At 38.7% G+C, this 63,648-nt stretch overlaps 2 pseudogenes; one reads left to right on the top strand and one right to left on the bottom strand.

Moving 5' to 3' along the window:
- Positions 1–4,911: 4,911 nt before the first annotated feature.
- On the bottom strand, positions 4,912–34,795 carry LOC149195549 (putative serine carboxypeptidase-like 23; annotated as a pseudogene).
- Positions 34,796–37,573: 2,778 nt separating this feature from the next.
- LOC149195548 (4-coumarate--CoA ligase 1 pseudogene) lies at positions 37,574–38,797 on the top strand (annotated as a pseudogene).
- The last annotated feature ends 24,851 nt before the right edge of the window (positions 38,798–63,648 follow it).

The raw sequence follows: 63,648 nt of genomic DNA, 5'->3' as shown, positions 1-63,648 counted from the left end.
CAAATCCAAAGGGAAACAGAAAATTGTTGCTACTACATCTACACCACAAGATTTAGGGGAATATTCAGGTGATGAAACCAAAATTATAGCCATGGGTTTGAAAAACTTGATGGGAAAAGAAATTGAAACTCAAGCCAGCACTAGTACCTCAAACTGCCATGTACAAGCTCTTAATGAGGAAGAAAGAATTGAACTGTTTCATGTGAGGGTGATTTCAAAACATACTAAAATTGACACACTTTTTGATAGTGGGTCACACGAAAACCTTATATCAGAGGACTTGGTCAAGCTGCTTAAACTTGAGACCGTTCCACATGCGAAGTCATATCCACTTGGATGGATTTGCAAGGATGCAAATTTACAAGTTTCAAGGAAGTGCACATTGCGCTTTGCAATTACTGCACATTTTATTCACACAGTTGTACTTGATGTGGTACATTTTGATATAGCAGGAATTGTTTTGCGAAGTATTTACTTGTTTGACAGGAAAGCTATCTTTCATCGCCATGAAAACAAATATCATCTTTTCAAATATGGCAAGGAGTTCATTGTTAGAGCTCATCGCAAGAAGACAAATATAGCGATGGTGAATGCAGGATAGGTAAAAAGGCTGGTCAATTCAAGTAAGAATTTTGTTCTTCTTATGGTTAAGCCCAAGGTTGATGTGAATCATGAGTCATTTGACAATTGTGATCCAGAACTTAAATCAGATCTGTATGATGTAGTTGATGCATATCATGAGATGTTTCAGGAGCCAACAGGTTTTCCTTCTAAGAGGGAGATTCAGCATGAAATCCATTTGCATCCAGATTGTCCTCTTCCAAACATAGGCATGTACTGCATGTCTATTATGGAGAATGCTGAAATAAAGAAGCAAATCAAGGAATTGTTGGACAAGGGTTTCATAAGGCCAAGTACTTCGCCATGTGGGTCACCGATTGTATTGATTCCAAAGAAAGATGGCACTTGGCGTATGTGTGTTGATTTCAGGGCCTTGAACAAGATAATGGTAAAGAATCATTACCCACTCCCAAGGATAGATGATTTGCTAGACCAGCTGAAAGATGCTCGATATTTCACTAAGCTAGACTTGCGCAGTGGATATCATCAAGTAAGAATTGAAGAAAGTGACATTTGGAAGACAACCTTTAAAACCAAACAAGGACTCTTTGAGTGGCTTATGATGCCGTTTGGTTTGTGCAATGCACCTGCAACTTTCATGCAGGTAATGGATGATGTCTTGCGTCCATTTATTGATGATTTCGTTATTGTCTATTTAGATGACATCTAAATTTTCAGCAAGTCTAGAGAAGATCATGTCATGCATGTTAGAAAAGTACTTGATGTTTTGAAGAAGAATCAGTTATTTCTTAAAATGTCAAAGTGTGAATTTGGAAAGACTTCTTTGGTTTATTTGGGACACATAGTAGGAGGAGGTGCTTTGAAAATTGATCCTGCTAAGATTGAGGCTATTGTGAAGTGGCCTACTCCCAAATACATAACAGAGGTAAAACGTTTTTTGGGTGCAGTTCAATATTGGAGGAATTTTATCTCTAACTTCTCTTCTATAGTATCTCCTATGCATGCAGTGACAAGTGTGAAGCATGCTTTCCAATGGGGAGGCAAGAAGCAAAAAGCTTTCGAATCTTTGAAAGAGAAGATTAGTTCAGCTCCAGTCCTTGCATTACCGGATTCGAGACAGCCATTTGAGATACAAACTGATGCTAGTGATTATGCTATGGGTGCAATTCTTCTACAGCATGGTAAGCCTATTGCTTTTCATTTTGAAACTTTTAATGGTGCTGTTGTAAATTATCCTACATATGATGAGTTGTATGCGTTGGTACGAAGCGTCAAAAAGTGGAAACACTACTTGATGGGCAAAGAAACTGTTATACATACCGACCATTAGCCCTTACAGTACTTGCAATCACAAAGCAAGTTACAACAGTCATGACACTTCAGATGGATGGGCTTCTTGCAACAGTTCCATTTGGTAATAAGGTATAAGAAAGGTACTTTGAACAAGGTTGATGATATGCTTTCAAGGCCTATTATTGGTGCTGTTACTTTACTTAAGAATGATTCCATTATACATGATAGTTACATAGAACAATATGCATCTGATGATGACTTTAAAGATGTGTATGCTAACTTGAGTAAAGGAAACCATGTAGAGGAAAATGACTATCACATGCATAACAATTTGTTGTTTCATTTGGGCAAGTTGTGTATACCACAGGGGGAGAGGATAAATGTCATAAGAGAAGCTCATTCTTCTCTTATTGCTGGCCATTTTGGTGTGAACAAAACAGTTGCACATCTACAGAGGTATTGCTATTAGGCTCGCATGGTAGATTATGTTTCAAGGTTCATAAGAGGTTGTTCATTATGTGCTAAAAGCAAACCTAACAACATGAAGCTTGGTTTGTATATTCCTTTGGCGGTACCTTCTAGACCATGGGAGAGCATCTGCATGGATTTTGTAGGAGGTTTGCCAAAATCTCGAAAGTAGCATGATTATTTATATGTAGGAGTTGATCGTTTCAGCAAAATGTGTCTACTTATGCCTTGTAAGAAAACTATAACTGCTGAACAAACTGCTGAATTGTTTTTTCATCATGTATGGATTCACTTTGGTTTGCCTACTTCCATTATTAGTGACAGGGATTCCAGATTTGTGGGGAATTTTTGGTCCAACCTATGGGAGATGATGGACACAAAGTTGAGGAAAAGTACTGCTTTCCATCCGCAAACAGATGGACAAACCAAAGTTGTGAACAGAACCATTGTGCACCTCTTGAGAGGTTATTGCAGCAAGCATCCCAAGCTTTGGGATGAACACTTGCACTACATACAACATGCTTACAATCGTGCTAAGCACTCTTCCACAAACACCTCACTGTTTGAAGCTTGTTTTGGTTATTTGCCAAAATCACCTCTTGATTTAATTCTTGAGAAAGGTGTTGCCATTGAGGGACATAGTGACATTGACAAAGTTCGTTCATTCATTGAAAGGATTCAACAAATACAACAGCAAATTCAAGAACAACTTGAGAAGAGTCAAGGCAAGTACAAGGAAAGACACGACAAGCATAGAGTCGATCACAAGTTTCAAGAAGGAGATGAGGTATTGTTGTACATTAGTAAGGAAATGATGCAACGAGAAGGTAAAAATCTGAAGCCTATTCATTATGGTCCATTCAAAATCCTCAAGAAGGTTGGAAATAATGCTTTTCAATTAGATTTTCCTTCCTACATGCAAATGTATTCTGTTGTCAATGTGGAGAACCTACGTTTATATGAACCTCCTTTGATTGCTGATCATGAAAGTGCTATTCAGCTTTCATCTATAGAAGATTTCTCGTCAGAATTCTTAGATGAGCTGAAAGAAGATACAATCCTTGACAGAAGGACATGTACCTCAAGAAGGGGCAGTGTAGATTATGTTCGGGTTGGTTTCAAAGGCAACAAACCGAACAAGACAAAGTGGATGGAGGTGGACAGAGTGAGGGAGTTGTACCCTCACCTCTTTAACAAGTAGTTGAAGACTTTTGGGGTCCAAAAGCTTCCCAATGGGGAGGCGTGATCAGGTGCTCATGTCCTAAGTGTCGTAAAATGCTCAAAATTTAAAGTGCTTAGAACTGGTTCAAAGTTGACTGACTGAAAAGTGCTCGTCTTCCCGATTCTGACGCCGCAAACAGTTCGAAAAACGGTCGCCGTATGAGGAAGTTATGGCAAAAAGAAGAATTTGTCCATAACATTAGAAATTTTTATTTTTCAAAAAAATAAATTAAAAAAGAAATATTCCGCCTGCACGAAATCCGAGGCAACCACCCAAAAATTAAATGTAACTAGAGTTAAGTTGGCAGAATTTTGATAGGAGCGCCAAATTTGGCGGACCCGCCATAATTGGCGGAGCTATCTGGAGTTAACTAAAGTTAGCTCGAGTTTTTCTAGGGGCAAACTGGAGAAACTTTAAATAGCCATAACTTTGGCTAGGAAAATCAGTTTTGGACAACTTTTTTTTTTATTTTGGGTATTTTTGACCTTATAAAGCCATTGGTGTAGGCCTTACAGCCATCTGAGGTCATTTGCAGAGGTTTTGGAGCCGTGAAAGTTCTAGGAGCCACCAGGGCCCAGTTCTGTGAAGACTGTATAGGGTTGCAGGTATCCATTGGAGGTGATCGAATAGTCAATCCTGAAGGATTCAAGTGTTCTGAATCCATTTTTACTATCTATTTTTCCTGTATATGCTTCTATTCAGCTGTATTTTCAATTTGAGCATTTAATAAAAACAAGGACAAGCCCGGTTGGGACCTTTGGACCCAGCAGACGTAGCCCTGGAGGGGGTGAACTGCTTTATCAACTTCTTTTGCATTGTGGTTGATTTATTTTGCAGATCAAATTCGTTTTAATGTGTTAAACAGTAAAAGAAAATAACTCTGCTATGCTTAAATGGGTCATGAACAGCTAAAAATTTCATGTGCTTTCTTTCTGCAAGACATGGAAATCTTTTAAACATGTTTAATTCTGAATTGAATAACTTACAAACAAATTTCAAGTAGTTTCAAATTCAGATCATTCTCTTGGCTTGCAGAAAAGATGATGAATGGGCATGGGCAAGGGATTAAGAAAATTGTTGTAAAGGTAGAGTTTGTTAGTTTTACAACGAATTATGTAATTTTGGGTAAAATGTAACTAGTTAGTTCTATACCGAAATGATAGCTATGTAACCGCTGGTATAAAACTAGTGAATGCCTCAGAAATGTAATCGTAGAGAATCATTGTTGAATTAATAGATATTCCAATCCCTTGCCCATGAATGCTTCCTTGACACCATGTCAAGCTTTTACCACTTAAACCATGTGTGTGTTTATGCGTATGTTTGGTTTTAGTTTCTTTTGTTGGTCAAGGAATGTTTAAGGCCCTCTATGGTTGAAATTCTAGAACTTCATGGCCCGCCCCATGAACAGTGGCAAATGTCAATCCATTGTAAATTAGAGTATATCCTCCTACCTGCACAAATCTTGATGTGGAATCAGAAAATTTCTGCACATAAAAGATCAATCTTCTCATAACGTTATATGTGAAATTAATGACAGTTCAATCTAATTACCTCGTCGCCATCAAGCCAGGGGTACCATGGAGTTTCAATTGGAAGTTTGAGTTTATTAATGGAGAATCTTGTAGAGGTCACGGGCACTACGCTATCAGTGTCTCCACTGAAAACCAAACAAAAAATTCAGAGATCGTTCTCATGATAAAATAACAAACTTGTCATGAGCCCCGGGGAAGAAGTCATTAAAATTCATACCTATAGATAAGTATTCGCAGGCCTGTTGGAATAAGATGGCGGCTATAGATTTCTAACATACTTGGGGGAGTGTCGTTCCAAGAAGCATAAACGATATCACTTAAGGTAACACATTGCAAGAAATCAAAACGAATTTCCAGAGGTAAAACAAATTTGGTGGGTGTTTTGCTTTGAACTTAAAAATAAATTATTATTATTAATTTGCTTTAAGGAGTCTCACTTGCATTGCACCCAGACTGTTTCCTTTGCAGGTATGGCTTTCTGAACATCGGGTCTATTAAAATACGAGTCTACGTAGTAATCAATGCAAGGATCATAGAAGCTATAGAAGCTTATCTTAACTCACATATAAATTTATCTAGAGTCATTTTGAAGACTTATTATTATCTTCTTCATTTAGATTTAATTTCCTGCATAACCAAAAAAAAACTGTTTAAAGCTTATATAAGTGTATTACTGTAATGACATTCAAATTTCAACCATTATATTATATAAATTTCTAATTTACACACCTTGGCTTGGCCGGATGAATTAGTTGGACATAGGGGAGCAAAGATGTCATACGGATTGATATTTGGCTTGACTGGGAATACGAGATCGAGACCAGAGCGACATGTCCCCATCTTTGATTTGATTAGAGCTTCATAAGTTTCATCCGATATTAAAGCATGTGTCCACGCGTACGTAATTTGTCCAAGTTTATCTGTCTCGCAGTTCATTATGCCGTTTCCCACCTGCAGAAGTTCAATGAGTAAACTTGAAATTGATTATATACTTTAGTTTCAAAAATTCTGGACTTGCACGATGGACTGAAATTGATTGTATACATAGTTGTAAATTTTAATTTTATTGCTGTGGTTGGAAATGCGCTTCTTTATTGTTACAGTAATTATCATATTATTTGTCTTGGGTATCATTTAAGGTGGTTAATGGTCCATTTGTACCTGAACTAATGGCCACCCTTGAAACATATTACTAACCTCCTAGTAAACTAATTAGAATTGGAAGTTTATTACTCACCTCACCTACATAATAATGTGGTGTAACCTAAAACCTTAATATCATATTAAAATCTTTATTATTCACTGCTAATCAATTACGTGAGCTAATTGCCACCCTTGAAACATATTACTGACCTCCTAGTAAACTAATTAGATTTTGAAGTTTATTAATTTGTTTTTGATGTAAAGGAAAATTTCAACTGATTTGTCCTACCACTCAATATTTTTGCCTCGTGTATTCTGTATCTGAAAAACTCTTTTGAAATCACCATTACTCCTTTGAAATTAATGAAAGATGCCTGCGACAACCTTTGGTGATGTAAAATTGTTGCAGCCAACTCTGGAATGTAACGTCCTACTGTCATGCTCCGATACTCGACGTTAACACTCTCACGAAAATATCAGTATTTCTCTATACATCTAACGAGTCTTGCATTTATTCAGAATATCACCGCTTTCAGAAGATTTCAAGAGAGTTGCGTTTAATAAAGAGAATGAGTATCACAGCTTTCATAAGATTTCAAGAGAGATATGTTTAATAAAAAGAAAGACTATCGCAGTTTTCAGACAAATTCAAGGACAACTTTGTTTAATATGCAATCCTCACATAAAGACCAGCAATATACAATCCTCACATAATTTGACTCGTTATATATCATTTTTGAAAAAGAATAAATTAGATCTTGCAAAGCCCAGTGGAAACCATTGGATAAAAGAACATTATATTATGTATCATTACCAGCAAAACTTTCGCCTGCTATGTAGAAATCTCGAAATCTATACTCTGTAAACCTGTTGAACCAGTTTACCAGGAATGCATACGCGTCTTTAGCTGGAAAAGAAACAAAGGCCATATGTTTAAATGTATGCTACTACTTAGGGTTTTTCTATTCCTGACATAAATTTCTACAAGACTAAACACTTCACAAATTACCTGTTCGTTTATGACCACTCTCTTCATAATCAGAGCTCATGTTTGAATAAGAGAATCCAACACCAGCAGGGGACTCCAGAAACAATATATTGGCCACTGTAGAAAGAATGCATGGTGATAATACATACGAAAATTTATAACCTGCAGTGAGTTCCAGCGTAATCGAAACACATGATGAAGGATGTACACTCGTATCTAAGTTATGAAGGTGATGATATCTTGTGATTAACATTTATTGATTGGGATGACATTGATTTATAAGAATTTAAAAAGGAAATTTTCAGCGTTTTTTAATCATTTTATTATTCTTAACTATTGAGAGAAATTTTGGATGATTATAATAATTTTATTGAGTTTTAGTTTTGTGATAAATTTTTCGAAAATAAAATTTATATTTATATTTAAAGTTTTTCTATTTTGAATTTTAATAATTTTATTATTTTTCGAATTCAAATTATTTAGAAAAAAACATATTTTCATTATGAAATTTACCAGAATTATTTTTTTTAATAATATTTATTTTTTCAGTATAATTCTGATAATTTATTTTTTATGGATTTTTTTCATTTTAATAAGTTTAATGTAATAATATTTCTTATAATTATGGCGTAAAAAAATTAATAATAAATCATCATTTATCTTAATAATATAGAATTATGTTAATTTTTAAATTTTAGAAATAAAAATAGATATATAAATATTTTCAATAATATAAAATTTGAAAGAAATTTAATATTTAGCATTTGATTATACATATTTATTATAATTTTATAAGTAGAATTAATTTATATTAAAAAAATTAATAATAAAAATAATAATTTAATTTTAAAATTATAATCAAATCAAACACTAAATTAATATATGTTTACATATAAATGATAAATTAACTTATATAAATGATAAATTAACTTATATATTTTTAAATATAGTAAAGATATTATAATATTTATATAATATATCTATACTATATAAAATGAATTCACTTTTCAATTATATATTTACTAAGATCAATTTAAATTTATTTTTACTAAAAATAAATTTTAATACAATTTTTTTTCTTTAATTTTTAAGTCACGAGATGAAGAAAATTTCATTTTCACCTAGCTGAATAGAAGAGGGAGGTGTGGGCACCACTTGCCTATTATTCGTAATAAAAATGTTTGATACCTGTCATTTCCAAGCATGTACACATTAATGAATAAGGGTGGCAAATACAAGAAATTTATTGATGGTATGTGGATATTTATAGAGTTGGATGGTAAGTTTAGCGATTGTTGTTTACAAGTTAGCAGTTTGGTCTCGACTCCACTTACTCACCTTGTTCTTAGCCTAATATGGCTCCTTGTTGTTTCCTTTTATGCACTCAAGTAATGTCGAGTTCCTCCTTGCCTAACCTCCCCCTTAGTGGTGTAAATTTGATTTGATTCAACATTGTAAGGAATTAAAGAATGAACATGGGTACGTAGGTGGTGTGTATCTCTTAAGTACATGTGTTTGGATATAGGTATTTTTTTAAATGTTTCTAGATGTTATTTCCTCGATTTTTACTTATCCAAATTATTGTTTGCATGTTACTTTGATTTGATTCTCTCTATTTCTTATTGGGTTCGAGGTCCATGGAATTCTTTTTGGCCATCTTTCATTATTATATGGTTAGATTCTAATTTTTTGTTTGGGAAGGGCTCTTTAATGCAGGAGCATCTATAAAACCAAGTTGACTAAAAGGTCAAAGGAGTTGATTCCTCAATGAGTTGATTGTTAAGATCGAGTTTACTTTTCGTTGCTATGTAATTCATTAGATTTAGATAATAGATGTAATTAGTTTAATTATGCTAAGTTTGGGCTCATCCGATCTTGTTTTTAAGGATCTGGAACGATGCTAAACATATGTATATATTTAAAGTTTTAATCAATAAAAAGAAGAGAGTTTGGGGTGCAAGAGTGCATTGAATTAATTTAAACCAATGGCTTTGCAGTTATACTATTTTCATCCTTGAATATATATATATATATATATATATATATATATATATAAAAAGTGTAAGTGTTGTAAGGGTTTGTGTTACCTCGGTTTTATTTCAATTCGGTTTTATTTCAATTCCTATAATCAGAGGCAGAGGTGCCCACACCAACTTAATGGCCTTTGCATAATCCTCAGTTTAAAACTAAATAACCAGAGCTGAGTTAGAGTGTACAAGTGGAAGAGGCAACACTTCTTTTTTTGTTTTTTTTAATGGGAGTTTGTTTGTTGATAGAGGTCGGGGAGATTGAATCAACTTTTTGTCAACAACTATTCTCCAAAAAAATAGTTTCCCAAGTAATATGTCCTGAAGGCTCTTCCTCGAGAAGAGCAAAGGAGGAGCACGTAAGTGAAGCATTAGGGTGACGAGAACCTGGGTTAACATGGAATCCAACCAATGCATAAAGCACCACTGTGACAGAGAGTTTCTTTATTCGTGCATACTAACGAGAGGTCCGCGTAGGAAATATTGACTCCCCCGTGAAGGACAAGGTATCTGTACTTTTAAAATGCACCAGGGATAGTATTTAACAAAAGTAGGGGGTGCCATTTAACGTGAATATTTATGTCTTGGAGTCTGTCTCCCGAAAGATAAAATTATTGTGTACTTTTGGATAGGTCGATTTGATGTGTCCCAATCAAGGATGGAATTTGACGGTCAAATTGTCTGTCATGGGGTGATTTTCCCGTCAAATATAGTCAATTTTTTTGTATAACTGTCACAATTGTTTGTTGAAATTGTGAAAATTGGTGGGAAGGTTTGAAAACCGGCAAATTTGACGAGTAGATATGTTTTGAAATTCCAACCCTAGTCCCAATGGATGAGGAATTACGCACTAAGACAGGGACCTAGGTCTCCTGGTCTAGTCGTGTTGTAGGAAATGGGAGGAAGTTTAAAGCGATGCAGCTAATAAGGTCTCACATTGATATATGCTATATATACATGCATGGTCTCTGTGTCTATGATAAAAGGCTTGAGTTGTGGTTTTCATAGAAAGGTAATCCCCTCCTCTTTTCTCTTTTTGAATGCATATCTATCTATCTATCTATCTATCTATCTATATATATATATATATATATATATATATATATATATATAATATATATATATATATATATATATATATATATATATATATATATATATATATATATATATCTATATATATATATATATATATATACAAAGAGAGAGAGAGAGAGAGAGAGAGAGAGAGAGGCTTTGGTGGCTATATAATAGAAGATGTTGGTTGCAGTGGTTCTAATTTAAGGTCTACATCTTTTGGTATTAAATGAGATTATGCATCTAATCCAAAAATAATTATTGACCATGGCGCACATATTTGGACGAGATGAAAAAGGAGGTCAGAGAGGAGAAAGGCCTAGATAACCAATGTTGAAGTGATGAGATCTATGTAGTGGTTGGAAGAAAAAATTGCGTTCATGGAAAATAGAAAATAAATAGAACCTCAAGTTGGATATTTAAGTGAGGAAGAAGAAGAATCTCTAGAGGAAGAAACCACTGGAAGATCATGTAGAAGCCAAAATATTGAAGGAAATTCTAGGATCCATCGAAAAGGAGAAGAAAAATATATCTTCTTACACTGGTAGCATGAATCCAATTGAGCTCATATACTCATCACTGAAATGGATATGTTTCTTGAATACAAGGAGATGGATGAGAAGAAGAAAGTTAATTTTTTTGTCACCAAATTGAAGACACATGCAACTTTATGGTGGGATGGAGTAAAGGCTAAGAAAAGAAGGAAAAATAAACAAAAGATTAAGAGTTGGGAAAAAATGGTCACGAAGCTCAAAAGAAAATTCTTTCCAAAGTACTATAAACTCACTTTATTCAGGCACATGAAAAATCTCAGGAAAAGATTGATGATTGTGATGGAGTAAAGATAAGTGTTTTATAAGGTGAATATGAGGGTTGGATATGTAGAGGAGCCCATAGAGAAGATAACTAGATATATTAATGGTCTCAGGTTGGACATCCAAGATGAAATCAATGTGTTATCACCTAGAATAGTGGAAGAAGCATACTAGTTAGATTTGAACAATAAGGAGGAGCTTGCAAGGAAGCAGTCTCGCTAAGGAAAAAATACTACTAAAGGAAGAGGACAACAATCAACTAGAGGAAGACCTACAATATAAAAATAAGGAGATAGTATCTCAATTCCATAATGAAAATAAGAGGGAGACTTCATAGTCTGAAGATCCTTTTCGAGAGGATGATGAAGATGTATAGGAAGGGATATTTATTGCTACAACTGTGGCAAGCTTGGACATATGGCATACGAATGTGTAGAAAATAGAGATGCAAGAAAGAGAAGTGTTGTAATTTCCCTAGTAGAAGAAGGGGAACCAATGGTACAAGAGGCATAAAATGTACTAGAGATAGGAGAGTCTTTATTTCTTAATAAAGTGTTGTTGAAATCAAAGAATGAAGTTGTTGAACCATCAAAGAGAATGGATTTGTTTAGAAATATTTTCAAAGTCCAAGGAGAATGCTATAAGATGGTGATTGATAGTGGCAACACATACAACTCGGTGTCTACAAAAGTGGTAGAGAAGTTGAATTTCAAGAGGATGAAGCATCCAACAACTTATAAGGTGTCATGGATTCAAAGGGTCATCAACTGTTGGTGAATGAACAATGTGAAGTAGAGTTGCAGATATGAAACTATAAGGATAAAGTCCTCTGTGATATCATGTCCATGGATGTGTGCCACATTCTATTGGATAGACCATGATAATTTGTTAGAAATGTTGTGGATGATGGGGAGAAGAAAAATTATAAATTCTAGAAGGATGGTATCAACCATACTTTCTTTCGTTTGCTGGAAGAAGGGACTTCAAAAAGAAACAATTCCAAGGCATTATTGTTCAGTGGGAATTTTTTTTTTTAGGAAAGGGACAATAATGAGGCAAATGTTTCTTTGGTCTATAAATCTAGGGCTATTCTTACTTCCACTACAATGATTGCTTTTCTTTTTGAGATTCAATAAATCTTCAACAAGTATAGTGACATTGTAGTGGATGACCTTCTTAATGAGTTTCCACTTCTAAGGAAGATAAGTCACCATATTGACTTGATACTAGGATAAAGTCTACCACATAAAGCTGCATATTGAATGACCCCTTAGAAGAATGAAAAAACCAAAATGGAAGTACAAGAGTTGTTAGATAAAGGACTGATCAAAGAGGGCCTTAGTCCATGTGCAGTTCTAATGGTGTTGAGTCCTAAGAAAGATGATGGTTGGTTCATGTGTATAGACTACAAAACATGGAACAAGATCAAAATCATGTATCAATTTCCTTTATCACACATATATTATTTGTTGGGCTATTTGAGTGTTTCTAGTTGTTTCTCTAAGTTTGACATAAAGAGTGGGTATCATCAAATTAGGATTAGAGAGGGTGATGAGTAGAAGATAACTTTTAGAACTAATGATGGATTGTATGAATGGTTAGTCCTGGCATTTGGGTTTTTGAATGCATCTAGAACCTTTATGATATTGACGAATGAGGTGTTAAATGAATTTATAGGAACATTTGTGACTGTATATCTGGATGATAGTTTGGTTTATAGCTAGTCCAAAGAAGAGAATTTGATACATTTGAGGTGTGTATTAGATAAGTTGCGACAAGAGAAATTTCTCATAAATTTAAAGAAATGTTCATTTTTTAAAACAAGACTTGTATACTTGGGATTTTTAATATCCAAGGATAGTTTGAAAATGGATCCTGAGAAGGTGAGAGCTCTTGTTGATTGACCCTATCCTAAAAGTGTTTTTTAAGTTAGAAGGTTTCATGATTTGGCTAGTTTTTATAGGAAATTCATGAGGAATTATATTAGGATGAGTGCTACAAATGTGGAGACCATAGAAAAGGATAAATAGCCATTCCAATGGATTGTTGAAATAGAAAAGTGATTTCAATTATTAAAGAGAAATATCACAAAACAACATGTGTTGGTATTCCTAGATTTCAAAAATCCTTTCCAAGTGAAGTGTGATGTCATTGGAGAAATGATTGTGATTGTGTTAAGTCAAGAGGATAAATCAATAGCTTATTTCAATGAGAAGTTAAATGATCCAAGGAGGAAGTATAATTCTTATGACAACGAGTTCTACATTGTGGTTCAAGCTCTAAAGAAATGGAGGCATTGTTTAATTTCTACAGAATTCATTTTGTATACATATAATCATGCTCTACTGTACATTATGCAACAACCCAAATTAAGCCAAAAAACATGTCAAGTGGATTGAATATCTCCAAAAATTCACTTTTGTTCTGAAAAATATTAGTGGCCAAGATAAAAGAATTGATGATGGTTTAAGCAAGAGAAATTCGACTATGTAGGAAATTCAAGTCCATATCATGGGGTTCAACTTCATGAGGGAGTGGTATCAGGAAGATGTAGATTAAGGAATATTATAAATCTTGTAAAAACCAAACAAACCAAGATAGGAGTCTATTGCTTGATTATATGCTTCAAGAAAGATTATCATTAAAAAGTAATTAACTTTTTGTTCCAAAGTATTCGATGAGGGAGAATTTAATTAAAAAGAAGCATAATGTAGGTCTTGCAGGGAAATTTGACTATGATAAAACATATGAGTGGTTGAAACATTTCTACTTTGGGCCAAAGATGAGGACTCATGTGTAGAAGTTTGTGAATAGTTGTAGAATCTATTAGCATGCTAAAGGGAGGAGCCAAAATACATGGTGTATACATCATTACTAATTCCAAATAGACCATGGGATTTGATAACCATGGACTTCGTATTGGGTTTCCCAAAAACTCAAAAAGGTAATGATGCAATATTTGTTGTAGCATATTGACTTTCAAAAATGGCCCATTCCATTCCTTTTTTGAAACCAATGATGCTACCCATGTTACTAATGTGTTCTTCAAACATGTAGTGAGATTACATGGAGTGCACAAGAGCATGTCAGATAGGGTTACCAGGTTCTTGGCGCATTTCTAGAGGATTTCGTAGAAGAAATTAGAGACATAATTGAGATTTAGTTAAGTCTATCATAGTGAGGCTGATGAATAGATCAAGGTATTTAATAGGAGTTCGGGGAATATCCTATGGAGCCTGTTTGGAGACCATCCCAAGTATGGAATCATGTGCTTTCCAAGGATAAATTTTCCTATAATGATTCTCCAAACATAATCACTAGCCGGATTCCTTTTCAGGCTATGTATGGGATGGATGTGAGAGGAGTGTATGACTTGAGAAGAGTAGAACAAAGGAGTGCAACAATAGAAGTCTTTGTTACAACTATGCAGGAGATCCATGAGAAAGAAAACAAAGACTACAAGAAAGAAACCCCAAATATAAGTCCATAGAAAATCTTAAGAGGAAATAACAGACCTTTGAAGTGGGAGACTTACTATTTGCACATTTGAGCGAAGAAATATTTCCTAAAGGAGAATACAATAAATTGAAATTAAAGAAAATTAGTCCTTGTAAAATCCTTCATAAATTTCTAGCCAATGCTTATGAGATAGACTTGTTGTTAGGTATTTCCATCTTTCTCATCTTCAATGTGGAAAACTTATATACGTATCATCCATGAGAAGAGGTGCAAATGGTAGATGACAGTGGACACTAACAAAATCAATGGAAGAAAAAAATACCAGCAACAAAGCCTTTGCAACTAGAGAGGATTTTAGACAAAATACTAAATAGGAAGACCACGGGAAAGGAATAGTATGAGTATTTTTTCAAGTGGAAGGACCATCCAATAGTTCATGCAACTTGCATGACTGCAACATTAGTATAGAAAAGTGGTAGAACTGTTGCAGGCCACATAAGCAGGATCACTTGATTGTTTTTGTTATGTGGGAGCAAGATGGAGGGGAATCTGTAAAACCAAGTTGATTGAGAGGTAAAAATATTTTACTAGAGGAGTTTCTTCCTCCATGAGTGGATTGTTATGATAGATTTTGTTTTTGGTTTCCATGTAATTCACTAAATTTATTTATGTGTTGTAATTAGTTTAATTAGGCCAAGTTTTCGCTCATCAAATCACGTTTTCAAGGATTTGGAAAGATGCCAAACATATGTATATATTTATAGTTTAAATTAATAGAAGAGCAGAGAGTGTGGCAAATGAGAATGGATTGAATTAATTTAAACTAGTCCTTCTACAATTATATTGTTTTCATCCTTGAATATATATATATATATATATATATATATATATATATATATATATATATATATATATATATATATATATATATATATTGTAAGTGTTGCAAGGGTTTGTGCTACACGCTGAGTTTTATTTGATTTTTTGTAATCAAAGACAGAGGTGCCCAAACCAACATAATGGCCTTCACATAATCCTTTATTAAGAACCTAGTAACTACAGATGAGTCGGAGTGTACAAGAAGAAGAGACCAAACATAGGTTTTCTTATTTCGGTAGAAGTTTGCCCATTGTCAAAGCTCGGGGAGATGAAATCAAATTTCCATCAATAATTGCTCATCAAAATTAAATTTTTGGGGTGACATGTCTTAGAGGGTCTTCCGAGGAATATCAAAGAAGAAGCACATAAGGGAAGTACTCGGGTGACACAAAATTTCTTTATTGTCACATAACTAATGAGGGTCCTACGAAGGAAATGCTAACTCCTCCAGGAAGGATTAGGTATGTCTAATTTTAAGAAAAACCGGGTACTGTCTTTGACATAACTCAAGAACAACATTTAACGTGAATATTTATGTCATGGAGTCTGTCTCCCATAAGGTGAAGTTATTGCACACTTTTGGATAGGCCAGGGTGATGTATGTTTGTGGTGACAAGTTGGAAGATGATGAATTTCGCAGAAAGATAGGGACCCAGGTCTTATGGTTCAGTCATATTGTGGGAAACAAGAGGAAATTTTAAAGCAATGGAACTAATAATGTCTCAAATTGATATATGATATATGCATGTTTGCTCTCTGTCGATATGATAAAAGTAGGGAAATTTTTTAGGGTAAAAATTTATCTTACAGTTTAGAAACCTTCGCGAGCCTTACGAATTCTTAATATGAAAAATTTAAAATTTTTAGTAATATCTTTATAAAAATACTTAAATTTATAATGATTTAATATATAGACTCTATATAATTTACTTATTTTTAAGGTAAAATAATTTTATACTACAAATTTCAGTGAATAATTTTTTGAAAAAGTGGAAATTGGCGAATCTTTTCTTTTCGGAAAAAAGCATGAAAATTAGCCCACTTCCGAATATTAGCCCCTAAAATTTTCCCTCCATAAAAGGCTTGAGCCATTGTTTTTATAAAAAGGTAAGCCCATATATATCTATATCTATATCTATATATATATATATATATATATATATATATATATATATGGCTCTTAGTGCTATAAAATAGAAGATATTGGTTGTGGAGGTTCTATTTTAACTGTTGGGGGTTACATAAATTTTCTTTTTATATAAAGTTAAGGCCTACACCACTCTTTATGTGGCATGGTGGTTCTTCTCTTCCTTGATATTACTAACTACTCCAATATTGAAACCTCTCACCCCTCTGGATCGCCATCTACCCCAATTTCCTTAGTCCTGCCTCTTCTTTCATAACCTCTCCTTAGTCCAACTTCCCCCCTACGTCGACATCCATGACACAACAAATTGCTCGCTACCGCAAGGGCTACAATAACCATGACAGTTTGGGAGGTTCTCAAGCCTATTTGTAGGCTTAGGATTTGGCCTGACATTATCATGCCAAGACTACATCATAAATTCAAGAACATTATGATCGATTATGGATCTCAGTTTCATCCTAAATTTATCATAGTGGATCATGCTCAACACATGAAAAGTGAAGTTTTATAATCCTTGGCAAACATGGTACTAGACAGAAGGCACACTCGAGATGTTGAGATTAATGATGAAATGTATTAATGGAGTGTCAGTTCAACCGAAGCTTAGATTAGGAGTTTGTTCCTAATTTATAGGGTGTTGTTTCAACTTCCCTAACTGTGTGTGAGTTATATATTTCCCATGTAATGGATGTAATGTCAGAGCATGTTCTACAGAGGCAATCTCCAAGTGGTGTTCCACACTTGTTAGCTTCCAAGGTTCAATTCAATAGATTTTATTTTTATGTTGTCAACATGGTATCAGAGCTACAGGGCTCAGGACTACCAGTAACCCTAAGATGAGGAGTTATAGTGGAGGCTGAGAGGATGATCTATGTGACTGGGAGGTAGATCTATGTGAAATTAGACTCATGCATTTTTTAAGGGCCATCAACATGGGATCCATCACCATAGTCACGTTGATCTAGTCCTTCCCTTTCACATTTTTAGTTTCCAGAATGGTGCGGCCTTGCCATAGTTAAAGGGCGCCGAGTTTTCCAACCACCCACAGGTGTCTGCATTTGATTTTCTCTCTCAAGGACCTATTGTTGATAATGTGGCTTTCTTAATAATGTGGTGGTTGGTGTATTTAATTCATGGTTTTCATGGCACAAGGCCTGGCATTGCTTCAAGGCTGAGATCCCTTACCTGTAGGCCGACAATGCTTGATGATTGGCTAACTAGTGGTGAGAATGGTGGGAGCTATTACAGTGGTGCGGTGACCTGTTAGTGCTTCATTTGAATCTGAGTGTGCTTGGTTGATTGGCCATCACCTGATTTCTTATCTTCGTGTTGATGGTGCTGGACTTGCCAACATTCAAGGGATCACCCCGTATGAAGTCCCAACTCGATCTCACACCGTTTCGTGTGGGAGTCCAATCTGATATGATGGCCAGCTTTCCATTGTCTTAAGGAATTGTGTCAACTCTCGTTTTTCATCACCATAGAATGGTTTTCTTTATCTTTGAGAAGTGAGGTTCACGTGCTTGGTGAGTGTAAGTCTACTTATGTCAATGGTTCTTTCACTGTGAGGGTGTCAAGGTGAAGGTGAGTTCTAGGTTGAAAGTGGTCAGTCCCAACTCAGCTAGGAACACACAACACAAAGGACATACACGGCTTTTGACGGATCAATCCACTGAGATGAGGAAATCACAACATACAAGGTAAGATAACACATACAACACTCACGGATTAGTCTGAGACGAGTGCAACAGTTGTTACAACAAGGTTCATGTGAAAGGTTTGTCTAATATCTGGCAGAGCAGTCGACACGAATGGGACAGCATTAACAACATATACAACACATTTCCATTAATGCATTATGCATTACAACAAATGAATCAGTTCAGATGTAGAACACATGGTTAAAGAATCATGCATTACAAGTGTTAAAAATTAGTCTTACAACAAATACAATACGTGTGTGAAAATGTGTTGGCCTTTTGGTAGGCTTCAGAATTAAGTGAAAGTTCCAAGACACATCGTTACACCTTACATCACTAACCCCATCAGCGAGGTGTTGGAGCCACTAATTACTCCTCAGAGAAAATATTACAGATTCTCCTGACTATGTTGCAGGCGCTGAGGTGAAAACTATTTTCATGTAGAAATGAGGGGGGTATTTATAACCAAGTCTGAAACTGACCCTTGTGGCTGTTCGACTACCCTCATGACTATTTGACTTCCATGACTTTATGACTTACATGACTCTATGTTCAAAAAGTGTGTCTCTTGGACTTCCACATCACATCACATTGATTGACAACAAGCCCATAGTGGATATGTGGGCAACATAACTCATGACTTGACTCAACATGACTTGAAAATACAATGTTGGTACATTTGTGCTATTGCTGGAGTGCATTTTGAGCTACATTGTTGCTAAGTGATGGATGTCTTCATGGTTGTATCATAGCTTCACCTCCGCTTGGCAAAGTGCATGGAGTCTTCGATGGTCCTTGGTTTGCTTGATGAAGCTCTAGCATGTTGTCCCTTGCATTCATGTTGGAAGGCTTAACATGTTCACTTTTTCATGGAGGTGCATGTTCGTCACGTTCGTCCACTTTGCATGCTTTGTTCGTTCAACCACTTCACATGCTTCATTTGTTCGTCCATTGGTGAACCTTTCTATTTGCATGTGCTCCCTTCGTTCATCCCATTTGTCATCATGACATGTTTGTTGGTGTACTTATACATACAGTCGCTCATGATGAGATGACATCAAATCCAAAACCTCCTAGTCTACAATGACACATGATCATTTAGATGTGGGTGGCCAGGAGAGGCAGCAGGGCTCTGATGTGATATGATGATGGCTTCGGGCAACATCTAATGAAAATTTCACAAGAGTCACTGAAGGGTGGAGACGAACAATCTGAGTCGACAGTAACTAACTGCAAGGTCTAGCTCGGATGGGAGGAAACATTCAACAAATTTCGGGAGGGACGGTCTGGGCCTTTAGAAGCCAAGGCAGGTGTGCTCTGCGTATTTTCTGAAATGAATGGTTAGCAATGGCTATAAATCAAAATTTGTGCAAATTTCCAGAGGAACGAACTGGGTTGCATGAGGGGTCAGCAGGTAGGGATTGCACAATCTTTTTGGGAACTTCTCAAGAGACTGGCAACCAGAACTACGCAATTCCCAGAGGAAATTTCTAGTTGGCTGCTGGGGTCACTGGAATTTAGAACTGCACAATTCCCAAAGCGAACTAGAAATTGGCTACTGGGGTCACTGGGAGCCAGAACTGCGTTATTCCTGGAGGGAACTACCAATTGGCTACTCAGTCACTGGCAGCAGAAACTGCAAAATTTCTGGAGGGAATAGGCAGTCTAATGTTGGCTGGAAAATATGCACTAAGGTTGGGAGGTCAGCCTATTGATCACCTCTACACAATTTCTAAGCTATGCTAACGGATGGGTAGTAGGAGACCTAGTCATGAGCACTGCACAATTTCTGAGATGAAGAGTCATTTGATCGTCCAGATGGCCAACATGAGTGCTACTTGAGTTGCTTGCGAGCAGAGCAACTTGACAGAACTAGCTTGGTGTTTTTGCAATGTTCTGGTTGACAGTCGATCGAGTCGACAACGGGGTGATGGTCCGACTGTCAGTGAGGATTCTGGTCGTCCTAACTTCAACAAAGTTGACTAAGTGTGTGAACAGTCAAAAGATGCATAAGTGATCATACAGACACACACTCGTATGACTTGGCTACAAAATGACCGAACCATCCCAACACACATGTTCAACATGACTGACCGAAGGTGTAATTGGTAGGAGTGACACTTGTGATTGATCGTTCATGACCGCGATGATGCTTGCGTGACAATGAATATGACTCCGTGTGTGAGTGTGAAAGATGCCTTCATGGTGAACACAACAAACACATACGAAGCAAAGACTTTGAGCATAACTAGAACACGGTCGAAAGCATGACTTAGACATCAACATGTAGAGACTTGAGTGTAATAAATAGGCAAGGTGAATGTAAAGTCTCACACGAGCTCATGGAGTGAACCCTAGTGTGTGCAGTCATCAATTGGAACTCTCCATGGGAGGCTCTGAAATTTGTGCAAGCCAAAATTTTGTAGGGTCGTTTTAGCCACTACAACACTTGGCGGCACACTGGTAGAACTCCAGCTTCCATCTTTTGGTTCATTTCTAGCACAGGGCCTTGGTCTTTCAGGAAGTATTGAATTGTTGTGCAGGTTACATCAGTTTCCCCACTTACTCAATGGAAATACATGGTTCACCCTTTGCCAACTCAGTCAAACACAATCAAAAGCTCAACTTAGACCTCAGAGTTTCGAATCTGTGAAGGGTAGGTTAGCTCACAAGTTGAAGATTTTCAGAGTATGAGTTTTCATCTCTGGTGTTGTTCTGCTGCTAGTAGGCCTAGATAATACACCGGTGGAGTCTCACAGGAACACACACATTGCTCCACTACCAACGAGCCTGGTTAGTACCTCGGTGGAGTTGCATTCTTCACCTCTCTGTGCAAGAAGCCTTTCTCTTTTCTTTCCTTTGTATTTTTTAATAGAACTGTGCATAGGGACTTACTTATCTTTGGGGTGGAAGAGGGATCTCAACTTATTCAGAGCATAAGAGGTTGTTCCTTCAAAGAAGCATGTAAGAACTCTGACATAGGTTTTCTCATTTATATTTTTCCCCTTCTTTGTTTCTACTAATTGGATGAGCTTCAACACATAGAGCAGAAGGCTGAGTATAGGCATGGGGCTTCCCAATGTGGACACAAGTTCACGGTTGGACCAAATTTTCCCTTTCATATTGTTTGTATTTTCCATAGGGACTTCATCGGCCGAAAGTTGTAACCAAGCATGAAGAAAGTGGACAGAAGACTGGCTAAGTGCTGCAATGTCACAAGTCTCTTCAAATTTTAGCCACATACTCTATTCAAAAGCCAGAATGTATTAGTTGGTAGAACTTATTTTCGGAAATAAAAATAGTAATATATCAAACAAACAAAATGCACGTGAACAAAAATAGTACTCAGAATAAAACAAAGCAAAAGCAAAGATAATAAGAAAAACAAATTAAATGAAACAACAAGCAACAAAAGGACTATGTACAAGCCATAGGCGTGGCCCGAGATACTGAACCAATGTTTGAGGAGTTGGTCATTTCACAGGAAGATTATAAATCCTCCCATGGAGTGACTACAAATGATCACTGTGTGAGCCAAGTTTATCGTGGACTAGTGCCGATCCACTGGGCTCCTCTACTAGAACCTGGTGGCATTCCAGAAAACCTTCAAGTAAAGAGAACACTATTGTCTCAGGTACGTGTGCAACATGGGCTCAGATGATGGCACGGGGTAGTTGTTTTTACCCTGGGAAGAGTTCAAGTTTCTGAATTCAATCCGTGAGTGGATCTTCCCATATTTTTTATATGTTGGATTTAAAATGGAAAACCAAGTGCCATGACAAATTTTCCAAGTAATCCAAACACTTGAAATTTTAATCAATCTATTCAGTGAAAGGAGTACAAACAACATGTATGTGTTACATGTTCTTTGTTGTAATGGCGTGTCTTCTCCTTTACCTAGAATCTCATGTTTGATTGTTCACATGTAGTGGGTACTTACGTCATCATCTACTCGTCCACACCCATCTTGTACTATTCAATCAAGCGGTCAACGATTGGTCGTTTTTGTAGTGTGTAACTTGTACCGATATTATCCATCTTTGGATCGTGGTGGATCCCCAAGTTGCTATGTTTGTTCTTAGTGTTGGTCTTTCATGTTTTCAACATGAGTGCTTCAACATCATTGTTTGTGACTCCAAACTTCAAATAACTTGAAATCATGCATAGTTCCTTGTTTTGGATGACTAAGATGCACTCAGTCCTTGAGTCATCATGCATTTCTGATTTATCAAGACTCATGGTCCACAAATTATATGTGCATGGACCATTTGGCATGCTTGTACTGCTGCTACTACCAATGTTTCTACTACTGCTACTTCTAGGAAAATAAATTGTACAAGTTTCATTATCATTAGTTGGGAGAGGAAGGAGTCCTAATTGCTTATCTGATAAGGTTAGGGTTGGTCGTGTAAGATAACACTCCAATGTTTTTTCCGAGGAGCAGTTGCTAAACATGAGTTATGTAAAGGCCAATGGTTGGTTCTCATTGTTAAGGGGAGTGACATTGTGTTTCATATACCTCTCAGATAATACTCAAACTTGGTTGCATTTTACCTTATGAGGAAGCCACAGGTGAGTCCAGTCTATAGCAAAGTATCCATCTAGCTTGTTGGACCAGTCTCTGCTGAGTAGTAGACCATATGCTTCTGGTATGTCCCCAATAATTATGTTGATGCATAGGTGGACTCGACTGTCATGGGAGAGTCAGATGATCATGTCTCGCAATTAACCAGTGGCTAGTACCGATGTTCTGTCAAGTAGGATGATTCTAGCGGATGTTTCATTCCATTGTGCATTGCTATTATTAGCAATGCAGAGCAGCATGACATCAGTTTCTGCGCTAGAATCAACCAAAAAATTGTGGACATTATAGTTAAAAAATTCGAATGAAATCAGGAATGGGGGGAAACCTGATTTTTCTTCTTCCATCTAGAATGTATTGAATACAGTGGATAGTGATCAGGGAGGTGTGCATGCTCGCTTGTTGGTAGAGGTCATGCTGTCTATTTCTGTTTGACCTAGTGCACGAAGCAAGATGTCTCACTGACTCTGGACTTTGGCTAACTTGAGAAAACTTATGTGCACTCGAGTTTTCTTCATGTCATCGACTATGCTGTAATCCAGAGGTGGTAGACTCACTAAGGTGTCTGGGGTGGAATGGATGCTCGTGCTATTTTGCGGAATGTTCTACAACTTACAGCTCATGGATGTGTTCTTATCCTCCGCTGTCTTTCCGGACTTGCTTTGTGTTTGTTGCTTTGAGGCAGCAGGTGGATCGGCCTTCTTTATCAGTTGTCTCACTTTCTCTTGCATCTCCTCAAGTATCAGGGGAACCCCTTTACTCCTAATATTCCAGTGATAATTTTTCTTTGGGGGCTGCTTCTGGGTGTTCATCTTTGAGACTATTTGCAAGCACTAATATCCATTCACCACATTCCCAGAACTTGGTGCTTCATCAAGTGCAACCTCTTCAATATCATCGGTGTCTTCTAGTTGCTCCTGTACATCACCATCCACATCGAGTGTATGAGTACAGACAGAGGTAGCAACTCGCTTCCAATCTGAACAAGAGTTCTCAGGATGAAATTCTTCATGGAAGGAATAGTACTTATAATCAACGCATTGATTGAGTTGGAACATAGGCCTCTGCACAGATATGGAGACAAATCCACTATTGCTTGATGAGTCGGTTGATGAAATGCTTACTTGTCTCTATCTGGGTGGATGACTGTTCGAGAATGTGTCCATCTTCCGTTGCTTGTGTTCAGAAATTTAAGCGGTCAAGTTCTTGAGAAGGTGAGTAAGGGTCTCTATAAGTTGCTTCCTTATATCTGTCCTTACTCGCCATTTCTTGGGGCTTTCTTCTCGCATCCTTGGAGTCTTTCATTGATTCTTCATCCTTGATGACTCCAATGGCATGCAAGTCCTTCTTAACAACAATAGCCTCTTTACAACTTTCTAACAGTGTTGGCTTCGTAGCTCACTTGATGAACTGCGCAATGGTTGTTGGTAGTGCCGATGTGTAATAGTCGATAGTGATGGAGTCATAAGGTTTGGTGTCTGGTGAAAACTTGTTCAAGATATGCATAAACCTCTAATTAAAATCTTTCACCTTCTCTTTTCCCTCCATCTTGAGGCTTACCAGTTCTTTGAGTAGCATGGCTCGGGTCTTTTCATCAAGAAACCTTTCAAGGAACATACATTTGAAAGACCCCAGTTTTGTATGGATTTCGGTGGAAGGATTTGATACCAAGTAGCTACCCAACCGCCCAAGGTATGTGGAAACAATCTACATTCTACGTCATCATAATGTACGTCAAGGGTCTTCAATTGTAGGTACAAGTTGTCTAAGTGCTCTTCTACATTCACCATGCTATCAGGGTTAAACGCGATGTTAATTCTCTTCACTCACTTTGACATCTTGTGCAAAACATTTGGGAGAGCCAATGTTCCCTGAGTCATCCATTGAAGGTTTTGGTCAGCCATGTCTTCGTCTTCTTTGTCTTCTTCGTCTTCTTCCTCATCTTCCTCTTTGTTTATACTGAGTCTGTTGGTTCATCTCCACCTCCACTTCCTCCACTACCTTCCCCTCTGCCTCCTACATCGGAGTTCAATCCCAAGGCCACAAGAGTGCCTTGTCCATCTTGAAATAAGATTGGAGGTTCCTCTCTGTCCCCAATAGCTTCTTCCAAACTATCAAGAGTAGTAATGACTGCTTCTTCCACCGATGATAAAACCACTCCTATGGGAGTGGCCTTTTGCATCCTATATGCGTGTGAAATGTACTATACACGTGGGATGAGTATGACTGTTTTCATGAACTAGCGAATCATGGGACAGATGCAGTCAGGATGTTGATATGAAATTTCATGTTAAATTTTGGGAGGTGAGGAGTAACCAACTGCAAAGTCGTGAGAGAGGGGTTACAAGTTACTGCCTTGACCAGATTGTTGATGAGTGAGTTTGAGGGGAATTTCAGCCATGTAGAACTGGCTACTCTCCTTCTAGTTCCAAAAATGTTGATGGTGATGGACCCACCAACATTCAAGGGATCACCCTGGAATGAATTCCCAAGTAGACCTCACATTGTTTGGTGTGGGAGTCCCATCTGGTATGATGGCCTGATTGCCATTGTCTTAAGGATTTGCCTCAACTCTTGCTTGGAAACATAGGAGAGTGGTTCACTTTATCTTCGAGAAGTGAGGTTCACATGCTTGGTTAGTGTAAGTGTACTTGTGTCAATGGTTCTTTGACTGTGAGTGGGTAAATGATAAGGTGAGTTCTAGGTTGAAAGGGATCAGTCCCAACTCAACTAGGAACACACAACACAAAGGACATACATATTTTCTGGTGGAGGAGTCCACTCGGATGTGACAGTCACAACATATAATGTAGGATAACATGTACGACACTCACGGATCAGTCCGAGATGAGTGCAACGGTTGTTAGGCAAGGTTCATGTGAAAGTTTTGTCTAATGTCTGGCAGAGCACTCGACATGGATGGGACAACATTAATAGCATATACAACACATTTCCATTAATAGATTATGCATTACAACAAATGAATCAGTTTAGATGTAGAACACATGGTTAAAACAATATGCATTACAAGTGTTAAAGATCAATCTTACAACAAATACAATACATGTGTGAAAACGTGTTGGCCTATTGATAAGCTTCTGAATTAAGAAACAATTCCAAGACACATTGTTAAACCTTACATCACTAACCCCGTCAGCAGGGCGTTGGAGCCACTACTTACTCCTCAAAGAAAAGATACAGGCTCTCTTGGCTATGTTGGAGGAGCTGAGGTGAAAAGTCCTTTCATGTACAAATGAGGGGGGTATTTATAGCCAAGGTTGAAACTAACCCTTGTGGTTGTTCGCCTACCCTCATAACCATTTGACTTCCATGACTTTCCGACTTACATGACTCTATGTTCAACAAGTGGGCATCTTGGACTTCCACGTTACATCATATTGATTGACAACAAGCCTATAGTGGAGATGTGGGCAACATGACTCATGACTTGACTCGACATGACTTGACAAGACAATGTTGGTACATTTGTATTGCTGCTGAAGTGCATGTCGAGCTACACTGATGCTAAGTGATGGATGTCTTCATGGTGTATCATAGCTTAACCTTTTCTTGGCAAAGTGTGCAGAGTCTCTGATGGTCCTTGATTCGCTTGAAGAAGATCTAACGTGTTGTCCCTTGCTTTCATGTTGGAAGGCTTGACATGTTCGGGAAGGTGCATGTTTGTCACGTTTGTCCACTTCCCATGCTTCGCTCGTTCATCCGCTACATGCTTCATTCGTTCGTCCATTGGTGAACCTTTCCGTATGCATGTGCTCCCTTCATTCATCCTATTTTTTGCATTGACATGTTTGTTGGTGTACTTGTACTAGCAGTCACTCATGACGAGATGACATCAAATTTAAAACCTCTTAGTCTTCCATGACACATGATCATTTAGATGTGGGTGACCGGGAGAGGAAGTAGGGTTGTGATGCGGGATGATGGTTCTAGGAAACTACTGATGAAAACTGAGAAATATTCACTGAAGGATGGAGACGGACAATTTGAGTCGACAGTGATTGAGTACAAGGTCTAGCTCAGCTGGGAGGCAACGTTGCACAAATTTCGGGAGGGACAGTCTAGGTTGCTGGAAGGCAAGGAAGGCATGCTCTGTGAATTTTCCAGAATGAACGGTCAACAGGGGTTAGATAGCCAAATTTGTGTAAATTTCCAGAGGAACAGGTCAGGTTGCACGAGGGATCAGTAGGTAGGGATTGTGTAATTTTTCGGGGGAACTGCCTGGGAGACTGGCAGCGAGAACTGCACAAGTCCTAGAGGGAATTCTAGTTGGTTGTTCGGGTAAATAGTAGCTAGAACTGTATGATTCCCAAAGGGAACTGCTAGTTGTCTTCTCAGTCACTAGCAGCATAAACTATGCAATTCTTGGAGGGAACATGTACTCTTCTGCTAGGAGCTGCTGGATGGAAAAAATGCATTGAGGCTCAAAGGTTGGTCTGTTGATCATCTCTGTGAAATTTCTAAGTTGAGCTGACTGATGGGTAGTGGGAGACTTTCTCATGAGCATTGCACAATTTCTGAGATGAATAGACGATCGACTATCTAGGTGACCAGAATGAGTGCTACTTGAACTGCTCGTGGGCAGTGCAGCTTGAGAGAACTAGCTTGGTGTTTCTCCCTTGTTCTGGTTGATAATCAATTGCGTCGAGAGTAGGGTGATGGTCTAGCTGTTAGTGAGGATTCTGGTCGTCATAACTTCAACAAAATTGACTAAGTGTGTGAACAGTCGAAATATGCATAGTTGATCATATGGACACACATTCACATGACTTGACGATGAAATGACCAAACCATCTGAAAACACGTGTTCAACATGAATGATCGATGGTGCAAGTGACAAGCATGACACTCATGATTGATCGTTCATGATTGAGACGACGCTTGCGCGACAGTGAATATGACTCCATGTGTGAGTGTGATAGATGCCTTCATGGTGAACACAACAAACACATACAAAGCAAAGACTTTGAGAATAACGAGAACATGGTCACAAGCATGACTTAGACATTAACATGTAGAGAATTGAGTGTAATAAACAAGCAAGGCGAATGTAAATACTCACACAAGCTCACAGAGTGAACTCAAGTGTGTGTAGTCATCAAGTGAAACTCTCCAAGGGAGGCTCTAAAATTGGTGTAGGCCAAAATTTTGGAGAGTGGTTGTAGCCACTACAACACGGTGAAAGTGGCAGCTAAGGATGAGCCACCTTTATTCCCTACAACAACTCTACCAGAGGAGGGAGGACGAGCATTTCCATTGTGTTCTCAAGTTTTGATCTATCGATGTCGATCCAGGAATGATTCCTAGTGTTTTTACGAACAAGGATCGCAATATCCATATTTTTTTGTTGTTTCTGTGCTCTATGGAGGAGGCCGCACAATGATTTTAATAGTTCTACAAGTCGTAGAGGAAGGCACAAATTGACTCCTGCTGATTCTAGATGAGGCAAGAGAGAAGGGTAGTTGTGTATATTTTCATGATCTTCTGCTACCCCCTCGATGCGAGCCTTCCTATTTCAGAGTTCTCATAGACTTTCGATGTGGCAACCAAGTTGAGCACTATGAGATCTACTGCATTGAGCTCATTGGTGTGAAAGTATTTTTTAATATCTTGGGTTGTTTTTCTCAAGTTGTTGGGGTTGAATTTTTTTATTCAAGATGCATAATCAATTAGCAGAAGCATACCTCAATGAGAATAACAAGCTGGATGGATCCAATTATTTTGGTTGGAAATTTAAGTTACAAACCCTGCTTGAGGGACACAATGCATGAAAACTTGTGAATAATGATGAGGTGAAGCCGAACGTGCTTGCAGGAGGAACAAAAACAACAATCGAAGACTGGGATAAGTGAGAGACTAAGGCGAGAGTGATCTTGAAATTTTTGGTCAAAGATTGCATTATTCCCCATATCCATGATTGCAAGGCTGCACCAGAAATCTAGAAGATGCTCAAGGACCTCTATGAGGTCAAGAACACCAATCGATTATTGTTCTTGAAGAGAAATATTATCTCCATTAAGATGGAGGACAATGAGACAGTTGTAACATTTATTTCGCGGATCAAGGAGCTTAAGAACAATTTGGGTGACATCAATGAAGCTACGTCAAATATAAATTTGGTCACGATTACCATGAATGGTATGACTGATGAGTATCATATGTTCATCACTCACTTGAATGCAAGAGAAAAATCCCCCTTGTTTGAAGAATTGATAGGGATCCTCATGCAAGAGGAGAAAAGGAAGCTGACTCATAAACGTTACAGTTCAGATCTGGCCTTAAAGGTGAAGAAGAAGCCCTTTAGAGGAAATCCAAATGCAACACAAAAGAGCAGTGCAACCCCACAGAGAAAGATGCCTCCACCTCAAGGTATGTCTTTCAATAGAAATGAATCTGTGACCAAATATTTTTATTGTGGTAGAACCGGCCATATAGCCAGATATTGCATAAAGAATAAGTCTGATGAATGTCGAAAGAGACATAAAAAACATGCAGGTCATTTTGTTGATGAGGAACAGAGTTAGAACCTCAGACTGTTCATATGTGACTGCGTTTTTGGCTAAGTATGATGCAGCAGATACCTGGTTTGTGGACCCAGGTGCATCCATCCACATGACAGGGAAAAAATAGAGGTTTGAAGACTTCAAAGAGACCAGTAGTGGAGCAAACATCTATCTTATCGATGATAGAGGGTACCAAATCAAAGGTTATGGTAATATTTCTATCTTTTTTTCCTAATGGAAATATTAGACATATTCATAATGTAATGTATGTACCGGGGATAAAAACGAATCTGATCTTTGTCTCTACGATAACTGATCAGAACCTCAAGGTAGAATTTTATAAATCATATTGTGTTATTAAAGACTTGTTGGATCGTATGAAGCCTATTACATCAAGTATTTGTATGGGAGGATTGTACAAGCTAAATGTCAAAAGCGCACCACATTGGGCATTAACATCATCTTCCGTGACTACAATGGACTTATGGCATCTGAGGTTCAGCCATATTAACTTCAATGATTTGCTATTATTATAGAAAATAGGTATGATCGAAGGTCTTCCTGTTTTAAACCATGTCACTATTGATTGTGATGCATGTGCACTTGGAAAGATGCAAAGAGATGAATTTATTGTGAATGCTAATAGAAGGAGGAGAGATATACTCGAGATGGTACCAACAGATTTATGCGGGAATAAGCAGACAAGGTCATTAGGTGGTGCATACTATTTTTTACTATTTATTGACGATTGTACTAGATTTACTTGGGTGTATTTCCTCAGGAAGAAGAGCCACACTTTTGAATACTTCAAGGAGTTCAGAGGTATGGTTGAAAAGCAGATATGTAAATGCATGAGGATTCTCCCCTCAGAAGAAGGGGGAGACTACAAGAAAGCTTGTGTCCTCAAATAATGCAATGATCATGGGATACAACAACAGTTTACAGTACTTGGCACTCCTCAACAAAACAGGGTTGCAAAGAGGAAGAACATAACCCTTATGGAGTGTTCTCATAGTATGTTAAAAGGTAAGAATCTTTCTAATGGGTTTTGGGCTGAAGCAATTAATACTGCAGTATATCTGAAGAATAGGAGTTCAACAAGAAGTTTAGATTTCAAAACTCCTTTTGAAGTTTTATTTGGCTATAAGCCTACAGTTAAGCATTTGTGAGTTTTTGCTTCTAAAGCCTTTTCCCATGTCCCAAAGGAATATAGAAAGAAACTAGATTCAAAGGCCATAGAATGTATTTTTGTTGGGTATTGTACAAAATTTAAGGCTTAAAAACCGTTTAATCCCTCTACTCATAATTTTTTTACAAGCAGAGATGTAGTGTTTCATGACTAGGATAATGATGGAAGCCATGAGAGTGATAATGAAGAATGGAATGTGGCGTTGTTGCTGGAAGAAGTGATGAATCAGGTAACAACAATGAGTAGCAGCAACAACAACAGAAGCAGCATGAAGGGAAACAAGATGATGTAGTTGTCAAGCCAAGTACACAAAAGGATGATCAGACAAGGTTTGAGGCTACCCCATCACTCAGGAGATCAAGTAGGAATGTTCAATTATCAGTAAGATATAAGGAAAATTCTTTTATAGCTAGTATGATGAATTTTTTTGAGCCCTCTAGTTATAAAGAAGCCAGTCAATATAGTGAATGGAGGGCTGCTATGGAAGAGGAATATTAGTCAATCCTCAACAACAAAACTTGGGATTTAGTTAAACTACTTGAAGGCAAAGAACCCATAGGATGCAAATGGTTGTATAAGCCTAAATTTAAAGCAGATGGGAGCAGAGGTAAATATAAAGCTAGATTGGTTGCAAAGCGGTACTCACAGCAAGATGGCATAGATCATGGTGAAACATTTTCCCTTGTATCTAAACTAAACACAACCAGAATGATCATTTCTTTAGCTATCGAACACCTTTGGATGATTCACCAGCCAGATGTTAAATTTGGTTTTTTTAAATGGGGAATTAAGAGAAGAAGTTACTTAGTGCAACATGAGGGGTTTGTCAAATAGGGTAAAGAACATTTAGTCTGCAGGTTGAAGAAAGCGTTGTATGGACTAAAACAGGCACCCAGGTCATGGTATGACGAAATTGATTCATTTTTCCTGCAGCATGGTTATAAAAGAATAAAAAATGACCCTAATCTTTATATCGTGTTTGATAAAGAGGGAAGGATTGTTTTGATTTCTTTATATGTAGATGATATAATCATTACAGGGAATGTTGATAATCTCATTAAAGAAATCAAGGAGCAGATGCCACAAGTCTTTGAGATGAAAGATCTTGGAGAGCTACACTATCGTTTGGGTCTGGAAGTCCGGAGGGATTCTGGAAAAAAAAAATTGTCACAGAGTAAGTATGTCAGGAGCTTACTGGAAAAGTTCAGAATGGATCAGTGCAAAGCTTCAACAGTACCTTTACAGCAGAATATAAAACTTCAGAACGATGATGGATGTAAGGACGCAGATGTGACTTTATATAGACATCTGGTTCGGAGTATAATCTACTTAACTACAACTAGGCTAGATTTGGCTTACGTAGTTAGTTCTTTGAGCCAATTTATGTCAAATCCCCTTGAGATCCATTGGGTTGCAGCAAAAGGTGTTTTAAGGTATCTCCACGAAACCTTAGATTTTGGTATTATTTATATTGATTCATGTGATTTCAAATTGATAGGTTTTCCAAACTTCGATTGGGCTGGAAATATAGATGACTGACGATCCATGACAGGCTATGCATTTAGCATTGGATCCGGGGTCATTACATGGAGCAACAAAAAGCAGAACATAGTGTCCTTGTCTTCTGTGAAAGCTGAATATCAAGCTATGTGTGCAGCAACATGTGAAGCAGTTTGGTTGAGGAGACTTCTCCTTTATGTTGGAGAAGAACAGAAGGTTGCAACAGTGATCAAATGCGACAACTAGAGCTCCATCAAAATTGCAAATAATCCAGTATTTCATAAGAACACAAAGCATATTGATACACAGTTTCATTTTGTCAGGGAGAAAGTTCGGTCAAAAGAAATCCATATTGAGTATTGTAATAGTTGTGACAATGCTGCTAATATTTTTACCAACTTGGTAGAATCAAGTTTGAATTATTTAGGGAAGCGTTAGGCATATGTCAGAATCCATTTCTCCATTAAGGGGGAGTGTTGAGATTATTGATGAAATGTATTAATGGAGTGACGGTTCAACCGAACCTTAGATTAGGAGTTTGTTCATGATTTCTAGGGTGTTGTTTCAACTTCCCTAATTGTGTATGAATTATATATTTCTCATGTGATGATTATAATGTCAGAGTGTGTTCTATAGAGGTAGTCTCCAAGTGGTGTTCCACACCTGTGAGTTTCGCAGGTTCAATTCAATAAATTTGATTCGTCTATTTTTTATTCTTATCTGCTATACAATAGAAGATATCGGCTTTGATGGTTCTAGTTTAAGTGTTGGGGGTTAGATAAATTTTATTTTTATATAAAGTTAAGGCCTACACCACTCTTTATGTGGCCTCATGGTTCTTCTCTTCCTTGAAATTACTAACTACTCCAATATTGAAACCTCTCACCCCTCAGGATCGCCATCTACCCCCATTACCTTAGTCTTGCCTCTTCTCTCGTAGCCTCTCCTTAGTCCAACTTCCCCCCTACGTCGACATCCATGACACGACAACTTGCTCGCTATCGCAGGGGCTACAATAACCATGATAGTTTGGGAAGTTATCAAGCCCATTTGTAGGCTCAGGCTTTGGACCGACATTATCATGCCAAGACTACATCATAAATTCAAGAACACTATGATTGATTATGGATCTTAGTTTCATCTTGAATTTATCATAGTGGATCATGCTCAACGCATGAACAATGAAGTTCTAGCATCCTTGGCAAACTCGGTACCAGATAGAAGGCACACTAGAGGGCGCCAAAACAAGACTTACACACCATTAGCCTATCTTGGCACATGAAATCACTACTTGGTAAGGTTCTCCATGAGAGACCAAAAAAGCCTACCAAAATGTTTTATTATATTTAAACGGGATATAAATACAATACAGAGATATCAATGAATAGTTGGCCCACATAAAAGTAACTCTAGCTACTAACAAAGAACCTCCAAACAACCTACAAGCCCCTCCAATACATGCTTCTACTTTGTCTTGATATAGTTTTACTAGCTTATAGTCTTTGCTATGCATCCTAAGGATGCTCTCTATTCAAATAACTATACATGGTTTGTTATTAGTTAGTTTGTTATCACGCCAATTAGAATAGTTTCTAATCAATACCATGGTTAAAAAAAAAAATTAACAAAATATCCTACAGTATATACCAAAGGAAAACCCACTATATTTTTCTTTCCTTTTTAAATAAATATAAATAATTATGATTATCCTTAAGATTCTTGTTACTCATTTTCTTTTTAAATAGAATTGCGAAAATAACCCACAATACTTATCATTCTTATTTATTGACTTTCCAAATCCGTAAAATATCCATTTTCGGAGATCTTCTTTCAGATTTGAAACGTGGACAGACATCAGTAGCAAACATTGTCGATGATCCTCGGAACTTTATCTCTGCATAATTATTCTATGATAATCTATTGTATGTAAGAAACAGTACCCAAAAATGCCATACTAGCCTTGGGTCCATGCGTAGCGATTGAAGTGAAGCGTTTTTCCATCTGGGTTTACGCGAAAGGGTCCTAGTTCCGCCATTGCTCCTACTCCAAATGACGAACATCCAGGCCCTGCGTCGGGATTACCTGTTTGTGAGTTACGACGAAAAGTGGACAATAGAAAATCAGAGAAAAAGTAAAAAAAAGAGCCAATATTAAAATGAATTCACCGCCATTAAGCCAGAGAACAAGGGGCTGCTTTGAGGCATCGTGTAGGGCCTCCGTGAAATAATAGAAAAGCGCTCTGCCTGCATTGGTGTCAACGGTTACATATCCTGGGTATTGTCTAAATTTGAAGCCTTCGGGCTGTCCGGGGAGGCCATGGGGGAGATAATGGGCTTCTTGCAGGTGACCCTCTTCTGTATCTGTCAAATATTCAGAATCATTCTTAAAACTAATCAGGGCGTCACCGAAATCCCATTCTGTAGTCTGTACGCTGTGGCTCCTATATCTTCGATCATTGATCCACGAACGCAGTGCGTCTCCTTGAGTAAAGCTCTGGTGAGAGGAAGCAATTGCAGTGTGCAAAATGACGAAGAAGATTAAGATGTCAACTGCCAATACTATCCCCATCTTTGGGGAAAACAACGATGGAAACTGCTGCAGAACTTACGAGTTCAACATTTCCTGAAATAGGATGCATCAAACTTACGAGTTCAACATTTCCTGACATGGGATGTATCATTTATAGTTGGAGATTGTGGTTATTTCTGCATGCCCAACATGGTTCCCTCGAAAGTCCGAGAGAGATTAACGTGCATGTTTGACCATTCCAATTAAGAAATAAATATGCCGTCAACATTTCCTGAAATGGGATGTATCAAACTTACGAGTTCAACATTTCCTGAAATGGGATTGTGGTTATTTGTGCATGCCAAACATGGTTCTCTCGAAAGTCCGAGAGCGATTAACATGCAAGTTTGACCATTACAATTAAGAAATAAATATGTATTCTAATGCGTATTAAATAGCGGTTAATTCCCTTTGGCCCATCAAAACAAAACAGAAGTACAAAGCGATTAACATGCAAGTTTGACCTTTCCACTTAATTCCCTTCGCAACAAAACAAACAAACAGAAATAAAGCAAGTTTGACATTTCTAATTAATTATGTTTCAGAAAACAAAATCCTGCCAAATAAATGTAATTTAAATTTACGAAATCCCTATTAAATTTTATCAAAATTTTACTAAAATTTCCAAAATTTTAAAAGCAACCAATAAAACCTAACTAACAAACAAAAATACAAATAACAAACGATGAACATGAAGTTTGACCTTTCTCAATTGATTCCCTTTCTCGCAACAAAAATACGAGAGCGATTAACATGCAAGTTTAACCTTTCTAATTATTTCCGTTTCACAGACAAAATAAACAAATAGAACATGCAAGTTTGACTTTCAAAATTGATTCCCTTTCGCACAACAAAACAAACAAACACAAGTAGCGGAGAGAATGACAAAGTTTGACCTTTCGAATTAATTCCCTTTGGCGCAACAAAACAAACGAAATAATTATTTCATCTACACGAGGGTTAGGTACTGAAATGGGTGTATTATTTAGAGTTGTTGTGCAGGTTTAACAGGATGGTTGCAACGTCCAAGGGAGATTAACCTGCAAGTTTGACCTTTCCAATTAATTCCCTTTCTCTCATCAAAACAAAATTATTATTCTTATTTTTATAGGAGTGTTTATTATGTCACTCCCACAACAGTGACATATTGGATCAGCATTGTGATATTAATCTAGTCCGTATTGCAATTTTTTTTGGCCATACAAAGTCAATTTAGCTTTATTATTAGGAGAACGGAATAGGTTAGGACTGCCACATTCGTTAGATAGTTAATTCTTGGGATTGGGTTAGTTTATATTATGGTGAGTGGTTATAAGAAGTTAAAAAGATTGAGTTAATTTATATTATGGTGTGTGGTTATAAGAGTCTAAAAAGACCTGGAAATCAAATCAACTGTTTCACTATATTTATATGTATATTGTGTATATTATTTTTTTTGAAAAATTAATATACATGTGTGTTTGGTTTCTAGTTTATTTGTCCTATAGTGGTATCCGAGCGAGTAGCGAGTTCCACCCTGTTAATTGAATTGTGCAACTAGTTTTGTGGTCATCCTGAGCATTGGGCAGGAGATCTGGGAGGAGATTCTCAGCGGACGTATTGTGCCAGAACGAGCTTCTCTTTGACTCCCTTGCTATTCGTGTTGGTTACTGAGTTATTCAAACAAAAGGTGAAGGAGCATGAAGCGCTGTGATTGATGTTAGCGAACCAAGACAACGAATTCCAGTACACTGAAGAAAACGGGTTTCCAGCTCGATTAAGAAGCGTAAATCCATTGATTTTATGGGCGGGCAGAGAGAGAGCATGCCATTCCATTAGCAACAAACTTTTGGAAGAGTTACGCGTTGTGCGAAATCGCCTTGGGATTTCGGTGGAAAGATCGACCTATAGAAGTAATCATTGTAATTAATTGTTGATTTCCGCTCAAAGGCAATGACCTGTTTTTTTTCCTGAGTGAAACAATAATTTTACGGTGATATCTTACCGTGTTAAACCCCATTTGTTGATCAGAACTTCTGTGACAACACTCATTTCTAGCTTACTTGCGAATGGAACTATTGTTTAAGTGCCAAAATTAGTGAATTTGATATAAAGCGTTTCATTAAATGGACAAAGGTGAAGAATGAAGGTAATTGTTGCTGAAGTGAAATAGTGTTGGTGTACATGCACTTAGACTAGCTGTGTTGGTGTACATGCATTTAGACTAGCTGTGTTGGTGTACATGCACCTAGATTATCTCCAGTTAACTTATTGCTTGCATGTGGCACATGCACACATTAGCATAATATAAAGCACACTTAGCTTTAGTTAGATTTAGTTATTGCATGTACAACTAAGCTTAACTTAGTTGCTTTTGTGTATTTATTCTAAAACTAATATTGTAGAATCACTTTCATTCTTTTCTCAATTCTTGCTCGCTTCCTTCCTTCTCTTGCAAGCTTGTTATTGTTTTGCAGATCTAGATCTATCTGTGTATCTCAAAAATCTTACATGGTATCAGAGCACAGGGATTTGTAATCAGTGCACAAGCAATTTTATTTGCAGGTTCAGAAGATTGAAGCAACAACAAAGAATGGAGTCTAAATTGGAGTTTCCACAATCGGAAATTCTCACTCCATATAATTATTTCGAATGGAAGCCAAAGATTCAACTTCATCTCAGAAGTAGAGGCTTATTTCGAATAACCATGGAAACGGAAGTTGAACCAACATCGGCAATGGAGAAAACAAGATATTTCAATCGCATGGACGAGGCCTTCGGCATCCTATGTTTATCTATTTCTCCAGAACTACTATTTCATGTTGAATCATGTTCAACTCCAAATAAAGTATGGAAAATTTTAGAAGAATTGTTTGGAAAACAAGATGAAATGCTTAGAATGATAGACTATTCGATCGCAACCTATAGAAATCGTCGTGAAAGCTTTAGCTTAGAACCGGCTGTGTACGACGACGACGAACCTCTGGATTCGATTTCGAGCTTGCGAGAGATTGAAAGGCAAACAAACTTACAAACTAAAGCTGAAGACGGGGGTATTAAAGATCAGGCGGAGCAGGGAATAGAGTTGGAAAACGAGGCTAGTGTCAAAGGCGCACGAGCGAGGGCAGCAGATTCTCGAGCAATAGCAAGAGAACGCGCGAGGGAACCGGCTAAAGAACGAACTCAACAATGATTAGATGGAGTTTCCAAGGCTCAAACTTATCTTCATCCTCGAAGCCGGCTATTTTCTTTAAATCTGGCATCTACAAGCCCTACTGTGCCTAATTACCACCTGAAAAATGGGCTGGCGTCGGAAAACTTGGGAACGGGCTCCAACGTGGCTGTGTTGATTATGCAGAGATTCGAAATCCATGCGATGCTGGAGCTGATACAAAAATTCAAGGTCACTGTGGCTCCGATCGTGCCTCCGATTGTTCTGCTCATTGGCAAGAATCCAGTAGTCGAAAAATATGATATGTCGTCCATCAGAATGGTCTTGTCAGGCACTGCACCTCTCGGGAAGGATCTAGAAGACGCCCTTAGGGCTAGGATTCCCAACGCAACTTTGGCCCAGGGTTATGGTATGACAGAGGCTGGACCAGTTCTGGCCATGTCTCTGGGTTTCGCAAAAGTGCCCTTCATCATAAAGTCTGGCTCCTGCGGTACCGTGGTTAGAAATGCGGAGATGAAGATAATCGAACCCGAGACCGGAGTCTCCCTGCCACATAACCACCGGGGAGAGATCTGTATCCGTGGCCCTCAAATTATGAAGGGGTATCTCAATGATCTCGAGGCCACTGAGATGACGATTGATAAAGATGGATGGCTGCATACCGGAGACGTTGGTTACATTGACGATGAGAGGGAGCTTCGTTTGTTGGGCTGCCTTCTTCAAATAGCCCCTGCGCTCAAGGAAGTCAAAATCCCGCCTGCAAGCAAACGTAATAACGAGCAGCACAACCAAGATGTCAATTCTCTGGGCCTCATCTCAGCCCGCAAATCAGCCGAGGCAATCGACATACTCAATCTCATGGTCTCCACGTATTTTCTCGCGCTCTGTCAGGCCGCGGATTTGGGACACCTGGAAGAAAACATGCTGAGCAGAAGTTTCACTTCCTGCTAGATCGTCCTGGGGTGAAGGTGTTATAGACAATTTTGTGCCTTACAACATTGAGCATGAAATGTCCATAATCTAAGGGATCCAAAGTCCCTAAACATGTTGTTCCTACCCCTAGAGGAACAAGGCTAACTAACCACAGCGATTCACAGAAGTTCTCCACCTGAAACCACTCAAAAACAAGTCAATTCAGGATCATGTCAACTGCCCCATTGAGCATCTGCGCTGAATGTCAACTGCTACACTGGCTACCTGCGTTGAATGTCAACTCCAACACTAGCTACCTACGCTGAGCGAGTTTGGACAAGTGGCAGGCTCATTCCTCAATGTGTCAATGCTCAGGAAGCTTCCAAAATGACACTTGCCTCAGGGATTTCGACTGGTGATGAGTAAGAGGTTCCAAATCTCCAAGTGGAAGCAAGAACCTCCAAGTGGACTCAAGAACTGAGAGAGGGAGAGGACACTAGTCAGATCTCAAGCTGACTCATCCTCTCTCCAAAATAACTATATATAGATCTCTCCTCCATGAGATCTGCAGGCTGGAATTTTTGTTATTGCAAAGAATCGCTGTTGGTTTGAGACTAGAAACATTGGGTGCTTAATGCTTTGAAGGGAGCTGAAGAAGGAATTCCATTCTGCTGGGAAGGAGATGCTGGATTGGAGCCCTCTGGGTTGTATCTCTTCCTGAACCTTGTTATCAATCAATAAAGCTATCTTGGTTTTCTCCTATATACTGGTGTATTTGTATGATTGCATTAGTGTATTTGATTTACTTCTAATCCTGAATCATTTGTGAATATGAATATATGCCTTTGTGTTGTGTTCTTCTCTTGTCGCAAGTAGTTGTTCTCTTGTCACAGGTAGCTGTTCTCTTGTGATCTCGTGGGAATCAAGTAGCTGTTCTCTTGAGCAAGCGAGGAAGCAAGTAGCTGTGAACACCAAAAGAGAAGAGGATCTAGATCGAGGGACAGACGGAAGGCAACGGTAAGTCTATCGATCTCCCCTCTTTCACATTTCATAAAGGAAGAAACCATAATAACTGTATCTGTTTGTTGCTAAGGCATTGTCACACCTTAGGTGGATAGGATCGTCCTACATAGGCATTTTTCCCCACAACAAATTGGCGACTCCACTGGGGAAAGTTTGTTTATTCATTTCATTTGTGTTTCTGTCATTTGTTTACTTCATAGACTTGACAGCAACAATCGAACTGCATCTTTCCCGGATGCAAAGTAGAAAGTTGTTGCTTTGATCGAGTTGCTGGACTTGTCTATGATCTGAACAATGGACTCACAAATGATTTGATGATCCTTTTTGATAGTCTTTAGTACCCTCTCAAAGCATCCCTCTGTTTATACCTTGCTTGTGTTTCTGATTTGGCCTGAAACAGTTGATTTTTGAGCATTTTATGACCCAGAACCCAGGGGAAACGAGAGTTTCTCCTTCAGCGCAGACACTGTGAAGGCAGTCTACATTTCAACGCAGGTCCCGTGAAGGCTACCTGTGCTGAATGTCAACTCCACAGCATTGGACTTGCGCTGAACCAGTTTAGCCCTGTGCAGCTGGGGTTCTCTGCTGTCTGTTGCCATGTTTTGATCTCTTTTTTTTGCAGCCTTTAACCAGCATAGGTACCAGTCTGATAACTCCTTTTCTTTGCTTAGATTCCGCCTCCTTTTGTACAAAAAGACTGTGAGTGTTTTTATGTGTTTGTGGCGTCATTTACAGTTTTCCTTTGCATGAGTAAAGTAGTCATCCTGTAGCCTTTGATTCAGATCTGATTGATTGTGATCTTGGAAGAGACTTCATTGGCTGTTTGCAGATTGATTATAGATTTACTTTTGCTTATTGGTTTGAATTTGTCTCTTTTAAGTGTCTAAACAAGTCTTTATTTCGAAAATCGTTAAGTATTGTAATCTCTTCTATCTTCTCTGATTTCGAAAAAGTGAAACTTGTTTGTATTGATCATTTAAAAGCAAATTCAAAGTTGTACAAAAAGATTTCTTTGTAGGCATTAATACTAAGAAAGCGGAAAACAAACACCTGCATTGTGCATTTTGCATTTGATAGTTTGCATGTTGGATTTAGGAAAAGTGCATTAGAGTGTGCTGATTGCTCTTTGAGAAAAGATGGTGTCTTTCTCTTCCCTTAGTAGCTAGGATTTTCAAAGTTGAAAAGATAATAAAGCTTGCTTATCATCTTTAGACTGCATTTAGGAATTTGTATCATACATCTCATGGTGAACCTTGAAAGGAAAACTTTAAAAAGATCAACTTAAAATAAACTAAATGAACCTAAAAACGCTTTGTAACATAACACACAACATAGAGGTCTAGGCTAGAGACGTGTTCCGGCGTCGTTAAGCCTAGTGACTGTCGATCTCGTGGAAAGTGGGTGATTCCTCCTGAGGGACGATAGCGCTAGTACGGATTGTGCTCCCACGTACCGTCGCGTATATATTGGGAGACCCCTATAGGCATATATCTTTTATCCTTAGGAAGCCGTGTCGGCCGCCCTACTGATCGCAATGCAGTGAACACAGCATTCACGAAGATCGTCCGCCCGTACCTTAAAAAGTATTCTGCGGTTTTGCGAAAAGTTTGGCACACCCTCTGCCTAGAACTCCATAGCAGTTTCTTTTGGCCTTTTTCAGAATCTATAACAGAAAAATTCCATCCGAGCATTTGTCACTTCGGGCTCGTTAAAACATCGAAGGAGACGAGAGTCATCTTTAGCTTTTTCTTGACTCTTTAAAACTGAAAAAGCAAGTTGTGTCTAAAGCGTCTAATAAAATTCATTCAATTCGGAAACACCAATTTCCCTTTTTGTATTTTGGTTGATCGAGTAATCCGCAATTGTGGAAGAAAGTCAATTGAAACCCCGTCGTTCACGGAGGCTTACGAGTCAACCGTCTTTGTCTCCAGAATCGAAAATAGTACGGACAAAGAGAACTCGTTTAACCGGTTCAAAATCTCCTATCAAAGTTAGAACAAGTGTTCCAACCAAATCTGAGATTCCGGTTACTCCAAACATTTCTGGAAACCCTGCCTCTATAGAAGAAGTTCAACAGCCACAGAGGGACAGTAACATTGATCCTAGTCTGGGGGCAAATACTTGCGTTACTGAACCAGTTACATCTGTAACCGGTTTAGAGAGTCTTGCTCCCCAAACAACTGTCGATGTCGATTCAATCCCTTCTTCAGAACCAGAAATATTTTACGGACCTGACGGTCTTCCTCTTCCACTGGGTTTGATTGTGATAGAGGAAATTGTAGAGGATCCACAAGCAAGTACTCCAACCCATTTTGGAGTCAGGGTCACTCTATTTCCTTCATCAGAAGTTAATCCACCACAAGTGGAAGTTCCTGTAGAATCGCTAGGCAATCTATTAGATAGACTCAAAATGTCTGAACAACCGTCAACATCTAGGACTGTGTCGAACGACACAGCGACAGCAGAAGCCCCTGTTGTCACTCCGACAATGTTTGCCGGCATACCATCTGTCCCGACTAGCTCACAACCGCTAGAAGGAGTCCACCAAGGGACTATTTCGACAGTGTGGTCTGTTCCAGTTTGTTCATCCGGAATAATATCCGACAACTCTTATGCTGAGACTCGTCAGATTGATCCTTTTGGAGCTCAGTTTGGGCAATCAAGTCCCCAAGGGCAAACAATCCCCTTGAGTTCCAGATTGCTACCGTATGGGGGGCAGTATGCCCTTTCATTACCCCCTCCGGGAGGGTATCCATACGGGAGTTCACAACAGTATTAAGGTTATACTAGAATAACATCAAGTGGTTGGGTACCTATGCTACCTCAACAACCAAGGGTTGTATATTCTATGCAACAGTGTGTACCTATGTCGAACATCCCGACCACACCGGCTATTGTAACAGTGTCACAAGTTCAAGCGATGCATGTTGCATGTCAACCTCAGATTTCTCAGGTTGTAATGCAACAGCCCCTTGACCATGGGTCACAACCACAATTGCCAACTGGTGGGGCAACACAGGTCCAAACAGGTACAATTACTCCACACCTTGGTCCAACAATTAGTATAGCGCAACAGAACATGGCTTCTCAACCGTGGCTGGTGCAATACCAACAACCACAATTCCAACAAGTGTACCAAGGTTCTGAGCAGCAGATCTTTGCAAACAGTGGACAACCATATATTCAAAACGGTCAAAACCAACCACTTTACAGTGGTCAAGTCCACCAACCGTATCAGTCATACCAACATCAATTAAATTATGCTGGTATGCAAAGGCCCATTGCTCAGGCGATTCCGTCGTACCCTGGGTACGCTTCACCTAACCTGAGTCAACAGTTACCATTCGTGGCAACTTTAGAGTTACCCGATTTACACCGGCTAACCAACGATCTGATTGCTTATGCCCCTTGGTGGCCAGCGATTCCTCACAAACTTCCATCTGACATTCCTAAATTCAATGGAAATCCAGGTGAAGACCCATCGAATCACGTGATGACTTTTCATCTGTGGTGTTCATCAAACACCCTGAATGATGATTCTATAAGGCTTCGCCTTTTCCAGAGGACGTTAACGAGTCCAGCGGCAAAATGGTATATTGAATTACCTAGAGCCTCGTTCGACAATTTTAGCTCCCTAGCCATGAATTTCTTAACCCATTTTCAATTACCGATAAGGTATGAAACGGGAACAAAAATATTAACCAACTTCAAGCAGACAACTGCCACTCATATATCCGATCATATACATGAGTGGCGTCGTCGTCGTAGGATGGTGAAAACATACGTTCCCGATCAGCTGTTGGCTGAATGGTTTATAAAGTCGTTACTTCCTGCTATAACAGAAGATGTGGCAAAGGGGGGAGTCGTAACAGAGGAGCAAGTTATTGCTCGTGCACAATATCTAGACTTAGTTTATACTCAGTCTGGCACGCTCTACGACAAAATACCTGACGCCCCTAGACTGGAATTCTCAATTCCTCCTCCTCCTAAATCCAATAGTGACTCTCATGCCGGCGATGGCGTGATTGGCATGGCAAACGCGAAATCGACAAAGGCTTCGTCTAAGAAAGCCCGTAAGAATTCGGATCAAAATGCAAAAGATGAAATTCTTGCTTCGGAAGTAAATGCCGTATCAGCAGATAAAGGCAAAGAAACCAATCAACCAGGAAGCAAGAAGAAACAAAACAAAGGGAAGAAGAAGAAACAGGGTGAGTCATCTCCTGGAAAAACTTCTTCAAACCCTCCTGGGAAAGGGAAACCAAATTATCCATGTCAAATATGTGATGAGGAGGATCATTGGACAAGGGATTGTCCCTATAAAGCTGAGCTTAAAAGGTTCTTTAAAAGTTCACAAACCTCAGTTGTGTTAACTGATCCATTTCCCAACCCAGGTCAAAATTTGGTTGATAGTGGAAATGCTTCCCCGTCGCAAGTGCTTATGTTGTCGGTTTCAAAACAGCAGAATGATGCTTTGATTTCGACAAGGAACAAAGATTACGGAAATCCGCAGCTATCGAACGACAAAGGTAAAGATCAACCAAGTAGTTCGACAACAACTTTGACAGAGGTTGTACCGCCCATCATTCCTGAATTAACAATAAAACCGCCAAAGGGAGTAGTACACAAGTCGACATTTAATCCTCGCGCCAGAGCGGCGCAGCATTATAACATAGTGGAAGATTTGGCCCAATCACCATCCGCTATGTCGACTCTTGAAGTATTACAAAATTGCCCATCCCAAAGGCATGCTTTGTTATCGGCTATTGGTGGGGTTGATCCTAAGGATTCCAATCTTGTATCCTTTGATCACAAAGGATACGATCCTAAGTTACCACCTCAACTAGCTTTCCTTATTCAAGTGAAAGCCCTCAACAAAACTGTTCACCGAACAATTATTGACGAGGGGGCATCTACATGTATTATGTCGATGAGTTGCTGGAAAACTTTAGGATCTCCAACCTTGTTGCGATCTTCGACGACACTAAAGGCTTTCGACGGAAGGACTTATACCTGGTACAGTATCCTTAATAACTTGAAGGTTGAACTGGGAGGAAAAACAGTAGAAATAGATGTTGAAGTCATCGATGGGAATCTTGACTACAACATCCTAATGGGAAGACCATGGATCTATGCCATGGCAGCTGTTATGTCGACTTATTTTAGGAAGATCGCATTCCCGTTTGAAGGAGGGATTACGATCGTCGACCAACAAAACTTCCTCCCTAATGGTTCACAAGTTACAGGAAGCATTCCCATGATCCATGGGAGCAACCATTCGCTTCAAGATATCGGAGTAGGCCTACTGAAAGACCCCACAATGATGGGAACTTTCGCGCTTCCACCTCCTATATACATAGGAAATATAGCATTAGTAGCAACCTGCAACATGATATCTTCCACGAAAGTCATAAAAGACGATGTCGACATGGATCATGCAATGGTTTTGCCCCCAAGACCTATAGAAATATTGTAGCAATCAATGTTTCGGGCATGGGAGGCAAAACCAAATCAACGCTCGTCAAGCGTTTGGGTAGATAGGTCTAGAGAATATGGTACCCCATTAGATCCTTGGTCGAAAGTGCATAGGACTGACGAAGGAATCTTACAATCAATGTTGATTGAGGGGACACCATGGAATGATCACCACCATCGTTCCCTTCTTCCACAATATGAAGAAGATACTCAACATGACCTTTATCACCCTTCAGTTTTTGAATTCCTATCAAATACTGTAAATACGGTGGATTCCGAGCGAAATTTATCCAATATTGAAGAGACTATAGCCATAAATATCTCGACTAAAACAAATGTTGTAGAGAATATTCATGTCAGCAAAGGTTGTTCCCCTTCAGAACTAGAAATATATAACGCTCTTTTTCACGAATTCAGAGATGTCTTTGCTTGGTCATATGATGAAATGCCAGGCATTGACTTGAGTATCGTTGAACATGAAATTAAAATGTATCCTGATGTCAAACCAGTAAGACAACGGCTTCGGCAGGTGCACCCCAAGAAAGCCGCTGCCATTAAGGCGGAAGTTGAAAAGCTTCTCCATGCTGGTTTCATCTACCCAGTTCCTCTAACCGATTGGGTATCGAATATTGTCCCTGTTATGAAGAAACAAGGGACGAGTAGAGTGTGTGTCGACTATAGAGATGTAAATCAATCTTGTCCGAAGGACAACTACCCTACACCTTTCATCGACCAGATAATTGATGAATTCACCGGATGTGAAATATTTTCATTTATGGATGGATTTTCCAGGTATAATCAAATAAATATCCGCCCACAGGACCAGTCAAAGACTGCATTTATTTGTCCGTGGGGCACATTCGCTTATCGAAAATTACCCTTTGGTTTGAAGAACGCGGGGGTGACGTTTCAGAGGGCAATGAATTATGCCTTCCATGACATCAAGAACATCGTTCAACCATATCTCGATGACCTTCCGGCTCATTCGCGAAAGCGGACTGATCATCCGCAGCATTTAAGAGCGATATTTCTACGTTGCCGACACTACAAGATAAGACTCAATCCACACAAATCTGTGTTTTGCGTTGGTTCTGGTCGCTTACTTGGCTTTGTAGTCTCTAAGGATGGGATTCGTCTCGACCCTTGCAAGGTTCAGGCAATCATTAATTTGCCTCCACCTTCAAATTTGCTTCAGATCCAGAAACTCCAAGGGAAAGCAAACTTTCTGAGGAGGTTCATTCCAAATTACGCAGAACTTGCTAAAGGTTATACTCGTCTTTTGAAAAAGGATGTACCTTTTTTTTGGGATGAGGTGGCGCAAGCTTCCTTTTATGCTCTGAAAGATTCTCTAGTAAAAGCATCATTAATGTATGCCCCAGACTATCAAAGAGATTTTAACCTGTATCTGGCTGCAGCAGATACGACCATCGCGATGGTTTTAGTTCAAGAAGTCGATGGAATTGAACACCCTATATATTATTTAAGTAAAAACTTAAATGATAAAGAAAGTAAATATTCTTATGTTGAAAAACTAGCGCTTGCAGCTGTTCAAGCGATTCAAAGGTTTCGACATTATGTCCTCTTTCGGAAAACTACCATTTTATCAGATTGCAACCCCATGACTTATATACTGTCGCGACAGTTGCTGGGGGGCAAATATTCAAAATGGATAGCGATCCTTCAAGATTTTGATCTGGAATTTGTAAAATCCAAGTCAAAGAAAGCCCTAGTTTTTGCAGAATTATTATGCGATCTCCCATCGTCGTCCAACGATGAAACATCAGAAGAGTCAATCGTGGACGAAAGTTTGTTTCTGATATCTGCAAGCAATGAGTGGTGTGGAGATATAATAATTTATCTCCAAACCCAAAAAAATCAGGCCTAACACCTCTCACTCTGAACAGAAATGTATACGATACCAAGCTAAAGACTACATGATCGTCGGTGATACGCTTTACCGTCGTGGTATCGATACAGTTCTGAGGAGGTGTCTCACCCATGAAGAGGCTGAAAAAGCCCTGAATGAGTGTCATTCAGGCGCGTGTGGGGGGCATCAGTCTGGATATGCAACAGCACAAAAAATATTATGAGCAGGATACTTCTTGCCAACCATGTTCAAAGATTACATAATCGCAGTCAGAAGTTGCCATGCTTGTCAAATTTTTGACAGCAAAACCAAAAGACCGCCCGCACCTTTATAGCCAATAGTTGCTGTTGGGCCTTTCGCCAAATGGGGCATCGATTTCATGCAATGTAACCCCACCTCGACCGGGGGGCATGGGTATATTATAGTTGCTGTTGACTATTTTACCAAATGGGCCGAGGCGATGCCTACATTGGATAACACTGGTGAAACAACTGCCCTTTTCTTTTTCAATCATGTAGTCGCCAGGTTCGGCGTACCACAGGCTATAGTGACAGATCATGGATCACATTTTCGCAATCACATGATGGTCGAATTAGCTGCCAAGCTAGGGCTATCTCACGACAACTCTACCCCGTATTATCCGCAAGCCAACGGACAAGTTGAAGCAATCAACAAGGTCTTGAAGCATATGTTGCAAAGGATGATCGAGGTTCACAAAAGAAGGTGGCACCTAATCTTGTACTCAGCCTTGTGGGCTTACTGAACATCGGTAAAGAACGCAACCGGGTTCACACCTTTCCAACTGGTGTATGGCCTGGAAGCAGTCTTGCCAATCCAGTGCGAAATTTCGTCGCTTAAACTCGCAATTGATCTCCTCCCCGGAACTTCGGAAGAAGAGGCTCGTTTCTTGGAATTAATCCAATTGGATGAAACCTGTCGTGATGACGCTTTGGCTAATGAAGCCCATAAGAAACGAGTCAAGGCGCAGTTCGACAAAAATGTCAAACCCCGTGTCTTCTCAGAAGGTGACTTGGTCTTGCTTTACGACCAAGAATCCGATAAATTGGGAGCAGGTAAGTTTAATTCTTTATGGATGGGCCCCTATATTGTTAAACGAGTGTTAGCAAAAGGAGCCTACGAGTTAATGGATTATGACGAAATTCCACTGGCGCAACCCCGCAACGGGTTGTACCTCAAGCGTTACTATGCTTAGATAGTAACCTGTATGCTTTTGTTGTATTTTGTTTTCGCTAAAGTGTTTGTTTTGGTCGAGTGATCCACCTTTTTACATTTATTGCAGATGTCGAACCTTCTGGAGACATGTGTTGGATATGCCGACGGAGCGAGTCGTAGTTCGCGGAACCTATCCTCCGCAGCCTGGGCAATTTTTGATCCAAGCGGCGAGTTAGTAAGTTTCAGAGGTGTGTGTATTGGGCAATCAACGAATAACATCGCTGAGTATAGCGCGTTGATAGAACTACTCTCTGATGCCATCACCCATGGTATACGACGAATAATTGTCAGGCTAAACTCACAACTCGTAATACTACAACTCAATGGTATATATTCCGTTTGCAATCCAGTTATTTATTGCATGTTCCTAAGGGCTAAGATTTTGGAAAGACAGTTTGATTCAATTCAATACCAGCATATTTCCAGAAACTTGAACACATTAACCGACTCATTAGAAAACTATGTGTTAGATAGACATTTGCGACATTTATAAAAAGAGACACATCATCAATGATTGTACATATGGATCATATAACTCAACCAGAATAAAACTCGAAAATCAAAATATATATAAGTTGTTTATCGTTCATACATAATGTTCTGTAACCAAGACAAAAAATTGGTCGCATGACCCAAAAACTCAAAAGTGCTAGGGGGCACCCTAGCCTAGTGATGCTCATGATAGCACGTCACGGGCTGTGCAATCATGCACAAGAGACGAGTCCATCGTCTAGGCACACCAGTAGTATGCCGCTGCAACTGTAAAGGTAACTCATCGATCCATACATCCGGAATACTGAGAGTAAGGCTCTCAACCTGCTCCTACACAACTGTAAGGGTCTCGACCACGTCAAGGTCGCGAAGAATAACTCTCCTAGCAGGCTCCCCTGCTGGGGTGGCGACTGGCGGTCTCGGACGAACTGCTGGACGAACAGGACCAACATCTGCATGCACACAAGAGTTTGATTAAAAGTCTTGATAGAATAAAGCACAACAACATTATGAATAAAAGCAGTAAACAGTGATATGGTCAGAGATTTTACTAATAGCACCCCACTGTTCGCCATCCGGGAACACCAAATCCGGATCACCTCGGAAATCCATACCCACATATGGATACTCGGAATAGACCATCTCCTGGCACTCGAACCACCTGAAGAAGGTATCAGTGAAAGTAATCTGAGGTTGACCAGCATGCCTAGACATGTGATCGACCCATCTCTGCATGCGTGGCTCGGTCGGAGAAGGCAAGTCGAGTGCAATATACTGAGGCTGCATCAGTGGTATTTTCTCCAAGGCGAAGGCAGTCAAAATAGAACCAAATCCAAAGTTCTTCAGCTTCCCGTCCTTTACCTTAGTCAATTGACTTTTCATCTGAACAAGTACTGCATCACACCAGTTGAATAATTTCGGTTGGAGACACTCTAAGGCGTGCTGTACGTAAGACCTGTTGGCAACATGAAGAGATGCACTACCGGCCATCCTACCGATAGTATACAGAATGGACCTGAGAGACCTATCAGTAATCTCACGGATAACAACCTTGCCGTCTCTGCTCGGCTGGGAACCTTCCCTGCAATACTGACGGACATAGTCTCTCACGGAGTCATTCTCTTACTTGGGCGTATTTCCTCGGGAAGAAGAGCCACACTTTTGAATACTTCAAGGAGTTCAGAGGTATGGTTGAAAAGCAGATATGTAAATGCATCAGGATTCTCCGCTCAGATCAAGGGGGAGAGTACAAGAAAGCTTGTGTCCTCAAATAATGCAAAGATCATGGGATACAGCAATAGTTTACAGTACTTGGCACTCCTCAACAAAACAGGGTTGCAGAGAGGAAGAACAAAACCCTTATGGAGTGTGCTCGTAGTATGTTAAAAGGAAAGAATCTTTCTAATGGGTTTTGGGCTGAAGAAATTAATACTGCAGTATATCTAAAGAATAGAAGTTCAACAAGAAGTTTATATTTCAAAACTCCTTTTGAAGTTTTATTTGGCTATAAGCCTATAGTTAAGCATTTGCGAGTTTTTTCATCTAAAGCCTTTTCACATGTCCCAAAGGAATATAGAAAGAAACTAGATTGAAAGGCCATAAAATGTATTTTTGTTGGGTATTGTACAAAATTTAAGGCTTACAAACTGTTTAATCCCTCTACTCATAAATTTTTTGCAAGCAGAGATGTAGTGTTTCATGACCAGGATAATGATGGAAGCCATGAGAGTGATAATGAAGAATGAAACGTGCCCTTGTTGCTGGAAGAAGGAATTGATGAATCAGGTAACAACAATGAGTGGCAGCAACAACAACAGAAGCAACAGGAAGGGAAACAAGATGATGTAGTTGTCAAACCAGGTACACAAAAGGATGATCAGACAAGGTTTGAAGCTACCCCACCACTCAAGAGATCAAGTAGGAATGTTCAATTATCAGTAAGATATAAGGAAAATGCTTTTATAACTAGTATGATGAATTTTTTTGAACCCTCTAGTTATCATGAAGCCAATCAATATAATGAATGGAGGGCTGCTATGGAAGAGAAATATTAGTCAATCCTCAAAAACAAAACTTGGGATTTAGTTAAACTACTTGAAGGAAAACAACCCATAGGATGCAAATGGTTGTATAAGCCTAAATTAAAAGCAGATGGGAGCATAGATAAATATAAAGCTAGGTTGGTTGCAAAGCGGTACTCGCAGCAAGAAGGCATAGATCATGATGAAACATTTTCCCTTGTATCTAAACTAAACAAAACCACAATGATAATTTCTTTAGCTACCGAACATCTTTGGATGATTCACCAGCTAGATGTTAAATTTGGTTTTTTAAATGGGGACTTAAAAGAAGAAGTTTACTTAGTGCAACATGAGGGGTTTGTCAAATAGGGTAAAGAACATTTAGTCCGCAGGTTGAAGAAAGCGTTATATGGACTAAAACAGGCACCCAAGCCATGGTATGACAAAATTGATTCATTTTTCCTGTGGCATGGTTATAAAAGAAGAAAAATGACCCTAATCTTTATATCGTGTTTGATAAAGAGGGAAGGATTGTTTTGATTTCTTTATATGTAGATGATATAATCATTATAGGGAATGTTGGTAATCTCATTAAATAAGTCAATAAGCAGATCTCACAAGTATTTGAGATGAAAGATCTTAGAGAGCTACACTATTGTTTGGGTCTAGAAGTCTGGAGGGATTCTGGAAAAACTTTTTTGTCATAGAGTAAGTATGTTAGGAGCTTACTGGAAAAGTTTAGAATGCATTAGTGAAAACTTGCAGTAGTACCTTTACAACAAAATATAAAACTTCAGAATGATGACGGATGTAAGGAGGCAAATGCGACTTTAGATAAACATCTGGCTCAGAGTCTAATCTACTTAACTACAACTAGGCTAGATTTGGCTTATGTAGTCAGTGCGTTGAGCCAATTTATGTCAAATCCCCTTGATATCCATTGGGTTGCAGCAAAAGGTGTTTTAAGGTATCTCTACGAAACCATAGACTTTGGTATTGTTTATACTGATTCATGTGATGTCAAATTGATAGGTTTCCCAAAATATGATTGGGCTGGAAATATAGATGACTGACGATCCATAACAGGCTATGCATTTAGCATTGGATCCGAGGTCATTACATGGAGCAACAAAAAGCATAACACAATATCCTTGTCTTCTGTGAAAGCTGAATATCAAGCTATGTGTGCAGCAACATGTGAAGCAGTTTGGTTGAGGAGACTTCTCCTTGATGTTGGAGAAGAACAGAAGGTTGCAACAGTGATCAAATGTGACAACTAGAGCTCCATCAAACTTGCAAATAATCCAGTATTTCATAAGAACACAAAGCATATTGATACACAGTTTCATTTTGTCAGGGAGAAAGTTGAGTCAAAATAAATCCATATTGAGTATTGTAATAGTTGTGACAATGCTGCTAATATTTTTACCAAACCTCTTGGTAGAATCAAGTTTGAATTATTTAGGGAAGCATTAGGCATATGTGGGAATCCATTCCTCCATTAAGGGGGAGTGTTGAGATTATTGATGAAATGTATTAATGGAGTGACGGTTCAACCGAACCTTAGATTAGGAGTTGGTTCATGATTTCTAGGGTGTTGTTTCAACTTCCCTAATTGTGTATGAATTATATATTTCTCATGTGATAATTTTAATGTCAGAGTGTGTTCTATAGAGGTAGTCTCCAGGTGGTGTTCCACAGCTATGATTTGCACAGGTTCAATTCAATAAATTTGATTTGTCTATTTTTTATTCTTATCTGCTATACAATAGAAGATATCGGCTTTGGTGGTTCTAGTTTAAGTGTTGGGGGTTAGATAAATTTCTTTTATATAAAGTTAAGGCCTACACCACTCTTTATGTGGCCTCGTGGTTCTTCTCTTCCTTGATATTACTAACTACTCAAATATTGAAACCTCTCACCCCTCAGGATCGCCATCTACCCCCATTACCTTAGTGTTGCCTCTTCTCTCGTAGCCTCTCCTTAGTCCAACTCCCCCCCTACGTCGACATCCATGACACGACAATTTTCTCACTATCACACCGGCTAGAATAACCATGAGTCAGAAGAAGCTTGATTCTTTTGATGGAAGAAAGGTAAATCTACTTCTAAGAGAGTTACCCTACTACAATAATGGAAAAGGTCAACATGTAATGCTAAATCACACCATTCTCTATTTAAGCATTTAAGAATCTATGCTAGGCAGAAATGCTAAATCAACATGAAACAAATGCTACTATCTAAGTTGTAGAACTAAGAAGCATCAAACAACACTAATGTGCAAGTGAAGAGAATAAACTAAACATGTTTTTGCTTTTAAGGTCTTTTTATGAAAAATCAAGTATGCAAACTAATTGTTCTTGTGGATGTGGCAGGTGAATTAAGGATGTTTGAAGATGGTTGGAAGGATTATGAATGGTTGGATGGTGTGGAGGAGCCGTGGGAGGCTTTTAGTGACTTCCTAAAGGTTTTCCATCAATTCGGCTTCAGAACAGGCCGTTTCAGGAAAACCTACAAGATGTACCAGAAACCTACAGGATACAACCAAGAGCTAAATGTGAGATGTTGGAGGTGATGGGAGGCTTAGGAAAGGTGTGTGATGGCTCGAATGGAGTGGTAGAAGGTATATAATCACTCAGAAGTCAATATCCAAGATAATAGATGGCTAGATTCGCTTAATGTGCTTGGGAGAATTTCTATGAAAATCATGGAAAGCTAGCGAAGGTGATGGTGAAAACAAAGGATGGCTAAGGTGGATGAAGTGGAAGGTGGCTCCTAGCTATGAAGCCTTAGTCTCCTCCTGAAGCACCTGCTCTACATAAAACAAGTGTGTCTTCCCTAAAAGCTACGCAACAAGATACATTTTCATAATCTAGAAAAGCAGAATTAATGAATCAATTGCCTATATTATGTGTGAAAAAAGTTGTTGAAAGGAATGAAAGAATGAGTGAGATCTACCGCAAAAAAATGGAGATGAAAAAGATGACAATGAAATCTACCTTGCAAAAATAACCAAATACTAAATAAAGACAAAAAACTCCAAAGCTCATTAAAGAACTAGAAATCTGTGTTTTTGGGGCTGCTTAAGTGTTTCTTCCTTAAGTCATGGTCCTAGAGGGAAGAAATGAGGCAGAGATACCTACTAAAAACCTTCTGGTGATCCTTTCTTCCATGCTAACCGGCTACTTGAAATAAGGCCCAAATGGAAGCAAACTATTAAACAAACAATCTAATCTACACTACTTGTAATGGAGATGCATCTAAAAAGAAAATTAACAATGAAGCTACAAATATACGCTAAACATACATGTACCATAAAGAGAAGCCTTCGCTGCTATGGTTGGGCCCTAACCTAAGAGCTTCAACCCTCTGAGTTAACTCAGTGCTGGCTCAAAATAAAACTCATTCTTATTACCAAAAGAACAAATTACATCAAGAGAACTTTCAGAAGTAATGCATATCGAAAATAGCTTAGAGTTTTACAATTAAAAATCCAAATCCTACTGAGGTCCTAGGCCTCTCTACTTATACATCTGAAGTCCCCAACGATTTCCTTAAAATTAGGGACGCTGAGCTCCCATACTCGAGATAAACTAGTGCTTTGTCTCTCACTTACTCAGGTGCCTTCTAGTCCTCATGATTTGGTTGTTTGCACTCCGAGATGATGTGATGAATGGAGGAATATTCGAATGGAGGAGTAGTAAATGAGGAGGATTTGCCCCCTAAAATCCCTCTCCCTTGTTCCATTCAAGTTTTGACCTTAGTCTTTGCCAGAATTCTTTGATTTTCTCCTTTAATCCTATATTAAATGCATATTACTCCACAAAGCATAATATCCAACTATAACTCATCTCGTAAGCAAAATATAATAAACAACATGTAATAATTCATGAGAAAAGTTGGTTTGACTAAGCGAGGAGGTGAATTAAGGTCCATATAATTACCCAATGATGAGGCTCATCATCACCTCCATACTGAAAGTGTTTATCATCCTCTAAGCAACTTAGTCAGTATCCATATCCTTCATGGCTCTAGTAGCCTCTCTGACATTCCATGCCTCTACTGTGGTCTCCACTTCTTGTTCATAGAAGCTTTCTTTCTTTTCTACCTCCTCCCACTGCCTATTTTCTTCTTCTTCGTTTCTCCCATCTAGCATCCCTAAGAGTAGTGGTGGACTGAGTTTTAGGCCAGTCCAATTCACCTTCAACCTTTGCATAGATTTTTTATACATAGGTGTCATGTTGAGTGCCTCTCTCAACCTTTGAGGATATTGATACTTTCCTATCTTTAAGCTGTATGGTAGTGTGTTCCATCTCCTCAGGCAAGCATGTATAATATCATCTCCTAGCAACCTAAACATGTCTTCAAAATGTGAAATTTCTTGCGCTTGGGCAGCAATATATATATAGGTGCCAGTTGAGGATCATTTTGAATCAAATAATGAGTAATGATGAGGGCCATGGAATTTTATTTTTTAGCTCTAATCAGAAGAGGTTTAGTTTGCTCTCTAGCCAATATCCTTTCATCTCTGTAGTCCTTGACTCCTCATGGTTCATCTATGATGCCAAAGCCATTAATTGTAGATCTCCTAGCTTGGCATTAGGGTCCCATACATTCATGTCTGTGAGGGCGATGATGTGCAAATAAAACTTAGCCATTTTGGCCCTATCTTCTAGTGTACTTTGATCACAAAGATCAATAAACTTCTTGTAGTCCTAAAATGGCATGGTGCCTCTCTGTGCTAGGGTCTTAATCTGAAACTACAACCATTGTTCTTCAAGGTAGAGAGCATGGGATTTAGCTAGAATCCTACACTGGATTGCTTCCAAAGAGAGACTGGCCATACATGCCAATTGATTTTCTCTTTCCTGTAGTTGTCCCCTCAACCATGCATTTTTTTCTTTAGTTGATTTCTCATTATAGATTCTCTATCCCTCAATCCACTTAGCTCTCTGCCCATCTCATTTGAGTTTATCTTCCATGTGCCCAATGCCTTCTGATCCCTTTGATTTGGTGATCTACATCCATCAGTGAATTTTGACCCTCTCCTTCTTAAGCTTGAAAAACAGTGGGATGGAAAATTTTTGAGATATGACCCTGCCTCCTTCAATGAACCCGTAATAGGAGTCTAGGTAAGGTTTGAGGCTGGGTTATTTTGTCTATGGGTCCTCTTCCTTAGTTTCTTGCTGCTCCCCTACCTTCCTTTCCAATTTATGTTCCTCCTGTAGATTCAGCAGAGTATCTTGTACGATTGTTTTTACTTCCTGTAAATTTTGTTGTGTATCCTGTAGGATTGCCTTTCCCTTGGAAGAAGTTTATCTAGTAGTAGGCCTCCTCACATAGGTGATAGGGAACTTAGGGGAAGGCTTGTAGGGGAGTCTTCAATCACAATAGGAATTTTGGTTGATGTTTGAGGTTTCCCCTGTCTTATTCTTGTGCTTTTCTTGTCCTGAAATATAATGCAGTCTTCCTTTGCCTTTGTCCCTTTTTCTTGACTGGGGTTCTAAGAGTAGTGAGGGCAGCTATTGCCTCTCTCTCAGTGGCTTCCAAAGGCACCCTAGGTGATTGCTCCTTGTTTTCTGTCCCCTCTTTTCCATTGCCTTATTCCTTTATGTCCTTGTTGTATTCTTCTTCTTGTAGATCTTCATCATCTCTATTAGTTTCCTCCTTAACATCCTCCTTTGTTTCTTTATCATCCTCCTTCTCTTCTCCCTCTTCTTCTTCATTTTCATCATGTTCCTCTGTGTCATCTCCTTCTTCATCCATGTCATCCTCATCTCCTTCTATATCTTGCTCTTCCTGCTTTACTTCCTCTTCATTGACAGTAGGACTAACATCATAAGTGATGGCTTTGATGTCATCCTCCACTGGTATGTCTCAGAAAATTGACTATGTTATAGGAGTTTTGAGGTTCTGGAGGACATCTTCTATAAGGATCCTAATTAACCCATGGTGAGCTAACTATTAGGAATTTCCCTCCTTCACTTTGATGCTTGAATCTATGAGTGATTGAAGGAGGAAGTATGGTATGCTAAGCCTTTGGTGACGGGGTGTTTCTGCTCCAAATATCAATTCTTCGAGGATCCTCAAATGCTAGCCATAGACCACACTATACCTACCCTCACATGAAATGTATTTGATCAGTTGATAACTTACCTCATTCCATGTATATGGCATACTTTCCCTCCTTACTCCATTTTTGTCCTTAGTGGGTTCCTCACCTTCCAAAAAGAATTTTCTTTTGGCAACCTGGTTATCTCCTTTGTATTCTTTCCTCCATGGTATTCCTAGGGGAAGTGTGGTGAATCTACTGATGAGATCATGGATGAGATATATAGTGAGGCCCCTTATTACAACAATGGCATGGATTCTAGTGAGTGGAGTGAGGGAGAGAGAAAAATATTGAGCCACCTCATCAACATACCCTCTAAATTTGTCAAAAAACACCATCCAATTATGTCTTGTGAAGATTTCAAGCACTTGGAGGTGTTTTTGGATTCTCATATTGTTGGTGGGCTCCCTCCTATTAAACCCTCCTGTCATTTTGTTGGTGAAGCTTGAGGAGATGAGAGGATTGAAACAATTTTCAAATACAGAACCAAAATAGAAATGGTTGTGTATGTAATTTGCTTACACAATTGCTATATTCACTCAAACTTAGGGGATTTTTTGTTAAATTACTTGTAAAGAGGGATGTAAATACAAAGCCTACCTCTTTAGATTGTTTGTAGTTGCCAACTCCCATGATATCCCTTCTGAACTCTTCTCTACCAATCCTATAGGTAGTCTCTCTACACCCTGTAGGAATTCCTATGCAGTAAAACGATATATTTTTTCTTCAGGTGGGTCGCCTGGGTATGAGAGTGGCTTGAGTGAGTGGTTTTTGAGGAAGTGAAATGGATGAATGCATGGGAATGATGTTTTATTTCCTCTTACAGTGATTCAGGATGAGGTGGTGTTCTGGGAGAAAAGGTATGTTTCCATTTATGAGCTGTTGGTCCCCGCTACCACCTCATCATTCCCCACTCCTCGTAATCGGTTCCCACCTTATGGATCCGTAGTTTTAACCACTTTTGTCCTATTCCTTCTCTATCTTTGAGTTGACTGCAGCCATGTGTGAGAGGACACCCGGTTGTGTATGTGTTGACTGAACGAAGGTGGCCAACATTAATTGGCCACCTTTTCACTTATAAACCAAATATCTCATAACCCTTATATTTTTTTACTACATGATGCATATGAGAGAGTGAGCTAGGATAGTTACCTGTGGTTCCAATGCTATGTTGCAGTTATCAAAGACCAGAGGTGTTGTTGTGTGTATTTGTTGCATGCTATTATTCTTCCTCCTCTTGATGTCTGCTAATGGCTTCTTTGTTTATGAGGGTACCTGTGGTTGAAGATATGATGATGTTGCTTTGGAGCTCCTGGATTATCATGTTGAAGACTTGTTGCTAGTATGATTGGTATTCTATGGGATAGGCTGCTACAGGATTTCCTACAGGATGTCATGTAGCTGCTTCTCCCTTAGAAATATTTAATCACTCTTCTTGCTGGGGTTGTGGTGACATGGATGGAAAGAAGGAATGGGAGTGTGGAGAGCAAGGAATATTAAGGTGATCCTCTTTATTCCTCTCGGTTTCCCGTTTTTCGAAGACTGAAAAAAAATAATAATAATAATAATAATAATAATAATAATAATAATAAATAAAAAATAAAAAATAAAAAAATACTCTTGAAACTGATTTTTTTTCCTTTTAATGGTGAGTGCAGGAATGATCATGGTGGACAAGGTGTGGTGATTGATGATGAACGATGTGAATTTTAGTGGCCTAGAAAGTCATTCATTTTCCTTAGGACTACTTCCTGTAGGATTTCTGGGTCACTTTTTCAGGGGATCATCTAGGAATACACAAGATCTTGTAGAAAACATAGTCCTTTTATAAACTGAAGCAATGGAGTGAAAAAAATAACATAAATGATGGAGGAATGCATGGTAATGAGTGGAAAAATAAATAGGTGAGTGACAGGGGTCTCTTTGTGATCCCCCTTTTCTCCTTAACCGTCCTTCTTGCTGACCAACAAATGGAAATTTCATGATTTAATTTTTTTATTTTTATTTTTGAAAAACAATTAGGCTGCCTCTGAGAGGTTTTCACCCTAGCCGTTTTCCCTCGACGTCTCAAGAAAGGTTTTCACCTAGGGATTTTTCTTATTCTCTTTTTTTTTTGACACCATGGAGTTGCCTCAAGAGGTTTTCAACCCAATGATGGGACTTAGGTGCCTTTGGAGGTTTTCACCTGAGTCCTTATTATTTTTTCTTTTTACCAGCGATTTGATGAGGGAGGAGCTGGAACTTGCTCCACTATCATCATTGTTTTATTGATATCATCAATGAACTCTTGTTTTGATAATGGTCTCTTGTAAATTTTCAATCGGTGTCCATTAACAAGCAAAGGAATGGCTTCTTCGTCTATGGTTCTGATTTGCACTGAACCATTATCATGGCATGTTTCCACAACATAAGGCCCTAGCCATATTTTCCTTAAATTTCCCTTCAAGTCTTTATACCTAGAATCATATAGCAATGCCAAATCGCCTTCCTAAAATTGATTATCCTCTATATATTTATCATGCCATATCTTCCTCTGAAGTTGAACTACCTCTGTATGTAGGAGGGCCTGCATTTTGAATTCATCCAAACCATTCAAGTAGAACAATATCTCTTTCTATGCATTGCTAAGATCCAGATCTAGTTGGGCCGCCATCTTTAATGTGTTATACTCAAATTCAATGGACATCAAGGCATTTTTTCTGATAGACCAACTCATAGGGTGTGAATCCAGTGGTCGCCTTCCATGTGGTACTATAAGCCCAGGTGCCCTCAAGTAGTCTTTCTACCCAATCCTTCCTGCTGTTGTTTACTACTTTGGTCAAGATGCCCTCTAGTGCTCCGTTGGTCACCTCCACTTGCCCATTAGCTTGTAGATGATAGGGATTGGAGGTTCTATGCTTGATATTGTGATGGCTGAGAAAGTCTTCAATCATGTTGGAGGTAAACTGGCTACCTTGGTTTGCGACCAACTCTTTAGGGTACCCAAATTTGTAGAATACATTCTCCCTTAGGAACTCAGCCACCTTCTCTTTTGTTGTTTACTTAATTGCCTTGGTTTCAGCCCACTTAGTCAAATAATCAGTGCACACAGTAATGCACTATTTTTTCTTTGAAGGAGGTTCAATAGGCCCAATAAAGTCCATGCCCTACTTGTCAAATGGCTCGAAAGTCACTTGAGGTTGCAGAGGCATTTCATCTCTTCGAGTAGGCCTTCCCATCCTTTGGCACCAATCACACTGACTAGTGTAGTTTTTCACATCCTAATGAAGAGTGGGGCAATAATATCCTGCTTGTAACACTTTGAATGATGTCCTCTTTGCTACAAAGTGACCTCCACAAGGGCCATCATGATAGGTCATATGTCAAAGGCTTCCTCCTCCCTGGCACACCTTCTTAAGATTTGATCTGGGCCAAGTTTGAAGAGATTGCCCCCAATCCAATTGAAGGGGGGACTTTTCCTGACTATCTTGCTCTTTCCTTTCGAGGAAAAGTTTGGTGAGAACTATGCTGATACTAAATAGTTTGCTATATCATCAAACCATGGAGAGAGAACTAAAATAGCAAATAAGTGCTCATCCGATAACTGGTCATCCACCATTCCTTCTTCACCTGCATGTAAATTTACTCTAGACAAAATGTTTGCAAATTTTTTTTCCTTACCAGGCTTATCAACAATGGTTATATCAAACTGCTGTAATAAAAGTAACCATCTTATAATTCGAGCATTGACATCTGGTTTGTTCATTAAATATTTGATTGTAGCATGGTTAGTATGCACAAATGTTGGATAACATTTAATATAATGCCTGAATTTGTTTAATGAATGCACAATAGCCAGGAGTTCCTTTTCAGTCACTATATAATTTAGTTTAGCCTTTGATAATTCTTACAGGTAAAATAGATAGCATAAGGCAGTTTTTCATCTATATAACCTTGGGCTGCTCCCATGGCTTTGTGTGAGGCATCAACATGAATATGAAGGGGGAGAGCCCAATTTGGGCCTCAGAGAATTGGTGTAGTGGTTAAATTATCCTTTAGGATGTTTAAGGACACTTGAAAGCTTTTTGACCATCTAAACTCGGAGTCTTTGGCCAACAAACTAAATAAAGGAGAGGCCAACTTGCAGAAGTCCTTTATAAACCTTCGGTAGTATCCATCTAACCCGAAGAAACTTCTTACATCTTGTTACACTAAAATTTGTCACCATGACTATTTGCAGTCACTATGGCTCCATCAATAACCATACTGTCCTCCTTGGCAAGTCTTATACCTCTGCTCCTCATGTCAAACTCCAAGAAAGAGAGAAATCCTTTAAAAAAATCAATATAACTCTCGTTCCGCACTTTCTTTTACTCTTACCTGCGGGCCCGCACCTCAAAGTACATAATACCTGCGTACTTGTACGCTCTGTCTGTAAAGGGGTGGGTGCGTACCCCTGTAAAAGTCAAAAGTCACAAGTTTTACTTCAAAAAACTTACTTGCGGTCGATTCTAGAGCATTCTAGAAGATGGTTTGACGTGGATTGAGCACCTCCAGATGGTTCATGCATCCCAATGAAAGAGGAACTTATCCCATGAAGAGGGGAGCTATCCCTTTGAAAGAGGGGCTTATCCTATTGATGGTGGACCTGTTTAACTTCCTCCATAGCATTATAAATACAAGCATTCAGCCAGAGACAAGGGAGGTTGAAAGCTGAACATTCCTAAGGGCAGATGCTGCTGAAATTAGGACTCCCTTATAGAGCTTGAGAGGAGAGATCACATTCCTTTCTTAGCTTCATTTGGAAGTGGGTGAGCTGATCAAAATAGAGGAGAACTCTTGCTAGACCCTGGGAGGGACCTACAGAACACCAAGGCGTTGGTTGTAAGGTTTCTTTTGTTTCCAATTAATACAATTAAGTTCATTTTTCTCAACAAGTTGTTATATATAATTTGTTTCATAAACTCCTTGGTCTTTATGATGAATATGTTTTATTATATGAGTTATTTAGGTGCTATGTAATAGTTTGCTTGTTTGTGTATGCAGGCTTCAAGGAGAGGAGCTCATCTGGATCGAAGAGGCTTGGCCGCTACAAACAGCGTTGGACTAAAGGTAAGCCTTAAAAACTTGGTTGCTTTTATTTTAAATGCATATTTAGGGAAAGATAGTGCTTGATTGTTTTGTTTGTCACTAGAAAAGCCTTAGTTTCTAGGGAGGTCAGTTTTGTCCGCAAAATTGACTCTTTCCGCATGACAAAATGGCGACCATACTGGGGACTTGATTGTTTTCTTTGTCTATACTTTGACCTGAGAAATCGTATTTTCTGTTTCTGTTTTTGACTTGATGATTGTGGGATTGGGTGAATTTAGTTAATTTTGAGTTAGTTTTTATTTTTCATAGTTTTGGGAGAGGTACGCACCCTCTGAGTTAAGCACAGTGCGTACCTGTATGCACTTTTTCTTTGTGCACAGAGCGTGACTGCACCTGTGTAAGCAGGCTACCTGCGTACCCTGTCAAAATTTTGAGAAATTTTAAATTTTCTTCTTTTTATCAGTTTAGAATTTGTTCATAGGTTTTAGCCACTGCCCAGACCTGCATGTGACTTTTCAGAAACTTTCCTTGGTTAATTTCATTGGCATTCCTGCTTTAAGCTTTTATCAATTGGGTGTTTTGAGTCTCTTTTTTGAGAAATTCTTAATTTGATTTCCTTTGGTCATTACTTGGAGGTTTGTCTCACTCTTTTCACAATTTTTCATCTTTTTGCTTTTGTTTTTGCAAAAAAATTCCACCCTCATTCGCCGGGGGGGGCTAAATTGTGTATGAGTGTTAATCGCCTTTGAGTGTTTTTATTTTTGATCTTTGGAACTCTCACCCAATTTTCTCGAATTGCACTTGATTGGTTCTTAGATTACATTAGAATCATCTTGTGTTTGAGAATTCTCTTCACATTTGCATAATTAGAATTCTCATTTTCAGAATATGAATGAAAAGTGTGCATAGATTACATTTGCATACTATTCATGTGAACTGTGCATAGATTACAATTGCATAGTTTACATTCTGAAAAATCAATCATAGATTTAGATCAGTTTCTTTGATTTGAATTTACATATTTTTATGCTTGTCTTTAACACATAAAAATAAAAATAAAAAAAAGGTTTTGAAATTGATTTGCATTAGTTTTTCTTGATGAAATTAGTGCACTAGAGAATTTGTTATATTTATCTAGTAATTTTTACATTTTTAGGACTCTTTCCACCAATCTAGCTTAAGCTAGTGTCTTGGAATAGGTTTTAGTTAACTCTCCAAGACAGTAAAACAAACAAGTAGTTGTATCTTCTGGTAGGAAGAAATCCAACTGTTGCATTTATGCTCTGCGAAAGCTCCTCTTAAAGGATAAGCACGAGATCGTGTCCGAACCAGTGTGGGAATCAATCCTTCCTCATTGGGAACGATGCCAGATATTCATGTATTAAAAATGGTAAACCTCGGATTAACCATTGTCAAGGAGCCTGGGGTCACTTTTTGGTAAACCTTGGATTATGTCAAAGAGCCTTCAAGGGGATTGAGCTTGCTACTCTGCCCTTGCGTGTGTGTCGGATCGTAGACTGTTCCCCCAGGTATATTTGTTTTACTTGGTAACCTTAGTGGCCATATTCTTTAGGACTCTTCCTGAGGTGACAGTGGTGGG

The sequence above is a fragment of the Pinus tabuliformis genome, chromosome 2_2, assembly GCF_031772625.1.
Source record: "Pinus tabuliformis cultivar Carrire ecotype Pingquan chromosome 2_2, CPIR1, whole genome shotgun sequence".
In the NCBI taxonomy this organism is placed as follows: domain Eukaryota; kingdom Viridiplantae; phylum Streptophyta; class Pinopsida; order Pinales; family Pinaceae; genus Pinus; species Pinus tabuliformis.
Note: the sequence above shows the minus strand (reverse complement) of the source record. Positions and strands in the feature narration are given on the sequence as shown.